Genomic DNA, 72,089 nt, shown 5'->3' on the forward strand with positions numbered 1-72,089 from the left:
GGCCATTTTAATTCCTGTTATTTGTCCCAGAAGAGTTATACTGCTAAATAAATCTCTCTGAGACGTGCCCTCTTGAAATGCCCAAGTAGGTTTCTGTCACACTGAGGCACACATCCACAAACCTGTTTGCAAACGTGTAACAACGTTACAGCTTTATATCACGACCCTGATTTGGAGCATATTTAATGGCCACAAAACCAGCTTTGTAACATCTGAACAGTGTGTTCGCCTTCCAATATTATTTGTGTTGTGTTATGTAACGTATAAAGTGGATGTAATGAACCGCAGTAATCATCTTTTGCTTCTCTTGTTAAGGCTTTATTTGGCTGAAACAACGTGGATACTAGTTCAATGTCATCAGAAAGTCAGCGTTCAACAAAGTTTGCTGCATCTAAATGAAATCTAGAGCATCAGCCACATCTCTTCTAATTTTGTTTTTTCTGTGTGTGAGACAAGATCACCAAATATCCAAGGAACATTTGCTTCCTTGGTTTGTCTGTTATTTTACAAGCAAACATGCGTGTAAAGCAAAACTGATATTTTACTGTACCTGCTGATTTAAAAAAAAAAAAAAAAGTTTATAGAACTATAGAATATGTCTTCAGGTGCAGCCTACAATTAGCTATAAATAACCTTTGGTTTTCTGCTGTAAATTGTATGTTTCTGTTATCATTGCTGTAACCAGTGATTCTCCACTGAACTCTGATGAATAATCACATAATTAAACAAACAAACAAAACATATTCACACACATACACACACACACACACACACACACTTGTTTAGATTAAAAAAAAAAAAAAAAAAAATCCACTTCACCAATGAATCACATGAACCACTGAGCGGTTCCAGTAAATGCAAGTGATGACTCACTGGAAAACCAAAGATCAGCACTGCAGGACAGCTTTTAAGGTAATTCCCTAGAACAAATTCTGGCAGCTGTACCTGTACTGGAATGAATGTAGTACATTAATAATTTACAAGTTATATCTGAACCTTCAGGTTGAATATTTCTTATTCAAAAGTATTAAATGCCCAGTCACACTCTCCAAGTTAAATAGACAGCATGCATAATGGAACAATTCTGCTGCAGCTCCATCTGTAACAAAACACTACTCGCTAATGAGAAGAGATATTTCATTACAGAAACCAACATCATTGATCCTACAATGTTTTGTTTGCACAACACAACACACTATTACACACACAATCTCTTACCCGCTGGTGGGAGTGTGGCACGTCTCCAGGTCATGGATAATGTTAAGCAGAGTAGTGATCCTGTCCTTGTTGGCTGCCAGGCTGGCCTCCACTGTCTCCAGCCTCTGCTGTAGGGCTGCTGATTTGCAGCACTGTGGGGAAGGAGGCAGCAACAGGGCTGCATCAGCTGGGTGGGAGTGAGCCAGGCTGGAGTCCTCTGGGCAAGGCTGAGGGGGAGCAGGGCTAAACTTTGAATCCGGTCTGACGATTGTCTCCGCCTCGCAGGACCGGAGGCGGGGACGGGATGCCAAGTGCATTGTTGATGACGACAATATGGAATTACATTCAGGGCCTGCGTGTGTGAAAAGCTCTCCCTCACCTTTGAATGGGACTGGGGCAGTGAGAGAAGGCTCCGGATCTGCCTGTGCTTGCGGCAATGATGATATATCTGAATCAGAGTTTTGATGGGCAGAAGATTGGGTGATAGCGTCAACATGTGCCCTAGTGTTTGGTGGCGATGAGTTAATGCAGTTTGTTTGTGCTGTGACACAGGGTGCTGAGTAACTGGGATGTGTCTGTTTTCCTGCATGGGATTTAAGCTTAATATTTGCATGTCTGGCTGATATACCCAAGGCAAATTGCTGTGTATTTGAATGTGTCTCCTGGGCTGTTGTTACTGGTGGGCAAGTAGCAGAGTGTCCCTCATGCTCTGTTTCTGCGTATCCTTGATAATGTGCAAGCCTTTGTGGTTCTGTGTTTATGCAACCCTGCACACAAGAGCTGCTTGACTTAATTAGGGAAATGTAATTCTGATGGTTAGTGACCTGTGATGGTTTCGAATTTTCACGGTTTTTGGACTCATGCACAACTAATTCATTGATTGGATTACCACTGAATTTGTTTTTATCAGTATATGATCCAGTATTGGGATTCATTATTGATTTAGGGATGTGGGTGCTCACATCACTGCCTCTGTTAGGATTTTTTGCCACATTTAGCTGCTTAGATGATGCCAGTGGAGCTGCTTTGGAGTTGTTTTCCTGTTTGGAAACACTACAGACAACAGATTCATTAACGTTTTGAGTTCTGATGCCTGCCGCTTGCTTGTGCCTGGACTTACTTGTGTCGGGCTCCTCATTACGGCTAAGTTCTTCTCGTGTTGTGTCTGTTGTTTGAAGCAAAGTTGTACTTGACACACAGATGTTACTTTGGTTTTCTGTCAGTGCAGATGATGAGGAGCTGGCTGTAGATGGTAAGTTTTTCAGACTGACCGAGGAGTTCCTGAGGGCGATACTTTTGGATAGACTGCTGTTACATTTAGATGTGGAACTGGGAGTTGCACTTGAAGGCAACTTAGCTCTTGAGTGCATGTGTTTAGTTGCTCGGTGTGTTGTGTGTAGAGAGGACGCAGATGTGTGACGTGTAGGATCAGAACTTGAGGAGTTAGGCTGATCTGAAGTGGCTTTCTGATACAAAGTGCTCTGTGGACCAACAATGCTGAGATGCGGCGTAGTTGCGTGTAATGTATTAGCAAAAGTAGGGAATGCAGTTGTGTTGATGTCAACTTTTGAGGCCAGTTTTTCTTGTGGTGTCTGAGCTGACACAGGTGAAGTGCAGGGTGGATTTGCAGGTGTTTGCTGTGCAGTTGTTTCTGAGTCTGATGCATTGGTTGCTTTTGATAAGGTGGGACATTTTGCAGTCTTTTGTGGGCTAACAGTTGTATTTGTTGCTGTGTTTACTCTTGTTGTGTGCGTTGAGTGCAGCAGTGTGGTTTCATGTTGAGCGTTAGCAGTTTTAGCAGGTACGCTCTTTGTGGACATCAGTGCAGTGTTTATGGTCATGGCTGTTTTGTGCGAGTTGGTGTTAGATGTGTTTCCAGGTCCTGAAGCTGTAGCGTTCGAATGAGAAGGTGGCGTCAGAGTCTTTTCGGGTGTGACGTGCACGGATACGCATACGTTTTTAGGCACATTATATTGTGTAGAGTTGTGTTGTGATGTCTTGAGGAGCTTAGGATACGTGTGCGAATGTGGGTTGTTTGACTTGGTGGCTGTGGCCATCTGTGGAGTCAGTGAGAGGCTTGTTGGTCGCGGGATCTTACTTTCATGTGTTGGCTCAGGAAAGGACTTTGAAGTGGCGTCATCTTGTCTTGTTTCTATAGTTGCTTTTGTGACAGTGATGGTTTTAGCATGTAGGATGGTTGTCGGTTGGGTGGCTGTTGCATCACTGGCAGCATGTGTATGTGACAAAGTGACCAGATTGCCTCTAGAGTGTACTGGGCACGCTGGGTGTGGTGTTTTTCTATACCTTAGTTCTTCGTTTAGATATAAAATTTGCGGATTAGCTGTCACGTGTGCCTTGTTGTCTCTGTTTGTGATGCTGTCAAAGATGTGATGCTGAATTGGTTTAAGGTCTTTGTTTCTCTCAATATGGGGCATCTGGAAATGTGTGGTAGTTGAGAGGGTGGTGAGGGCTGACTTTAATGGACAAGCATCAGCGGCAGGGCTTTTCTTCCCCAGAGTGACAGCTCGGGTGGTTGCAGTTTGTCTCCCACCGCAATGGCTGCATACTTTTTGTTGCATACCAAAAGGTCGAGCAGCCGATAATAATAGCAGCGTCTTCCCAGACTGCTCTGCATAATGACCTTGCGGTCTGGTTTGGTTTCTTCCACGAGAGGTTGCACTCTTTGTAGGCTCTGCTTCATCGTCATCAACGCTAATTCCACCGATTGCGTCCGAATCTACCACACTGCCGTTGGTGTAGCGGGCAGCAGATTTTGGTTTAGGCTTGACGTTAGTTACATTCCCTGCAAAGTGTGGGTTGGTCTTGATTGCCCTGGCATAGCAATAAGTCCCACTACTGCTCCTCTGACTGCAGGCCACATCCTCAGAGGCCTCACCTCCAAGTGCTTTGAAAGTCACTTCCTTTTTGGTCTTGGATTCCCCACTTTTCTGTTTTAAAATAGCCCTTTTCTCCTTGTCACTCTTTGTTAGCAGTAATATCTCCTTGTTCTCCGTTTCCTCTGTAATATAGCTGTTAGATGTTTGAGTAATACCATCTGATGGTGCGGTGAGTGTATCAGTTAGCTGTACGGTGTACTGGGTGGGTGGTCTGCTTATCCCTGGGGACGTCTGAACACCAACGCTGCTATGAAGTCCCCACGTCTGCAACAGGGCTCCTCCAGTTCTGTCTCCTCCTGTTGTCTTCAAACCACGCACTCCAACCAAAGCAGGAACACCTAGAACTGGAACCGGAGTCGTCAGGTCAGCCGCTCGTCTCCCCATCCCTTGTCTGCCTGACTCAAAAGTCTGATTATTCAAGAGAGCGGCAGCTCTTCCACACCATTACATCCGTCTAAAAGTAAGAAAGGAACAAGTTTACAGTGAGAGGAATTTGAGATGGTGCTGTGAAAGAAATCCATGAGTAAGCAGGACACATTGAAACAATGCACAGAGCTAGAGCTGAGACAAGGAGCTGCTCCAATACTGCAGAAATGAAAGATAACTAGAGTTGTCAAAAATCAATTGCGGACTTGAGATAAGGCTGAAAGAATTATGCTCTCACTTTCATACTTCTCGAACACAGCGTGACTGGACGAGAAATAGGAATGGCATTCTGCTAATGTTGATAATAAGGGGAGACTGTTGCTGTGAAAACAAGTGTTCTGTATTATATTAGAATTTCATACACACTGCACAGATCAGATTCCCTGTCAATGTCTGACAGTACACAGAATAATTTATTTGTGGAATAAAACTCAAAACATTGCTCCTGTGGTCAACTCTCTCTCTCTCTCTCTCTCTCTCTCCTCTCACATTGTCTGTCTGTCATAGCCAAACAGCTTTCATGCTGTTGTCCTCCACATTCAGCTCACCTTGGAAAGAGGCCATAATGTATACACTGAGTCTATAGTACAGACTTCATTAAGCTTTGGGTGCATTTAACTGGAACACCCTTTCACAGAAGGGGGCAATTTTGTCCGTGTGTGTCTGTGTGTGTGTGTGTGTGTGTGTGCCCATGCCACCCATGAATTCACATGTGCCAGTTTTCCTGCGTGTGCAGGAGGTCATTTTAATGATTTATGCGACAACACTTAAGTAGTCGACAGCAGGGCGATATAATGGCAAATGAGCAGGCCTTTGGTTGTTATACAGCAAAATACCCAGTGTGAATGTTTATGTGTGTGCACGCATGTTGATTTATGACAACGATTTCACGCAAACGCACTCTGACAAGGCTCCCTTCCTCCTCTTCATCCTCCTCAACAACCTTCATCCAGTGATGTCAAAACTGCAAAAAGATCATTTAGTCATCTATACCTGTAGGGACTATTATTTTTGGTTGTTGTGTCATCTAATGTTACTTTAGCTCAGTCAAGTGACCTATGTCTGTTGTCACTGTCTAACGCTAAGTGACAACTGTCCTGCCCAGTTAATACACCATTAAATCCCCCTTTGCGAAGGAGAAAAAAATAAACATATTCCTGCAAAGGCACACGCTTTTTTTTTTTTTTTTTTTTTTTTTAAATAATCAGGACAAAAAAAGAAAAGAGCGGTTCTACTGTGTTTTAGTGGTTCTATTCATCAGACATACCTGAATGTTTGTTAGATCCTGCTGCAAGATGTCTTGCTTTCCTGAGAGTTTCCCACTTTCTGGTTTACGTCCTCCTAGGTCCACAAGGTTTGAAGTGACTTTGTCTTCATACTGTAAATCCCTTGTTGGTAGAATTCAAACTCAGAGGAGTCTGCAGGCAGTCAGTTCCTCGGGGCAATGCTGCTTAATGATCCCTTTTTTCTAATGCTCAGATTCTAAACTAATCTGTCTTTTATTGATCAGGCATGAAACCAAGCTGTGTCCTCATTGTATCCCCTTCTCCTCTTGTTTTGGTTCTGCTGATGCTCCCATGCTCACTCCATAAACACAACACAGCAGTATGCTACAGTATGCTGCCCTCCAACACACTCTGTCCTACTATGTCTTGCCTTTCTTTCCTCCTCCTGCTCCTCTTCCTCTTCCTCCTCCTCCTCCTCTCTCTCTTTCTCTCACCCCCCTCTCCCTCTCTCTTATTTCTGCCACTATCCTCCCTCCCAGAATTCATGCATCCTGATCTACAGCTGGGTGGAGGAAGAGAGCAAGGGAGAGACAGAGAGAGAGAGGAAGTGACTTGCATCAGTGGGGTAGGGACTGTGTGTAAATTACCATGCAAGTTAAAAAGCAGGAAAATGAATCGGCAGTGGTAGTAAAACAAATGTAAATGTAAACAAAGTTGTAGTGATTTGAGGAGGCTACAGAATAAAATGACAGTGAGAAAATAATTTTACCAAAACCATATTTGGTCTAGAAAGCGGCAATTCTCTATGATGCATTTGAAAACATGAACTATACCTTGTCTCAAGACTGTCCGTGATAGCTGGAAACATTAATTTCACAGGTAGATTTTTTTTTTAATGTTCTCTGGACAGATATGAAGCTGGTTTCATTTTATGGAGGGCTAGTAATTGTAGTAGTAAGCAAATGTTGAATTATAACTGTTCATTTATAGTTAATTCATTGTTACTGTCAATTTATTTTTACATTATGACTGCTGACTTACCTTTGGAGGCTTGTTTGTTTAGAGTGCAATATTATCAGACAGCAAGGGCTGCACTTCTTTTTTCAGGTCTCACACACATATCATCGCTTGTTACATGTTGTTGCACTCTGAGCTCTTTCTTACACTGATTAAAGTAAATAAGTACATTTACTCGAGTACCGTTCAAGTGTTTGATGTGTTTGTAACTCACTTTAGCATTCCAGCTCGTGCTACTTTTATACCTCTGCTACATTTCAGAGGCATGTATTGCTCTTTTTACTCACATTTATTTGATATGAAGTTAGCAGTTGTGTTGCTGATTCAGATTAGGGATGCAAAGTATAAGCAACAAATAAACAATGATTTATTTTCAGAAGCTGAGATAAAACTTTATTGATTCCAGGGGAAATTAACAAAGGTACCCAGTGGCATAAAAAGTGATTAAAATTAGCCCCACCTTTACCAGCTGCAACATTAAAGTGATACAATGATGCATCATTAATATAATACTACTCCAGTAATGTAATACACATTATTCCGAAATGGACCATTGGGCAAAATGAAACTTTCAGAACTTTGGTGTTACTTTAGTTCATTTAATACAATTTCAGATGATTGACATTTATTTTTAATACAGCATTTCTATGTTGTGGTATTGCTACTTTCACTTAAGTGAAAGATCTGAGAACTTCATCCACCACTGGTTAAAAAAAAAAATGATGTTGGCTTAAAATAAATATAGAAACTGATGAAAAGGGCAAAATTATTATAGATGTTGTACAGCACAATCCGAATATGATAACCATTTCAATCAAAAGTATTAATAGCCAATAGAAATTCTTTTCACACAGCAGTTCCATCAAAAACAAATGGCCTGCTGTGCACGGAAAATTCAATTATCCATTTTGTAACTCAAGGCCAGTATTTAGCTCGGAGAGGCTTGTCAGTAATCACAGCACTCTTGATTACAGTGATCAGCAGTGAAAGTACGGCCCTGACAAACTGTCCCAGGATGAGCTCTGTCACTGAATTCTTGTTCTGTGCAACAGCAGCCTGTACTTCACTTTGACCAACCTGTATGAATCAGTTCTATGCAACAGCACAGAACAAGAATTCTGTTCAAACCCATGTGAAATCAGCAGTAATAATAACAATAACAAATTCAAATTATAGACCCATTTAAATTAGTTAATACCAATAAATGACAATATAAATGTTTATAGCATTTCCGTATTTGATCTTTTCAAATATCAGACGGACATTTGACAGTAGTAATCAGTAACTAATAAGATTTACTGTTCCTGCGGTGAAATAGGATCATACTTCAGGATGCTGGAGTGTGCTGCGTTCACTAGATTGCACTCATATTCCATCACTGCAGCTCTGGGGAACATGAGGCTGACTTTGTGAATAGAAAATTCTCCCATAGCCTCCAGGTGATTACACAATATTGTATCAGTGAGAATGCCTGCCGTGCTTTAATAACATGGCACAACAGTTTTACTGTCACTGTAAGAGTTTTGTGTGGTTTGCATTTATTCATCCTAATAGTTGGAATAAAAGCGTATAAATATTAGAAATCAGTTTCTTTCTCTCATTTCTCACTTTTAGAGTCTTCATCCAACCATATCACTTACAGGCGTGAAAATAATGAGTCATGACTTAAATATACAGATTAAGGGTTAATTATTTGCAAATATGAGCAACTACTGGGTACCATGTTCACGGCAGGTACATTATTTGCACAACATTTTAAGACACTGATTCCATGGTCAGTCAAATGTGCCCCATGGTGAAACAGCTGAAGAGACTGATTTCAGCCAAAGCTAGTATGGTTGCAAGATGACATCTGGTTTACTAGTTATATTTAATCATGCAAGAGCAGGTTTCTTGTGGTAAATTTCACCATGAGAATAAGTTGGGAATGTGACATTAAGGGGTCCACTGAAAATACAACAGAGTATATTTTAATAGTTAAGCTCACATTTACAGTGGTACATGTGAACTTAATTGAAGGTTACGCAGTTAATACGCAGGTTTAAAAACATTTCATGCCAGTAAAATATTGAATGCAAAAGCTGAATGAAAGAACATTTAATACCCACTGAGGGACAGATAAACATCAAACTGATCTAACAAAGCTTTTTTTGATATCAAAAATATGTACAAAAAGAGGAAAAATAATAGTATTGTAGATCCATAGTTTCTGCCTAATATAAAGGACATGTAGGGTGTGTGATGATTTGTGTACCATCTATTTACTGGAACACACTATCCCACATCTGAGTATCTGAGTTCCAGTGTCACAGAGAGAAACTGACGTACATTCAAGTAATTTTAATGCTGAACAATGTAGAGTGTGAGATTATGAGAGACTGTTCCACCCACACGTATACCACAAATGAATACATTTCCTGCTAATTATTCTAAGTATCTTTGTTACACACACACACACACACACACACACACACACACACACACAAATGCTGGGTGTTATTTTCCATTGTTATAGAATATGAACAATGTGGGTCAGTTGTCAGTTTTAGCTTCCATCACTAGGTGGCAGTATTGCTAGAGAGATGGACTTGAGAAGGACTGAGGGAGGTGTGAATGAATGATTTCTCTGGTCTACAGACAGATGGAGCCCTTGTTGCAGACATCAACAGATTCCTGCTTCCTAGACAACATTAAATACAAGAGCCCTTTGTTCAAATGGAGGAAATGATGAAGTTCTGACCTTGATGTGCTGATATGTCATTGACCCTTCACCTCGAGCTCAGTGGAGAAGTCTGTCATAAGATTAGCTGCTTGGAGGATGATCCACTTCCCTTAAGATTCAAGATTCAAGATTCAAGAGTCTTTATTGTCATTATGTGAACATAAAATTTTGCAGAGACTCCCGGCTTTAAGGCACTTAAATTGTACCATCTGGTTTCTATCAAGTTCCATTTCTCCATTTTTCACTTTGCAACTGACTGGAATTGAAATGTGTTGCAACAGTGTTCTTTCCTACCAGTAAATAAGGATGCTAGTGATTTGAGTGAGTTGAGCTGAAGTGGTTTGGGAAGTGATTGAGTAATACTGTTTTGTTTTTTTGTCCAGATTCCCCAGCAGTTCAAGGACAGAATGTCTCAGTTTATCACCAAAGAGTTCAAGGAACACTAAGAGTGGTGCTGCTGTCTGACTGGAATGAGTGAAGTTAGTTAAACAGTCCCCGTTACCTGGATTACTTGAGCTATTTACATAAAATTCCCCAAACTTGTGAAATATTTAATGGAATCATACTGGGATAACAATTGTGTTGACAATGAATAATACATTCTGTTTTGTTTCATTAACAGCAGCAGTCAGGATGTTCCTTAATAATGCCACAGAAAGCTGTTGTCCAAACTCTGCCCTTGATAAATTACACTTTAATCTGAGTGAACTGTCCCAGGATGTGGACAGGCACTGAGCTTCAAACAACGCTCACAGCTGTCAGTTTGAAATCAGCCCATTACACAGCTTAAGATATTTAAGAAAAACTTTATTTGTGACTTATAAACAAAACACATTACCAGATTGATTAAATCATAAGAATCACTATTATCACCTTTACAATGGTAAGCAGGTGTACAAAAAAAGTTATTAACAGATCTGTACTGTCACAGTCGACCGGTGTGTGCCACTCACAGCCACACTCAGAGACTGAGGAACATTCACTATACACAAGCAGAGAATACATCAACTTTATTTTTTTTTTTTTATAACATTTTATATATTTTAATTTTTTTTTCCTTCTTTTTCTGCTTTTTTTCTCTACTGGGCAAGGAATAGATATGGAGGGTGAGTAAATGATTTTTATTTCACAACAGTGTTTGTTTGATCATCATTTCAAAGCTTAACACAAGTTTAAGAATTGTTTTTCTTACAATGAAAAATCATAAGGGTTAAAAACAGAAAAAAAGGCATTTCTTAGCATAACACAATAGCATTATGTATATCTAGAAGATTAAATTCATTTTCAACAGGATAAAAAATGTGATTCTTTCAGGTTTTTCCACAAATTACTGTTCGCAATAGAGTATATGTACGTATGTATTTATGCGTGTATGGAGGATTGAGGGTCTTTGAATGTGAGTGTATTGTCTTTGAGAATGTGTATCAGAGGTATATGTATTCTAATACGCATTTCCCAGTGGAAAAACATATCTATGTATATATAGTATCTATATAGTATCTGTTTCCTTTGCTTATAACATGCAAACAGCCACTTGGTGATCTGACAGCACAGAAGTACACCTGAAGGACAGGGCAAGGGGAAGGAAACATGTGCATGGGAGGGATTGAGCCTGATAGCAGCACCTATATACCCCTACTGTGACTGGTAATACGATGGTCTAAAAAAAACAGGAACACTGAGGAGAGATTTCATGACACTTTTCACCATGTTGATGCTGTTCCAGTATCTACCGCCCTACCCTACCCCTTCCTCCACCATGCTAGATCTGGGTTTCATAATGCCAGGACCAAATAAGGTTGATCAGTTTGCACAATTCACACTTGGGTCACTGCAACTTTTTAAAGTTTCCCTGAGACGGGGGAACTTCGCAGCAGCAGCCTTGTTTCCAGTGTTTATGTGCAGCAATTAAGCAGATGAATGTATTATTCAAAGGTCTTGCCAGCTGTGATTTGTTTTATCTTTGCTTGCTTTCTAGTATCATCTTTCATGTTGTTATCTCTCAGTGGTGCACCATCAACAGTGTGTTTCTCCTACATTAACTCATAAGAGGATACCCCACTCTTTCCAAGTCAACCACCAACCTCTCTCTACTGCTGCTGAACTGCGCTGCGTTTTGTAAGTGGTTTTAGTTGACCCAAGTTGCTCAATTGTCACTAATAGCTGACACAGGAATAACTAGAATACCGCTGTTTGTGCAAAAGAGGAATGACTTGCCCAGTCTTCTATGTTGGAGCTGCACACTACCACACTACAATCACTTCTTTTCCTGACTCTTCTTTCACCCTCTTCCATCTTGTCTCATTATATCCACTGCAGCATATTCTCAGTTTTTTTGCCAACCTGTCAGACGACCTCACAATGCAACGCACAGAACCAACGCGAGGGATGGCAGAGCTGTCAACAATGAGCAATCAGAAGAGACACTCTGGCTGAAGCGCCTAAGCTCAGCTGAAGTTGAACCTAACAAAAGATATGTGTGTGCGTGTGTGTGTGTGTGTGGATGTGTGTGGCGTATGTGTGTCTGTGTGTGTATTCTGTGTGTAAATATGCAAATACACAAATGTTGCTGTGTTACGACTGCACAGTTCGTTGAAGGAGAGCGACTCGAAAGACGTTGTCCAACCATGTTGATCTGAACAAACAGGAGCAGAGGGAGGAAACAGGCAGCGGGCAAGCAAATCCTACAAGCACTGAAGCAGTTGAGGCAGTGGTGCAGGGCAACTATTTAACATTCAAAGACAGAAGTAGAGGGATCAGGCTTGAACAGAAATGAAGCAACAAGCAACCTTCCTGTGTCCCCGGGCGTATAATACACTCCCATATTAAGGTTGGCATTGGCCTTCAGTCTTAGATTCGGGAGTTTCCAGAAATGGGTGTGGATTGTTTTAGGGTACTTTTGTTCTTTCTGTGTTTCTATGTACTGTATGTCTGCGTGTTTAAGAGAGAGAAGAGACAGTGTGTGTTCGCTTGGGTGTATGTGTGAGTAATAGGCAGAGACAGTCAGTATTAGTGTCCAATGATGTGTGTGTGTATGTGTGTCAGACTGGGTGTGCTGATACACAGTGGGATTAAGACCCCGTTGACCTGTGCCATATTCCAAAGAGAAGAGGCAAGGTCAGGGGCCGGTTGCATCAGCTGCACGTAGGTTCCCTAGTTATATCCGAAGTAGCCACTAATCCTGATTCACACATTGCTAAAATATAAGCGGTAGCACCACAAACATCTGTTACAACATAACCTCAAGTAACAACTAAGTAGTTAAGCAAGCAATAAAGCAGGTGCAAATGATACAAAGTCACACAATTGCACTCACTAACAGTAAAGCAGGATTTTTTTTTCTTTTTGTTTCTGCATTCAGCATATTTTTTTTCTTTAGTGATCTCATGCCATTTTGCAAATTTAAAGGACTACAGCAGCGATTTTGAATGTTTTCTGTCCATTTTCTACACGTTACTTAAGACTTTTCCTTACATTATTCTTCTTACACTACAATCTAGTTTCCATTCACTTCCACACAGTCTAAAAATCAAAATGCTGAGACTTGCTTTACATTTGTAATCCACCATGTCTGTGTTTGATTTTGTCAAAGACACATGATGATGAAAATGTAACTTACAACAACAACAACACATGCTGCTTTCACTTTGATGAATTTCCTAATCCAGAATATGTTCCAGTCTCAGCTATTTTATCTTTGTGCTATCGTACAATAAATGAAGATAGAAAAAAAAAAAAAAAAAAAGAAACAAACAACAAACAAACACATCAAAATTCCCAAAACACAGTGGCGTGTTTTGGAAAATGGTTAGCACTGATGTTAGCTATAACATGATTTGTAGAGAATGGACGAAAACATTCAAAAACTAGTATTTTCCTTTAAGAGTCAAATATGGATTCTATTAACCAATCGTAATTTTTATGCCAATCTAGTCAACTACAAATCAAAGAGGTTTGTACCCATCAGCAAGGTAGTGCTCTCACTGACTCGCTACTCATCTCAAATCTTCATGTTATAATTACCTACAGCCATTGGAACCCCCGTACCCATGGTACAGTCCAATTTAATAACCTGCTAATTGCAAATGAACTAGCAGTTCTGGAGCCACTAATTTATACAATAACCTGGGAACAAACTTGCGCATAGTTGGTGCAACCCAGTCCAGGTCCTCATCCTCTGCAATGTGCTATGTTACACTGAAACAGAGCTCTTTTATTGAAGTGTGGTCCTGTTTAGCTCAGCCACCTCATTCTCTTAAAGGTGCCAATCTCATGATACATATACTGTATGTTGTTACTTTTTCATTTTTCATTTTTTACAAAAGACCACATTTTCTGAATTTCTACAAGGCCTCCAAAATACTGAAGACAAAAGCCTCTGTTTTTATTGATATATTTTTTTTGTTTTTTGTTTTTTTTTGTTTTGTTTTTATTTTAGTTTGGCTTCAACTTCACCTCCAACTAGGTAAGTGTCAAAAAGGAAGGGGGCTGCATAAAGACAGAGATGCCAACACGGGCAGCCTCGGCTGACAATGGTCAGATACAAATAGCACACCTTTTCAGGTGTTTTTGTTTTTTTCGTTATACAAACTAGAGGTTGGGGGCAGCAAATCACAGAAAGGCTAATCTAATCCAATAAATTACTTTCTGTTTTAATTTGGTCCAGAACATTTGTTTACCATAAACCTTGGCCAAAGTTATGGGCCAAATGAGCCAAGAAAGAGAAAGGAACGTTGTTTAGCAAGTTGGCATGGTGTGGGGAGCCAGGCCTGATCTAATGAGGGCTTGGCCACTGTACAGTGTCTATGCAAATACGGTGCAAAGAGGCTCCCTCGGTTCTACAATATGCATTTAACTTTTTCTGGCTCTGAAATTGGGATGATTGTTTGTTGGTAGCTCTGTTTGCAAGTCACCCCTTCTCCTCTATTCTTCACCCCCTTCATCCTTTCCTTTCTCCTTCTTGTCCTTCTTGTCTTTCTTCTTCTTTTTCTTCTTCTTGGCTTCCTCCTTCTTGCCGAAGCTTATGAAGTCACCTTTGTCATCCACAGGGCCTGGGTCATGGCGAATAGAAATGATGGCTGGGGATCCAGGGATGATGAAGGCTTCGGGAGGAATCTCTCCGGGTTTCAGGGGCTGAGGGGGGCCGTAGCCTGGTCCGGCACCGTATCTGAAGTGCCAGCTGTTGCTGTTGACTCCAGCACCCACTGGGGGTGAAAGCTCTCCACCACCCTCTCCATCTACACAGGAATGACAGGGGAAAAAAAAAAAAGACAACCTGTCAGATCTGGCTAATCATTACAAGTATTCAATTATCATTATAACCACACAACACCCTTAAAGGAGATTTAAAACTTAAAAATAATAAGGTTCACAAAGTCGAGGATCTGTTCACTTTGATTCAATTCATTTCAATTCCCATTGATTCTTGATGGTTTGATTACATCATATTGAATAAAGTGCTTCTCCGAATTTATCCTGGGAGCTTAAAATTTCTTGTACATTCACAAGTCGAGCATTGAATATTAAATTGTGTAACATTGCACATTATAGACTAACTTGTAAACACATTTCCCTGCTATGAAATTATGGCAAATGTGAAACAACTAAAACATGATGTCTTTATTTTTTTAGGTCTACATGTGCAAAACAGTTGAACCAGAATAATTAAAAAAAGGCACTTAGAGGGGTGTCATTAAGCATATTTAAAAATGAATAAATAAATATGAAATCTCATGCAGCTACACACGGACTGTCAGCAGCAGATGCTTCAAATAAGTACAAACATCCACTTTAATGATCACTCTGAGCACAGACAGGACAGAAACTGAAAGTCCATTCGCTATTTCATCTGCACTGTTTGTGTCTGATATCTGCAGACAGCTGTTAGCTACTGTGAGCTAACCTGCAGGGACAGACTGAATAAAGTAGAATCCACATACTGTTCACTTGAATTCTTATAGTCAGAGATAACATCTTTTCAACAAACACAATCAGAGGTGGCTGACATAGCCAGCCATCATCTATGTTACTTTTTAACTGTGCGGGTTGTAATAACTTGATTTCCCTTAAGTCGACACTTTATACATCATGCAGCTCAAATTGAACAGCCTACAAAAAGTAACCACCCATAACATTTAGCACAAATCACAGATTGATTGAAAATCAGTTTATTTCCTGCAGCCCTCATTAGATTTTTTTTTTGGTCTTTGAGATGTTCATAAATCTGACACATACACGTGAGGAATAATCAAAATCAAGCTAAAAACAAGCAGAGAAATAATCTGACAATGGAGCAATAGCCACAGGGAGCGGATATTTTCAGGACAGCAATTCAGCTGAGACCACAGGAGGGAACACTGGAGGGGACTAACCTTTAAACCACAGGAATGCTTAAGTTGGCAATGTGATTTGTATTTGTATTTGGATGCTGGCAGCAGTATAATCCTACTACCTCACAGAAGGCCAGAGACAGGGATTCAGCCTTTAGTGCTCAAGCACGGATGTGACAGAGAAATGAACTAAGATAGCAAGTCAGAAAAAACAAAAACTGAATTTAAAAAAAAGAAAATTGTCTGAGGATAGGGTCTATATATAGAAAAATGATTATGTAAAGTGAAAATAAGACAGCTATTAAAGTCGAAAGGTTAAAGAGGATGTTAGATGAGATGAAGAGAGAGGGACATAAAGAAAGGGAGAGAGAGGCACCCAGAGAAAGAAAGAGAGAGAGAGACAGAGGGAGAGAGATACTAAGAAAGATGAGGGTGGGCGGGTTTTGCAGACACGGTGCTCTCAGGCCCACACCAGTTCCCTCTGCGCTGACCTACTTTCAGCCTGGATTTTATTTAGATCAAACACAGGCCTTTGCAAAAAAGATTCTGTTTGATTTTTTCTTTAGAGGCTATTTATGACATTGCTGGAGTGCTGAAATGATTTCAACCCACCGTCCCACAGGGAAGTACACTGTTTTGAAAATACACACTGGCCGTACGCACAGTGTCCCACTGAGTCCCCACAATGAGTTCATAGAGTATAAGAATAAAATACATGATTAAAACTGATAGTGCCAGACATGTCTCAATTATTTATTTTTTCTTGCATCACAGTCTCTCAGCCATTTGCAACATCACAAAGAATACGGAAATTAGGACAAGACACAAACATACACACATTTAACTTAACATTAGAATCACAAAAGACATTTTCAAGTCCCCTTCAACATACATCTGATCTGGGCTTAGATGCCATATTCAATTTTAGGACTGATTGGTGCATGAAAGAGTGGTTCAGTCTAACCTTATTATATCATTGAACCCAGTCTGATGGTGACAATTTGTATTCACTGTTCAGGACATGGTTGTGATCAGAGACAATGCTTTTGGCCAGCCTTAATAGGTTACCATGGTAGGCTGATTTAGTTTCTCCAAGGGGTTTGTCTGACAGTCTTTGAGCAGATTCTTGTTTGGTTGAAAGTGTTTTGACTTTAAAGCAGTAAAAACAAAAACTTTCACCACATGGTGTTATAATACTGTGGAACACTCATAATCACAGATGTAGAAAACGAAAGGAAGAATTTGTCTACTCTTCCCAAAAGACCTAAGACAGAGGAGAAAATAAAGTCTTTGCTTTGTCCTTTTGAAGATAAACTCAGTGTTTTTCTGTCCAGGAAAGCAGATGATCCATCATTACACCAAACAAGTCTTTATATGCTAAAACCTGCTTGATTCTTTCAGTGTGGATATTAATAAACATATATGGACTATAATAAGAGTCAGTGTAATGGACACTACCACACTTGCCAATAGACAACCCTGCATTATTGCAGCTATGCAGTGTATTGACCACAGAGAGCAATGGACACCTTTAACAGAGCACTGTTATATATTATTGAGACATGACTCACTGCAAATTGATCATATATCAATTTACTCATGTAAATATGATGCTGTTAAGTATTGATCTTTTCAGTATAGCAGCAGAGGTCAGATACAATATACAGTCATTTTAGTGACATAGCCCCAACATACCATTGTGTCAGGACCATAAGAACACAGGCACACATAAATAATTTGTTTCTGTGCTTGCAAAAATAGAACTATTCATTTTTAACTTACATAAAAAAATTAGAATATGAAGAACCAGTAACATAGTAGGGGCCATTGTTAGAGAGGAAAATCCAGATTTATCTTGGCTTTGCTTTTTACAGTTTTGTTGCTTTTTTATATACATTTTTAAGGGGGAAAAAAAACATCTGAAGCTAATTGACTTAAGTAATTTAGCTTGTTTAATGATTACTCAGTGTCAGATGTTAACATCCTATATTACCATTAATGGAGTTATTGCTGTAATACTGTAATGCTAGTCTGTTTCTGAGGATTAAGACATTTGATGGTATGGTCGGTCTGTATTTTATCTGGGTATTAAACCCAGGAAGAGGTTCCGGTATTTGAAATGAGTCCCATTCGAGTGCTATCAGTGGTTAGGCAAGGAAGATTGCTTCTCAGGCAGAGGAGGACAGAGGCTTAAAATAAACTGAATAGAGAGCCGGTGAGCTAAAGGAGATGAGCAGAATACTCTGAGGCAGAATGTAGATGAGCTTATTGAGCCACTAATGCATCGCATTGCACTGCTGTAAACAATACAGTTCCATTTTATATATAACTGACATATTTTATATCAGTTATATATCTTGTTACCTGATGCTGCTGTTTAAAGGAAGCTAATCTTAACTTTAGATTTTACATTTGGCCAGAAATTTCTGAGATATCCTGATTCGATCAAAGTGTGTGGACATAATATCTAAATCTGTGGTTATGACCTACTTAACTGAGTATTGGACAATTTATCATGGTAGAATAAACAAGACCTAAGATATAAGTTATAAGTTAAACTTGTGATGTTTAAAATTGTTCTTTGTCCAAAGCTTCCAAAGAGAGTAAGAAATTTGTGCAAGATTACTAGACTGGTAGTAATTCTCTAAAATGCACTATAATCAGTGTGTCCCTGCAGTGAAGGAAATTGCACACTGTCACAGCAGTACATTTTTTGGCTTATGTACACCTGATGGGGCCAGAGCAGTTCACATGCCACCTGAGCTAAAATGTCACGAGGATGTGTAGCATTTAATCAAGTGAATATTTTATCTCGTCGTCTTGGGACATCCCAGGCTTTTCTGCACTGGCTGTGACAAATCCAAACCCCTAATGTTGTTAATTAGAATCCTGGCCCAGGTATTAACCTGGATATTCCTGTCTATGTGAGTGTGTGTATGTGTGTGTGTGTGTGTGTGTGTGCGTGTGTGTGTGTGTGAAAAAATTAATTAATAACGAGCAGGTCATGTCACAGCTTTGAGGAGTTGGTACATTTATGAAGAGCTTTGCTTCCTCTGTGCTGCTGTTACTCTAACATGGAGGATTATTTGTAACTCTGCACTTGCTCCATATTAGCCAATATTTCACAGCAAATACGTGTTTGAAATGGATTATGGCGTGGCTGCTGTTAAGCGGGACAGTATACATGGCTCCTTGTGAGGAGGTTGCCATGACACCTGATGTAGATATGTGGGTGTTTGAAGCCTCATTTCATGTAACCTGATGTCCTACATTTAAAATAGGCTACGTTATTTTCTGTCTAGTCCAAGATACGGTTCCATCTAAAATGAATCCCTCTGGTGGTTTGTAGCACATGCACAAATCTGACAGTCGTGTAGTGCTTGTGTGCGATGCGGTACGTTGCATGTATTCTGCATGAGACACATCAACCTAGACCAGTCTTCCCTGCACTATTTCCTCTGAATTGCTGGGTGTCCTCTTTTTTTTCTTAATACCTGCCCTTGCCAAGTCCTCTTCCCTTCTCTGCTCCCTACTCCTTCCTTCCTCTTTTTTTTCTGTCTCTAAATCTTCCATTCAGAGATATGACTGGTTACCATGGAAACTGCCTTCGCCCACTCCCTGCTGATGGAGGGTGCGGCTGCTGCAGCAATCGCTCAGTTAGACAGTGTTGCCAGGCAACAGGTCACATGGCGTTCCCTAGCAACAACACTACTGCAGGAACCTGCCAATCCTCTTAACCTTTCTCTTTCTCCATCCCCCCACACCTTGCTTTTTTTTTCTCCATCCCCCTGTACATCTCCTCTGCTCTTCCTCTCCAAAATTGCTTTTAATATTCCTGGATCTCCCTTTTTTTTTAATCATGGAAGTCTCTTATTACTGATAACAGCTTCTCTCCCCCTCTGGCATTAGACAAATGTCTCCTCATCTGCACCACAGGTCACTTACATAAACACAGTTTTGAGGGTGCTGCATTTAGATGCATCACAGCATATCAGACGGCTTCATCATGATAACAATTCACTGCAGACACGAAAATGTGTCACAAAAAAGGCTCCACCTCTCGATGCATAGAAAAGAGGATCAACCTGCAATCCTGTGTGTGTCTGCGTGTTGCCACTGAGCCACTCTTTACAAATGATTTCCTTATGCAACAATGCACCCCTGATAGATCTGCAGCACACTGTGCACTCTTCTTCATGATGATATTTGAGTCTTTACATGACTGGAAAGGCAGGTTTGCATCTGCTCTAAAAAAAAACATAACACATTTCTCTGCAGCAAACTCTTACAGAGAAACTGGGGATTGGTACACCGTGTATCTCGAGCAATTCCCCCGCTCTCTTTTCCACAGAGAGAAAAGCCTTCACATATATATATGTTTGCTGACAGAGAGTAAGACATATTCTGTCTCTAACTTGTCAAGTGACTGACTGTGATGTTACACTTCACCCTCAAGTCACTACCTACGTTCTAATTCCTGCAGCTAGACAGAAAATCAATGAATGGTAGCTGGGCTGAGGAAAGCAGGGAATTGCAATGTTCCAAAATCTTTCAGTCAACCAACACAATCTGCACACAATGTCTTTGTGTGCGTTTCCACGTTACAGTGGTACTCCCAAATTTAGTCATTAGCTCTGTGCCAGTGTTTCTGTGAATGATGAAGCACAGGTCATTTTCGAGGCCAATTCTATTTACACTTATGTTCTGCTGCTACATGTTTTCAGTGTTGCCACCCACTCAGGACAACTCATTTCTTATTAAAAACAGTTGCTTTTTTTCTGTCTGTCTGTAGCTCTCCACACTGCAAGCTGCTTTTATGGGAGGATACAGTTGTTTATCTGTGACTCTGCGCACGGGCCTCAGGCTTTTGGCATCTCAGCTAAGCTCTGTATGAACATCACACTGGAATTCAAGATCATGTAGATATTCAGTTCTGTCAAATCCTCATTTTTGCCATGTTATCTGAACCACAGTATAAACTTCATGAACATAAATTCAGTCTATTTAACGGAATCTCATGCATTGAGAAAAAAAAAGCATCTGAAAAGCTCACTAAATTAAACATATTTCTTGTTTCAGGAACCTTTAAGCTACAACTTGGCATTTTTTATTCTTTGGTTTTTGCAAAGATTAAACAGATATAACATTTTAACTGCTGAGCTCCAGCAGTTTTTTTGCATAATGTTTCCAGTCTTTATGCTAAGCTAAGATAACCAGCTGCTGGCTATATCCATCCATTATGTTTTTAACACAAACAACCAAGGTTAATTATTCAGTACTATATTTGGAGGAACACATTCTACTGCCAAGCACTGTATTTGGCCTGATAGTAAGGGTCTCTCAGATTTGTACATAGAAATCCAGTCTTTATAAAGTAACAGTGTTGATGAGTAAATGTATCCAGTGCGTTTGATACTTGTTGTGTCTTTTCTTTTTCTTTGCCGTTTACCAAGCAGCATCATATAGAATATACAGTGTGATTGATATACTAACAAAAACACAAGCTTAAATAAGCCTCTCAACAAATAGCTGGTAGGACATATTACATGAATAAATTGCGGTACTTCTCACACACAGCAAATGTCCTATACTTCTGATACATTTTGAAAATCTATTCTATTTTCTAACAGTTTAAATCTATATTACATGTACTGGTAAAATGGCAAAAACAGTTACCTTCTACTTACATATGTTTTCTAATCACCATTGCCCCAGAGAAGCTGACACTGGCTGCTTTTTCACCCTACATCCTGACTGCTACTTGTCCACTCACCTGCAGCGCTGGAAACAGTGGGCCAGTTCTGGACGAGCATCCCCTGGGCTCCCTGCATCACAGAGGACTCCTCCATGTGGACTGAACTGAAAGACAGGACACATTCAGGAGAATCAAAACCTGACCTCCAGCTAATAATTATCTCCTTCTTAATGAAGTTTGTTTTCCTTGATAGTCAAGATGGTAATCTAACACAAAAATTGCTTACAGTGTCAAAATTTCCTGCAGTACACCTCAACAGCCTAGTTGCCAAGGGCGACCAGTTTTAGACTACCGTTACACTTCTTTCTTATGGTCTTGTTGCCCCTGGCAACTGATTCACACTTTTCTTATAATAAAAAAACAAAAAAAAAAAAACTGAGCGTCCCATCCTACATGAAAAATCCTCAGTCTTAAAACAATGTGACAGAAGGCCCTTTACCCTGAAGCTGAAGCGGCTAAATGGAATTCAGCCGTCATTCCTTTTTATTATTTACACCTGTGCTTTTGTGCTTTTACACGTGCGACATGTCAAAATGTATTCAGTGCATGTTAAACTTCAGAATACAGTTGCAGACGCACACTTGCCATGTTGCATATCCTAAGACAACATGGCAGGTATTTTGTTAGCTCTGGCGAAAGCTGAAGTTTTATTGTACCTCTTTTTTTTTTTACTCTATTTTACTTTATTATTACATACCGAATAGGGATACATAACATTAAATGTCATTCATTGCATGCTGTTTTCAGCTGATTTTGTTGCACAGTTATATTTGATAGTTAGGTAATTATATATTATATATGTGTATAAAAAGTAGGACAGTGTTAAAAAAAAAAATCATACTACATTCCAAACATAGACACTGCAAAGGCACCGGAGTGGAGTCCTTGAAATTTCAGGCGTTTTATTTATTTATTTATTTTTTAATTTATTTTTTCACTAGATGTGAAGCTGTACTTTTCTCAGCTCTCAGACATCACTCTGAGAGATGGCACTGAACAAACAGTTCCTCTTATTTCCACTGTTAAAGTTCACTTTCACTTTGTGATGACTCTTACTTGAAAATTAGAAGAGCACTAATTAGAAAACCATTAGCTGGAATGTTGCATGTTTGAACTGAGGAAACATTTGAAATGAAATGTTTTATATATCCCAGGCAGTACAAAATGTTCCTACTAGTTTCCTAATAAGCAAACAAATTCCAAATATGCTCTGCAGTACATATTCTTGCAATGAAATGTTGTAACTTCATTAAATAATTTAACCTTTATTGAAAGATACTTTGCTTTCTTGCCACTGTCTGTTAAATAGAAGCTACAGTGAGCACCTGTTAGCTTAGCATAAAGACTAGAAACAGGGAAACAACTAGCCTTGGTCTGTCCAAAGGTAAGCCTGCTACCACCTCTAACGCTAAAGATGTTATATCTTGTTTGTTTAATCTGTACAAAATGTGAAAATGACAAATTGTGGGTTTACTGATGTGTTTTTTGTTTTTTTTTTGTCCTCATACAATCATAATGAATAGCTTACTGTATAGGAGGACCTACTCTGACCGGGGCCTCTGCAATGCAGCACATCCAGCTTCTATCTCAAACTGCAACACACTTGTTATGATGAATAGGGATTTGTCATGAAAATAAAATGGCTCTGTACATCCTGAGCAGTGTGAGTTTCAAGCCTTTACATAAGCAGAGGTGCAGTTTTAATGTGTGAGACTATGACACAGATAGGACTGGTGTTTTCTACAGTGACTGACTGCACCAGGAATGTGGGTCAGTAATGTTGGTGCTACAAGCTGCGTGTAGTGTGAGACATTACAGCGTACGTGTGTTAGGGTTAAGTGTTAATGTGAGCCGTCTCTGCGTCTATGTGCGTTACAGGCACTGCCATTTTAGAGATGGCAGCGGCAAATTGCGGTGATGATTTATGTTCAACCATGTCATGTTACAGTGACTTGATGACATGATGCACATTATGATACCCACCGCACCAGAGAAATTAACACTAATATCCAATTAATTCAAACTTAGACGGCGCAGAGGACTGCACCACTAACCAGTAAGCATTGTTAGCATGAAATTATGAAAATTCAGTACAAAGGATAGACATGTGGAGAGGAAAGACTCATTAGTCCCTGACGTTCCAGCTGTCCTCATATCAAATTAGCAAAACGCTCGTTTTTTGCAACTACAGTTGCAAAGAAAAACAACACTGTTTTATCCCAATTGTTCTTTTTAATTGCATTGTATTCTCTGATTTGCAGAAGGTAGCTAATGAGAGAACTTACATGTGTAGTACTATATTTACGCAGACATAATTGGGAATACTCAAGTATTGTTAACAGCGCAAGCAAACTGAAAACACAGGCATCTATTTTTGAAATATTACCCAAGATAGGCTTGTAACCCAAACTTTAGAAACCTGCTTATTTTTGTTGGAACATGACAATCTTAGCTAAAAAACTACAGCATGTATAGACCTAAAAACATTTGCATGTGGTTCTAAAAGCTTTATTTTTCAGTCTAACATTTGATATATATAGTTTATCTATCAGTGTATTATTGGGACTTTGTCAAGCCATAGCTAGAAAAACAGAGTGCATCCAAGCATGCCCTGTGAATTAACAAGTATGACTGGAGTCTAAAATGTCCTCTGCTGTCTGACTTCACAACTTCTCTCCTCATCTCCAGACCAAAAATATATAAATACACACAGAAACGCACACGTGTGCACATGCAGGGCAGCTGGACATGCAGACACTGATGCATGTGTGCATCTGATAATCAGAGAAAGGTCATAGTCAGCTCATTTGTCCTTCATGCTTCCTGCTTAAAGACTGTAACTGGGGGAGGCACCGCTCAGAATGTAGATGGCCTATATAGTATTACACTACAGAGGAGGAGTGCTCTGCCTCCAATGGGAGCTGCACATGGCTTTTCCCAAAGCAAAAAGACGGGGTTGAGGTTCAAACAGATGCTGCAGGGCCACTAGTGGTCATTTCTGATAATGACAGATACTGAGCTGCAGTATTACACTGCAACGTCTTTTTTTTTTCCTTCAACAGAGGTCATTCTGAGCAGGAGCAGGTATCTGTAGGAAGATGTGCATTGCAGCTGTGATAAAGAGCAACATGAAGGGTCACTGTAGCAGTAGCACAGGCCGGGTGCAGACGAGGAGCACGAGGAGAATGATAATGGTGTAACTTTTCCTATGATGATCATGAAAGCTGTAAAAGAGTTAAAGATGGAAAGTGCTTACCTCTGCACCCCTGCCCTCAAAGATGCAGAATATCGCCAGTCAGCATTCGGGGCTTTTGGCTGAGCGAGCAAGAGGTAGAGAGAGAGAGAGAGAGAGAGAGAGAGAGAGAGAGAGAAAGAGGAGATAGCGGAAAAAAGAGAAGAGAGAAAAGAGAAAGATGGAGAAAGTGAGAGTGAGAGAGAGAGGGGGAAGAGGGTGAGTTTAGTTTGATCTCATACATTGCAGAGCCAGACTGGGCCATGGTCTCATCAATTAATCATGATACACATCCTAGCTCTGGACATGGTAGGAGCACTGCAGTCGCATTCTCCCAGCTGCAAGCACACTCACACACACACAAGCATGAATACATATTGACATCGACACAAGCACTTTAAAAAGGGCAGTGACTGAAAGCCATATTGATGAGTTTTTGGACAGTCTTACTCCGTGGGTCATGTAAATGTGAGGGCTGGGAGAGTTATGCCCTTTCCCTGAGTGCTGGAGTGTTTGTACAGGCTGATGTATGTGTGTGTGTGTGTGTGTGTGTGTGTGTGTGTGTGTGTGTGTGTGTGTGTGTGTGTGTGTGTGTGTGTGTGTGTGTTTGTCTGCAACTGGAGTAAATCTGTTTGCTCCTGATGAACCTAGCCTGAGTGCTTGGAACTCCTAACAGCCCTCTGGTAAACTATTGCCTTTAAGAACCAATAAGCAAGAGCTATCATCGCTAGGGTAACCTCATCCTATTCCTGTAGTCCGTATTAACTCAGTCTGAAAAACATTACAATATAATATTTTTTAATGGTGAAATAATGGTAATGGTAAAATAGAGAAATGCTTCTTTTTGGCTAGATTAGATTAGTTTAGATGGTGTTGAGTGTCTTACAGTTTTTGGACTGGACTTGGCTCCCATTCATTTACCTTAGATGATGATGATAATTTTGCTAATGATTATGCCTTTAAGTTCAAAGAAGCATATGGGGGGGTTTATATTTATAATGAGCTAATCTCTCATGGTCATTAATTATTCCTGACCCTTTCATAATTATTTTCCTCATGAGTAGATACTGTGCACATGCGCTGCATGAAGTGACTGTGAACATCTGTATCACAGTAAACGCTAAAGTCTGTCAGTCTCATGTGGGTTGCAGCCTTAGATCTCAAGAAATAAGAAAAGCTGTGTTTCAGACACAAACTTGTTCAAGCCGTGGCAAATGTCCCAGATAAAGAGGGCACATTATGTTCCTCAGTTCAATTCAGAGGGGAGTATTTTCTGCTGGTAGACCCAGCCTCTTTGACTAAATCTAATTTGCAGGGCTGAGGAACACAGGCTGGAGGTTAATTTAATTTACAGTGCCACACTTGTCTCGGTAAAAGATTTTCTCATAGTATTACTAATGTACCAGAGACTGGTACCAGATAATTAAGACGATGCATCCAGAGGTAAATTCTTTGGAGCCTTTGCTTCAACAATCTGGCAATAAAAATGATATTATTCCAATATTTGAACCAAGAAATCTTTGCTAGAGTCAAATCCAGACTCCTTAAAAGTCTGACTAACAAACATGAAGATTTGAATATTCAAGGAGGACACAAATGGTGCATGTATGGCTAAAAAAGCAGGTGCCAGACTTGGGATCATGCCAACTAAACAGCTTAATGCATTTGAAATTTTAAACCGTATTTTAAGTGGTTTTTGGCAGTTTTTTTTTTAATATTTCATGTAAATCAGGGGTTGTTCATATAAACCAAATCAATAGTACTATGAATATTGCCTTGTAGTTAAAGGCATTCACTGTTTCACTCATGTAGAGGTCATGAAGAGTTGATAAAACTCACACACACACGCATACACACACAGTCAAGCCCACATGCAGAGAAGGAGCAAGTACTGAAGACGGCACGACCTGTTCTTGGTGTAGATGTGATGACAGCCACAAACTGAAAACACAAATCTCTGAATCATCAGAAATAACACAGGAGCCTTGAAAAGCATCAGGACTGACACTAATGCAGTGTGAGTGCTGAGCTGAGCTGGGCTGAGTGAGTGCACGGAACAAGTGGGGACCGAACAAAGAGAATGAGGACTGCAAGGATTCAATTCATTACAACAGGGGATCAAATTTGACATAAAGGAACATCATCTCCTTTCAGCAACAAAACAGAATTATGGCAATAGTGCAAACTGTAACAACAACCCTCATGAAAAGTCATGTTTGGCATGTACCCTAAAAGGGTTTTAGATTGTTTGCAACTAAGTAAAATTTCATTTAAAAAGAAGCTGATAAGCAAACATGATGATTCATGAACTTGCAGGTTTAGATAAACATAAAGAATTAATGACACACCTCTGGGCAGATCTGCAGTGAGGCATCAGGCATACTCAGTCTGCGTACAAATCCACTTCCGCTGGTGAAGAAGCGGTCGGCACCGCTGCCCCAGGTACCACTGATGGGACGTCCCGTGTTGTAGAACATGAAAGTGTCACTGCCAGAGGTGGCTGTCAGACAGGTCTTGTAGCAGTAAGTCTTTGTTAGGGAGCCATTCCCACGAACTTCAATGTAGTGAGGCTCCACTTTAAGGTCTCTACGAAGCACCACATTGTTATTAGGTTGCCCTGCGGCGCCACCACTGCCTCCCCCACCAGCACTCACACTGCTGCTCCCACCATCTGGAGGGGGCTTCTGTGACACACAGCAAGGGGAGCAGGACCCAGGCTGGGTGCAGTAGGCATGGCAGCGGACGATGGCCAGCACCACCACAGTGACCAGGAAAACGAAGGTGGTGGCACTCAAAGCCACAATCAAGTAGAGGGTCACGTTGGAGAACAGCAGCGCGTTGTGAGGTCGGATGATCCTCTTGGGGTCCGGAACCACTTTAGGCGGCACCTCCATGACAGCCACATTGATGGTGGCAGTAGAGGAGAGAGCAGGCTGCCCATGGTCCTTCACTACCACGCTTAGGGCAAAGGAGGTGGAGTTGTCCTCCAGGATCCTCCGAGTGGTTCTGATCTCACCGGTGTGTTCATGCACCTTGAACAAGTCCAGGTCAGTGGCTGTCTCCAGCACGTATACCAACCAAGCATTTGGACCGGCATCTGCATCATATGCCACCACTTTGGTCACCAAGGCACCAGGCTCTGCGTTCTTCTGTACCGTCTCCAAGGAGCGCGTGCCATTGCCGGGAGGGTTGACTATCAGTGGTGCATGGTCATTCTGATCCATTATGTAGATGTAGACAGTGGCAACGCGGCTGAGTGGAGGAATGCCCCCATCTTGGGCTTTGACCTGGAAGTGAAACTCTCTCAGTGACTCATAGTCGAAGGCTCGCAGGGCATAAGCCTCCCCTGTATCAGCCTTTACAGACACATACGAGGTGACAGGGATGCCATGATTGTTGTCATTGAGCACTGTGTAGGTGATGCGTGCGTTCTCTTTGATATCTGCGTCTTGAGCTTTCACAGTACACAAAGAGGCCCCAGGGGCGTTGTTCTCAGCTACATAGACTGTATATGAAGTCTGCTCAAATCGTGGAGGGTTGTCATTAACATCAGCCACATCCACCTGTATGGTCTTCTGGGAGGAAAGGGGGGGATTTCCTCCATCTGTGGCACTCAGAGTGACATTGTAGGCATCGGTGGTCTCGCGGTCCAGAAAGGCTGAGGTAACCAGAGTGTAGTAATTTCTGAATGACTTGATCTTGAAAGGAAGGCCTGCTGGGATCTCCAGGCTCACCTGCTTGTTAGCGCCGGAGTCTCGATCAGTAACACTAATGAGGGCCACTACTGTGTCCGCACGGGCATCTTCCCTCACAGGGCTCGACAGGGATGACAACACTATCTGAGGGACGTTGTCATTCACATCCACCACCTCTACCACTACCTTACAGTGTGCTGCCACGGCCCCAGGTCCCTTGTCCATGGCCTGGATGTACATCTCATAGGAGTTGGTCTCCTCATAGTCAACATTGTTCCTCACTCTTATTTCTCCTGTATTAGTGTCCATGCTGAACATCTGCCTCACTCTCTCTGGAGTGTAACTGCTGAAAGAATAATAAATCTCCCCATTTGTGCCCTCATCCAGATCAGTTGCATTCAGTTTAATTACCAGGGTGTCTTTGGGCGAATTTTCCAACAGTTTCACCTTGTACACTGAGCTGTCGAACAAGGGGACATTGTCATTTGAGTCCAGGACCCGGACATTGATTTTAGCAGTGCCTGTTTTCTCTGGCGTCCCACCATCCACAGCACTTAGAATTAATTGGTGGTAAGGCGTCTGTTCGCGATCAAGGGGCTTTTTGAGCACAAGCTCGATGTGCTTTGTATTTAGGGAGGGTTTGTTAGATACCAGCGCGAAATGGTCGTTTGTGCTAAGCTGATACATGCGAACTGAATTGGACCCAATGTCTGGGTCCTGAGCGTTTTCTATTGGGTAACGAGACCCAGGTAAAGAGGATTCTGTGATTTCCAGTTGATACTCGTCTCTGGGGAACTGCGGCGCATTATCATTGGCATCCACAATCTCCACCTCGACATGATGCACCTCAGTGGGGTTTTCGACCAGCACCTCCAGATTAATGAGGCAGGAGCTGGATAAATCACACAGTGCTTCCCTGTCGATCCTTTCATTGACAAGTAATTTCCCATTTTTGGGGTTGACAATCACATAGCGTTTACCGCTGTTGGAGGTTACCTTAATTTTTCGGGTGGCGAGCTTTCGAATATCCAGCCCCAAGTCATGCGCCAGATCACCGACCAGTGCCCCATTTTCTAGTTCTTCCGTAATAGAATATCGCAATTGTCCACACGAAAGGCCACAAAATAAGGAAAATATCACAAAATAAAAAGGCACATTATTCCCTATCCAGTTGCATATCCCCGCCACAGCCATTGCAAGCTCATAGGATCCGCAGACGGATTAAACGCAGCCTTCCGCCTTTTTAGCTTGCAGTATCTTGCATCCCAGCACCTCATTAAGGTGGGCTAATTTGTCTCCCGGTGAATGAAACAGAAGCGGCTCATCCATTGTGTTTCCCGGCTGAGGTGAATCCTCTCCAGCGCACCCATATTTCCTTTGTCCGTGATGCGCTTTTTTGTCTCCAATGCGCGCTGCTGACGGGTGTGTTTCCCAGCCGCTGGAGCTGTGAAATACGTCAAGGCTGACGAAATTTGTCAGAATAAAACCGGAAAAGAAGAACGTTCCTTTCAAAATAAAAGGGTAAAGAGTCGCTTGTTTCTTTCACACCTCCAGAATAAACAGCGAGTATACAGGTGAACTAAACCTGGAGAGGCTCCTCTTGTTAATTATGTTGAAGTGGTGACACAAAGGGCTGTGAGTCCTTTGTTTTATTGGTTTTATTATTTCTGACTGTTTTAGCCATTAGACTTTTTAAAATGAGTAAACCCTCATTTTTGCTGTATTCATCTACATTTCCATTTTGTATTTATGTCCACACACTGATTCTACCTTTTCCTTTACTTCTACATTTTACTTTTTACTTTGCACCTTTGCATTTGCACATCTTTCTATTCACTTGCTGTGTATTTATTTACATTGCTATTTCATAGTAGTTTTGTAGTAGTCTTTACTTTTTTGCTTATTTCTTATTTGTCCCGAGTGTTGAGCAATTGTCACAAAATTTCCCTGGAAGATCAACGAAGTTTTTGTGACTGAGGGCATTATACATGCTCTTTCATAGAGAGCTCGTTTATACTTTGAAAATATCAACCGGAAATTGTGTAATTCAATGTATCTGACTTGACCTTGGAAGGACCGTATCCCACCCTAGCGCGCACTCAGACTCCAGCGTTCTCCTCTCCACTGTGGCGCAGCTCCCCCCACTCCCTCCCCACCCACTTCTCTCCTCTCATCCCTCCATGGCGACGTCGGTTGTATGGTCTAGGAGCTAATAGACGACCAACACATTAAAGCACCTCCAGAATAAAGAAAGGCGACCGCACAAAATATAAATTGTGCTATATACATATTGATGTATTAAACAACACCAGTCACTCAGTTCATAAATCAGAATTTCTGTGCAACACATGACTGAAAAAATGATGGTGGTATTATAAAATGGAGAATATAAGCCAAAGATTTGGCTCACACGTTTAACAGATTCTCTGCTTGCTTGGATTTACTGTTGCACAGAAAGGCAAGGTCAAGGCAAATCTGCAGAATGCCCAACATCACCACCCCCCCACCCCCCCGACACGAAAGACAGAGGGGAAAACGTGGTCACAGACATGTTTGGGGGGACTCGCTCATGTTTGTCTCCCTTTGTCTGTATTGGGAGTCGTAAGGATGGTTAATTTGCCGGTAGCGATTCTGTGGCGCAGCCCCCCCGCATGGCGAGCATTTGGGCAAGGCGCAGGAGAACGAAAGCATTGCACTGACAATCACAACCTTCCCTCCACATGGATCGCTGTCAGTGGTAGACCTCAGACTGTCAGGTCACATAATCGTATTTAAGATGCCTGTGGTGGACCCCGTAAAGCACAAGTCTCGTTTCCTCTGTCTAGAATATATCCCGGAGAGAAACATGATATAGAGGTGGATATAGGCACGGCAACAAGACAGCTGGTGGTGTGCTGAACACAGCCTGATATTAAATAAATAAATGCTGTGGCTGTATTAGTCAACATAGTCTTCATGTTGGAGGAACAGCTCAGTAGCCTTTCTCCTGTGGTAGTAAAAATTCTACAGTGAAAAGTATTGTTTACTTATACTTACATTCCTAAGGAAATGCATAATGTCCCATTTCACTGATTGTGTAAACTGAACTTCTAGGAATCAGGGTTTTCACTGTATCTCACCCAGATCATCCTGATGTTGGACCCCAGCCCCCTTAAGACCCTGTCCAGGATTAACAGCTATAGAAAATGAAGGGATGGATATGTGTAAACACCGCTACTGGTGTTGATGTCTGAGGATTTAAAGGTGAAGTGTGGACAGAACATATGCAACAGTCTGATGACTCTGTTGCTGTTTCATAACGTGGTTAAAGTCTAGTTACCCCTGCAGCTGAGATGGTAAGAACCATTCAGCACAAAGCAGTTGTGAGACATTAGGGCATTACTGGCAGTTCGTAACTCTCAAAGGTGTTGTCGTCCAGGCTGTAAGTGCTCTCTGAATGGTTTGATGGACATGAAACTGATCTAAACCACACACCGCTGCTTTCTGTCTGCCCAGCCTGCATCCAGATCCAGACAGCATTTTCCCACTGCTTTCTTTAAAACGTAGCCTGATTCTCTTGTAGTGTGTTTCAACAATTTATGGTCAGACAATGCGCTTAACAATTTTTGCCATGATCACACGCAAACCTCTCTCTCAAACTGGAAAATAATGGAGGTCATAAAGAATGCATGGTTTCACGGTTTGGACGGAAGCTGTTCACAAATACTGCTCTGTCATAAAGTTATAGTAAAAATAATCTGTTTGGCCAAATTTTTCAACTGCTAAGTATTTGCTGACACAAACCAGGAATGTGTGGCACAGCAAAAGAAGCAGCACCAAAGAATCACATCAGCACCAGGGGCAGTTGCTCAGGCTCAGGCTGGATGAGGTGACAGAATGAAAACAGGACATTATTTGTTATTTATGTCAGAGCAGTGGTGGTCATTTGAATCACAATCTCTATTTATGTGAGATTAAAATGTAATCTGTCTCTGGATGTGTTAATAAGATGAGGAAAATTATACATTAATGCAAGCTATGCATGCACACAGTGTGCATACTGATGTGTTGATGCACTGAAACTGCGTGTTTTATTTTCAGTCTCATTTAGAAAATATCTCTTTGTGTATTGTATTTACCACTTACACAGGTATTGTTATGGAGACATATTGAAGGAACAAGTGAAACATAAAAAATGAGACTAAACAGGAATTGCTGGGTCAGTAACCACAGCTCTCTTGTGTAAAATTTGGGGTAGAGCCTAGAGATAACAGCGATCAGACAGTGAATGAATTAGCTGCCATGGATTCATGTACCAAAAATGAAACTGGAGTGATGTCTCTGAATATAGAACACACAGCTTTTTGTTGAGTGAACAGTAGCTGTAAAAAGAAAGAAAGAAAGAAAGAAAGAAAGAAAGAAAGAAAGAAAGAAAATGTCTCGGAACAAGCATCAAATTCACTGAAAATAAAAGAGTCAGTCCCAACATTTCACTGTGAAAGGGAGGCTACAGTATTTTAGGCTGAAGCTAAGGTCTGGGAAATCCGTCCAAAACAGACAAGCAAAGTCGGTCACAACAGCTGGCAGGGCAAGTCTGTCCTGATAGCCTTAAGCTGAATAGATCACTGGCTGAATGCATCTAGTGGAGGAGAGCCATGATGGCTCCTTTGAATAATCTATGCAGAATCAGCTGGACCACTGTAAGATATCGTCATAAGAACAGAAGTTTTAGAAAATGTTTTACCTGGCAAAACATTAATTAATACAAAACAATTTAAAAAATACACCAAAGAGTATAAAGCAAATAACAGCAAATGTCAAAAACAAAAAGAAAAGTAGGTAGAAAACCAGCCTCTATTTTTAAATCCCTTTGAAAGGTGATTGAAAGGATTACACTGATTTTTTGGTCTCCTCACGCTGCCCTGGGAGTTGTGTTTTTGAAATACTCTAGCAGCACAATTCCACAAACTGTGCTGTGGGTTTGCTGATTATCTATAATTTTGATTTATTGATTGAGAATTGGAAATACTCATATTAACAAGGATAACATTATATGAGAGCATATGCATGTGCATTGTACTTAGTCCTTAGTGTTTGAGCTTGACTTCTAAATTTACCCTAAACACACTCATCCCTCATCCACACACTGACTTCACAACAGATATGCAACAATTACGTTTTCCATTCATTCAGAATGTGAATTGATAAAACATTCATTTCCTTTGAAATGTGCACTGCTGACTGTGCACCTGCCTGCTTATGGGAGCCATTTTGGATTTTTTCACATAAGAAAATATTGTTTCCATAGCAACAGCAATTTGATGAATGGTTTCAGTGCCAGTTGTGATTAACATTCTAAATTTGATGTACTGTCCCCCACACAAAACATGCCAACAAAAATGAAAAGTCAATGGAAGCCATGTTAGGCACACTGAGAACAGGATGCCTATGACATTCCTTTGGTATTCGCATTCTTTATTCAAATATGCATTTTAATAAGAGTTAAATTATTGGGCAGCAGAAAGGAGCTGTGGTTAAAGAGACAGCTGCAGTGTCCTTGAGCAAGTCTGTCATCTGTGCATCGAATGTGACACACATTGTCTAAAAGATTCATATTAACATATACCACCCATTGCAGTATTAAAGAATCTAATGACCCCCCCCCCCCCCCTTTGTGTAAGTTTTTAGACAGACATGGTTATTTTGCCAAACTGTGCAGCACAATTTATGTGCTGGACTCCAGCTCACATGCAGTCATCTAAAGCAACCAGCACATAATGGCCAACATAGTCCAGTGCAGCAGTGACCCCATGGCAAGGGCAGCCACACACATAAATAACCTGCCACAGGCGTCACTTAAGATGGAGCCTAAATCACGCTGCACTTAACCACATCATAGTACTCCATCAGCCTGGCTTCCAGATCAGCGTAGACTACTTCAGTCACTGGTTCCCCCCTGAGAATGTGAAGCCTGTTCCTTATTAATGCTTACACTTCTTTAAATAAATACTGCAATAATCAAGCTATGAATTCTCTCTAATCTACACCAGCATTTGCCTCATCAAAACAAAATCCCACTGATATAATATACAGGCAACAAGACAGATGTTTTCCATGGAGATCTAGTGGATAAAATCATAGACTTCGCAGATGCGTTAATAGATTTGTATTCCTGCCTTGTCTGGAGCGTGTCTGTAAATCAGAGTGACAACTTGTTCATATCCATTTCTGCTACAGTGCAACAAGCGATTTATCTTTCCTCACAGCACAGACACAAATTAAAACAAACACATCACTCCTCCCTCTGACTGCGGTCAGAGCAGCACATTACCAGACACTTCCTCTTCACTTTATCCTTCCAACTGTAGTGCAAATCAAAGCTCTAGGTGATAAGACTCATGACCCCATTGTGCATGGGCTCCAGCCAGGGTATCCTCTCTACTGATCTGACTCACTCATACAAATGGGTCAAGCATCCACAGCCCATCTCACACTTTGACTGATATTGCTGAAATTCCAATAGCAAAATGGGATTATAACTAAAACAGCATTCGCAGGTAGAGGTGATGATTTAGTGACTCTGCATTGACTACTTTTTTTTTCTTAAACTCATAAAGTTTGCATTTTGTTTTCTAGAGGTGTCCTCAGCCAAGATCATAAGTTGTGTAAATGCAGTATTTGTGTGTTTTGTGACTTAAATGACTTGTATAGTTGGCAAAGTTGTTCTGATATGGCCTAAATATATCAGAGCGTTAGCACCTATTCCTAAAAATTAAAATGACAAGTACAATAACTGTGGTTTGCACTTATTATAATAGTACTCACCTCCTCTTCTCACACTGGATGGCATATCACTAACCCCCACATTCATACTCCAGGCCTAAAAACACAGACAGAGGGCACCAGAGAGCACACTCTGCTAAAAACACAACTACCATGCCAAAGCTTGAATTGACAGTTGCCATCTGCAGGGAAATTGTCTCCAAATAATGTAGACATTTTAGGGCAAAAAACAACAACACTGCATGTATTTATTCATTTAAAAAAAAAGAGTCTTGTTTTTAAGTTTAAGAAGCATATCAGAGAGTCTGCACTCAACCACATGTTGAAACAGATTTTAAATGGACTTTCTTACATTTTACAGTGACCAAATGTAGACAACATTGAGCAAATCCACATAATCAGGTTAAAATAAGCAGCTCGCATCCATCTCTGAAGATATCAATTTTTAATATCCTAATACAGTACTCAAAACAGAAACACATTTACTGGATCAATACCGTGCTGTCTACCAGTCTAGCTCAGTGCAAACTAAAACAGTCCTCTCATTGTGATGGAGACAAATGATTTATGATAAAACCCAAAAGACTAGAAATGAAAAATCTTGATGATGTATAAGGGGGAGCTTAATTGCATACCTCTTCAAGACCACGAATCATCATCTGAGTGTGGAGAGGAGAAAGTTTTTCAGGGCTGCTGTTATTCTGCGACTGATATACTGTGTTAGAGCACTGTGAAAACACTCCAAGGCTATAAGAGCTCTCGTTGCCACTTAACAAAAAGGGCTGGTGGTCAAGAAACTCCTAACCCCTTCCCCCTGTAATATACTGTATATTCATAGACAAAATTAACAACATGCACAGTCTATTCATTGATTTTCTAGCTTGGCCTGTTTCTGTTCAGGGTCACGTTGGGACTAGATGCACTGAGGAGAGTAAAACACAGCTGACAGGCCACCAGTCCATCACAGGCTCAAAGCATGCGTGTTTCAGTACACCTGACCTGCATGTTTTTACTGTGAGCAAACCTTAGCCTGATAATCACCATTTGATGCTATTTGAAGTGCAGAACAAATTTATTGGCTGTTCACAGCTAGCCTACATTATTACACTTATTTACAATACTGTAGAAAGGCAAGGCATGGTTTATTTATATAGCACCATTCGTATACAAGGTAATTCATAGTGCTTTAAAAGATTACATTAAAATCATAGAATAAAAGCAAATCATATTACATTAAAATCATAAATAATAGAAAAAAAATATATTAAAACATTGGAGCAGAAAAAATAGAAAACAGTAAAATAATTAAATAAGAAGAGTGCAGTTAAGACAATTTAAGAGAATGCTTCAGTAAACAAGTGTGTTTTCAGGCCTGACTTAAATAAACTGAGTGTTTGGGCTGACCTCAGGTATTCCGGAAGTTCATTCCACAAGTGAGGGGCAGAATAACTGAATCCTGCTTCACTTTGTTTAGTCCTGACCCTAGGAACACACAGTAGGCCTGTCCCTGATGATCTAAGGGGTCTGGATGCTTCATAAGGAACCAGTAAGTCCATAAAGATATAATTACAATAATATTATTGTGTGAGCTACAATTTTACTGGGCACCCTGCAGAGTAAATCGTTTAACAGTAAAAATTCGAGTAAACAGTGTAATAAAAACTACACTTTCACACCCCAGTGTCCTGGTTTTTCACAGATGGGTCGCACAACATTTTCAGAACTATGAGCAGCACCAGTTCTCGCTAGGGGAGGAGAATTGATGGCCAAGTACTACAGCAGTACTCAGCACACATGAATGTAGCCACAGGTGCACTGCTTATTTTCACTGACCTACTTCTGATTCTTTTAAAGCACAAGTAGCCAGGGAACCTTAAGGCCTTCAATATAGAAATGCTGGTTTTGAAAAATTCGCAGAGCGCTGAGGTGAGTGGTAACCATTGGTTTACCACCTATCCAACTTAACATATAACTCTATTGACTTTCATATTCTAAATTTGCCTGATTACCACTTTATCACGTCTCTGTGTTATTCTATTTGGAAATTTCAGTTGAGCATGGAACTCATACAGTACACTGATGGAAGTTTTATTGATGTTCTGTGTCACATCCAGCTCCTGAGTCAGGTCCTGTTTGTCTGTTTGTTCCCTGATACCAGTTTAGTTAGTTTCCAGTTTTATTTTGAAATTACTAACCCCTTTGTCTTTTTCGTCCTCCTTTGTTTCCCGCCTCAGAGATTACCTGTCCCGCCCCTAATGTGTTGCACCTGTGTCTAATTGTTTCCCCGCCTCCTAGTGTGTTTAAGTCTTGGTCTCTCCTTTGTTCTCTGCCAGATCATCTTTGTCTGTATAGTTGAGCGTTCCAGCATTTGTTCCTTGAGTTAATCCCTGTGTGATTTGACCTGGTTTGTTCTCCTTGCGGTTTTTGCCTTTGCCTGACGATTTTGATACCTCTGCCTGATTTTGGACTGCCATTCTGTGTACCAACCCTGTTTGGGTTAAAGGCCAGTTTTTGCCTCTTTTTCCTGTGTACTCGAGTCGTGCATTTGAGTCCCTGTCTGAGCCCTCTCTCCTTGACAGTCCTGGTCCTATAACACATACTGTATCTATCCAAATGGGCTGGATGTGAGCAAATGCACTTGCATTTCAAATTAGTAATAATGAGTAAATTCATTTCAAATGTTGACAGCAAAAGAAAACTTGCACACATTGATTACAGTGGGAATTGCTGGCTATCATACAAATTCATGGGGCCCTCACACATCAGTCTCCTGTAGGACTACAGACTGAAAGCCCTGTGTGGTCACAGTGAAGAGCAGACTATGTAATTTGGCTCTAGGCCTTTGCTAATCCTGACAAAGCTATTATTTGTCTGCTTCTGCAATTTGAACTGCAGGCACATCGCCTTTATTTAGTTTTCAATTTCCAAGAATTAGTACAGAGCGTTATACAGAGAAACTGGGTCAAAATGTGTGTATGAGAGGGAATTTCAGAGAGAGACAGAGAGAGGAGAGATGGAGAGAGAGAGTGAGGGAGAGAGGGAGAGAAAAATTTGTGTGTCACAATCCAGAAGTCACTTTTGATAACTTCAGTTTCATTTTTCATCACAAACACAACAGAGAGACAGATTAAAAAGCTTTATTCAAACTAGCATGATCAGGCAGAACATTTAAGCCAAATAAGCAACATCAAAATCTGACAATTAACTAGACTTCAAAATAAAGCAAGGCCATTCTCTCCCATACTGTCTTTGATCCACTAAGTGGGATGGAGCTGGATTACGTTTGATGCAACTCTCGAAGCAAACTGTACAATCTGACTGGCAAATCAGCAGAGGAAAAAAAAAAAAAAAAAACTGAGCTAGCTGTGGACACAAATGAGAAAGAACACACTTTTACTATACCAAGCACAAGCACCACCTGTGCCATTCGATCACAGTGAATACAGAAGATATCAAAAAAGTGTACTGTATAAAAAAACACAAAGTATAAAGCAGTTAAATTTACAGTAAATGCATCTACTGGTTCGAAATAGAACATCTGTTCTTAAACCAAAAGGCCAACATTTCTAAGCAGTTCAAGGTGTTATTTTCTCATTGGGATAACTGTAATTTGTAATACTGTACGAAATTCCATTGTTTCATTCATCAACAGTCACATACATCTTTTATAATGTAGAAGGCACGCAAGGAGCTCATCATATGTGCAGTTTATTAATTTAATTCTTTAAACACTGTTGGAATCAACCAGTTCAGGCGATGATTGCACATACAACATGTACTCCACACCAAGAGATCCCTCATTAGGTGACATCTTTAGTCTGACAGACAGACAGACAGCTGTGTTTATGTCTGGGCTGCCTGGTGCATCGGGAGAGAGGAAAAGAGAGGTTAGATTTCACTGACGCAGACTCGATACATCCGAGTGCTGCGATCACATTTAGATTTGGTACATCTGCTCAATAATTTCTGTGCACTCTCTATGTGATCAGCAGTGTTTTGTTTAGTTTTTTTTTTTTTTACTTGTGGAGTCAGCACTATAAATAACACTATGTTCTCCTTCTCACAATCCATTCTCCTTATCTTAACCAATCAGATTTAATAATTTAGCACCCCAATGAGTGGTCCTAATACGCTCCTTGTTTCTGAGAAATTAAAGTCCTGGGCTTCACGGTAGTGCTACAAGCACTACCTCTGAGGTCAAGAAAAGTACTGTTGTTTTAGTTTTGACTTATGTACACTATTAAAACAACATCATATGCACTAAACTACAAATATGCAACACAAAATGCCCTTGAAGAAGCTCACAAAATCTGCATTAAAAGTTAATACATAAAATACCTATAAAAACATGAATATCCATAAAACACCTTGACTTATATTCCCTTGTACCATGGCAAATAAATTCTGTCAGTACTGTACAGTTTAATATTCTTCCTCTTTTCAATAAACATAGTATTTATCATTACAATTTTTTTTTTGTTTCCCCTGTAATTGTGTTTTTTTAATTGATTATTATTATTTGCACTGTGTGCAATAAATAAACGCAGTTAACATTTGAATTACCAGTTTTATCAGCTTGGAAAAAGTCAGTTAAGCTGAGAAGATAATAGCTTATATGTGTGATAAGCAAAATCTTGTCACAAAGAAATGTGACTTGACATTTGACCCTGTTTTGAAAAATGTGATTTATGTTTTACTCGGAGCCCGTTCAGGCCCCTCTCAAGTTTGCAATGTCAGAATAAAACTGAATAAAAATTTGACCTGAGGACACACCTCCCCCATGCACCCTCGCTCACTCAGTCCAACGAGAGGAGACAGGCTGAAACAGTTCAGATTTCGAACATGAACCTGTTTCAGATTCATTTTTTCGTTGTTTGTTTGAAAAATCAATATTGCAGTGTTATTGTGTCTCTCTAATACAGCCAGAGAATTATATTCCCAGTCATATACTTTATAACAGCACAGATGTCTGTAAAGTATGAACTGCTCACCTGATATTAGTGAAGGTGTAAAAAATGTATAGAACTAGAAACACTTGTGTTTCTTTTCATTTTCTTTCATTCTCTTTTTGTCATTTTCACACATTCATCACTGTTAAGTACAACAAACGTAAAAAAAAAAAAGAAATCTAAAATTCAATCAGATTTTTTTCATTGGAAAGATACTAGTTGACAGTATGAGCTTTGCTAAACAGCAAGACTCATAAGAAGAAATGTTCTATTAAAAAGAACAAAAGAAATAAAACACCTAGTGCAAAGCCTGAATCAAAGACACAACCAGCTACAGTTCAGTATTTAACAGATTTATGGAAGAATCATATTCACCCTGATTCATATGTGTATTTATAATTAGACGTGTTTGATCGTTTGCTTAAGAAATGTTGCATAATGGCGACTTATCCGTATGGTGACATACCGATGGTTCCTAGAACTACAGCACACAGCCAAACCCTGGAGAGAAGGCAAGTTTGTCCATTGAGGAGCTTCAAAGCATTAAGAAGGAGGGAATGATTTACTACATGAGGCCACTCTAGTAATATCCAGATATTCTGCCATAAATGATTTCAATTCTACGCCCAAATATTTGGAACATGTTGTAGAATCATGCGGATTCATGCTTAAAAGAGAAAAAAAGGTTGAAAGCTGAGGTGATTAGTGGTCGATGCTTGTATGGGGGATTGGAGGAACTAGAGAGAAAGAGGAGCTGGAGCAGAGCGACTGAGGGAGGACAGTTGTTTTACATCTTCTTTGTGAGTCACAGGAAAGAATTTCAGCCAGAGACTCCCACGAAGAGATGATTATATCATGGCAGTTCTCTTCTGGGTTGCTGCTGAAAGACAGCACATAAAATTAGCCACAATAGAAATATAAACTTCTAGAAAGTCCCCACTCATGCAACAGTGGATCGTGACTGGTTACTGCCACCATCGTTGACATGTCATTGGGTTTCAGGGACGTTTAAAGACAGGGGTAAACCGACACCTTGTTTTGGTATTTGGCTGTATATTTTTTGGTTCTTTCAAATCAGTGTTTTTGAGTATTCACAATTTCCACCAAATCATAAATGGAAATCAATCAGACTAACATTCAGAGCTAAAATAAAATATGACAAAGCTGTAAACTACTATAGGGAAGCAGAAGGTGTAAATAAAGCATGCACAAGCAGGCATCACAATGTGCTATTTGGTATTTGGTGGGCCAATATTACAACTAAAGAGGGGGAAAAAGAATAGACTCCATGTCATTGTAGGACACTGCCAACAGATTTGAAACATGGTCTAACAGCGCTTGTGTGCAGGGATGTGGACTTATTTGATGCAGTCACTGCTCTCAGGGACATTACCCGCTGAGAACCTATTCAGGACAATTCATTCTTTAATCCCCTTTTTTTTCCCTATCTGTGCCATCACTTTGCCCCGAATCTCTGCCAAGCTAGCCAGATGTGCACCACACAAATCTGACCAGTAGCCAATTTTATTCTAATCTCAGCTCTCAGTATAAGCTGATAGGTTTTCTCACTTGAGAGGCAGGCCAATTTAAATTTTAGTGCTCACAATAGCATTGCATTAGAGCTGAGTGTTGGATTTGTGAGAGACAGAATCTGGACAAATGGAAATAGATCGATTGTGCTCTATTTTATGGGGAAAATATGTTAACGAAAGGATTATACCAAAGATCTGTATTGGGAACTGTCACAATTTATCAAACCAATTTTTTTTGAGCCAAACCAAACATGTATACCAAATAGAAAAGGATAGAAAATGTCTACACAATTATAGTGGCTCTACAGAATGTAGTTAGCAACCAGCATACCTCCAGTTGTAGAATGGACTTCCTTTCATTTTGAGTACTTAAGAATAGAAAAAAGAGACAAGTTCAGTGGTACATGTGAAACTCAAACTCTCACTTACAATACACACACATACACACAAGTTCCTCTCTCTCTCTCTCTCTCTACATATGCACCTGTGCATTTATGCATATTCATGATGTTTAATCTTTCAGAGCATCAGTTGTTTCGGTTTAGTCTGCAGGTCCAGCTGTACAAAAACAAACAGCATCTGGATCAGTATCAGCACGTCTACATTGATTACAGTCTACTGTGTGCAGGAGCACTGCCAGAGATTCTACAGACCCCCAGCACTGTGTATCTCATTAAGTACAGCAACACGTCTTGTCCTTGAAGAGAACCTCTCCATGTCTGGGCTTCTTTGAAGTGCTCCCTCTCTTACAGCCACTAGTTACGCTCTGATTGTGTGTTATGCATCTGCAATAAATGACCTACATACTACATAAGACATCGAACAGTGGCACATTTTCAGTTTGGGGTGGGGGGTATTTGTTTGGCCTAATTATGCATTCATAGCGCTGATAGCTTGCTCTAGAAATGCACAGATAATGAACATCAGCATGATTATGTTCTCATCTTAGTTGTGACTAATTTCCGAGATTTCTTTTTTTTCCTGTTGCCTTTGAAAATATGTGCACTACTGTCCATTATGTATTTCAAGTTATGAGTATAGTTTGCCAAGCAAATAATTTGACCTAATTCAGTATTTTTGCACCATCAAACTCAACGGTTTCCATTTGAATCACATTTCAATTTTCAGTTCAGTAGTTCAGTCCAGTGACCCCTAACTTAGGGGGGTTAGGTGTTTTTTGTGTAAAATGTCAAAGTTAAACATGACTAGTATTATAGTCATGTTTATAGCTGTCAAATAAATGTATTAGAGGAAAAAATGATTAGAGTAAAAAGAACATTTCCCTCTGAAGTATAGTGAAGTAGAAGTACGTGTAGAACTCATGACGTGTAGGTGTCATAAATGAAACCACTCAAGTAAAGTGAAAGTGCTAATGCGCAGTACCTGACCAGAAACCAGCCCAAATTGTGCTTAGGTACAGTACTTAAGTAAAGTTCCACCACCGGAGAGTTAAAACTATGCACAGATATTTGACAGAGACCTTCAACTTGAATATAATCTCTAAATCTCTACAATCCTTCCAATGTTGCCTATATGACCTATTTAAAAAGTATTATTAACTCTAAAATGGTGATACATTCAGTGGTAAAGACACTTTCTTGAACTTGCAAAAATTATTAACAGTATTACCAAACTGCATCCATAGCTAATACAATAAAACAATTACTGGGCTTTCAGAGGAAACAAAATCATGATATGTTAGACAGTTACAGTAAATCCTTTTTCAGCTCCATCAAAAGCTACCCTGTAAAACAATACATTGCACCTGTTCATCAATCATAGCTAATTACACTAAATCGTAACCAAACCTAGTGACCATTTCATTCATACATACCTCCAGTGTGGATGCTCTGGAGTCTGTGGTCTCACTTGGCCCTATGCTCCTGGGTATACTGGACACAAAATACCCAGCTCCTTTGGGAATTATGGGCTGTCTCACCACCACTTTGCCTTTCCTGGTCTCTGCAAGGAACAGACTGTACCAGTAGGCATCGCTGGAGATCAGGGTGGAATCTGCGATGGTGGAGCTTCTCTGGCTTATCACGCTGTTCCTGCTGATCACGCTGTTCCTATTGGCCGGGGGGATCTTGATGGCCTTTGGCTTTGGTTTTTGACACTTCAGCACAATAATAACCAAGATGGTTATCAGCAGCAAAAATGACACAGCTCCTAAACCGATTACTAAGTACAAGTTTAGGTCTGTGAAGACATCATATTCTAGTGGCAACTCTGTAGTCTCTGAAAAGGACATGACATGTTCTACTGTGGATATCTTGATGGTGACTGTAGCAGAGAGAGCTGGTTCACCATTGTCTTTGGCAACAATCACAAGTCGCTGTTGTCTTGGGTCTCTGTAACTGAACATCCTCGTTGTCCGGATTTCGCCATTATACTGATCCAGACTGAAGAGGGTTGAATCACTGATCTGCAGGAGTTGGTACGTGACCCTGGAGTTCTGCTCAGAATCGGCATCAATAGCGATCACTTTGGCGACCAAGTGCCCCTTATCTGTGGACCTTGGTATCACCTCCTCTACAACAGAGCCCTGCGCCCGCCAAGGTGACACTATGAGGGGAGTGTTGTCATTTTGGTCCAGAACGATGATGTGAACTGTCACATTGCTGCTCAGCGGGGGAACGCCAGAGTCTCTAGCCTCGATGTGGAAAAGAAAATCCCTCTCTCTCTCATAGTCGAAGGTCTTCAGGGCATAAAGATCACCGTTCTCAGGGTTGATGGAGAACAGCATTGACATAGACGTGTTAACAATCTCCTTCTCCATTATGAAATAAACCAAGTACTGGTTCTCATTTAGATCTGGGTCAAACGCACTTAGAGATGTCAATAATGCCCCTGGTACATTGTTCTCTACGACATGGATTGTGTAGAAGGACTGAGGGAATGTGGGTGCGTTGTCATTCACATCCAAAATCTCTAAAGTAATGGTCTCGTGTTCAGATAAGGGCGGCGAGCCTTTGTCTGTCACCCTCAGTGTGATGTCATATTTGCTTATTATCTCTCTGTCCAGTGGCTTTGAAACCAGCAGCTCAAAGTAACCCTCTGAGGATTTGTTTAGGATGAAGGGTAAGGTTTCTTGCTGGTTCAAGGTGAGCTGCACTTCCCCGTTGACTCCAGAGTCCCTGTCACTGACACTGACCACAGCGATCAGTGTCCCTACAGAGACATCCTCACTCACTTCACTTTTCAGAGACTTGATGGTCACTTCAGGGTAGTTATCGTTCAGATCTGTGATGAACACCATCACTTTACAATGTCCCGACAGTGGGTTCGACCCCTTGTCTTGAGCCTGGATGTGCATCTCAAAACTTTGACTCTCTTCATAATCGATCACCCCCTTCACCTTGATTTCACCTGAGTTTGGATCAAGTGAGAAGATCTCTTGCGTCTTCTCTGAGGTGTACAGTGTGTATGAGTATATTAACTGGGCGTTTGTGCCTTCATCCAAGTCTGATGCGTTTAAGGTCATGACCACTGTCCCTGCAGCCGAGTTCTCTGAAACATTGACTGCAAATACCGGCTGACTGAACAGGGGGGCGTTGTCATTGATATCCAGGACGTTAATAATGATACTGGCTGTGCCGGAGCGGGGAGGAACCCCTCCATCCACAGCAGTTAAAATCAAATTATGAACTGCATGCTCCTCACGGTCCAAATTACCATTGAGGACTAAATCAACATATTTGGAGCCATCGCTGCCAGTCTGTATATCTATGATGAAGTATTTGCTTTCACTGAGATAGTAGGTCTTGATTGAATTGGCGCCCACATCCGCATCCACGGCGTTTGTCAATGAAAATCTCTCACCGGGAGGGGTTGCCTCCGAAATGTCCAAGGGCATTGTCTTTCTGCGAAACACAGGCGCGTTGTCATTGATGTCCATGATTTCTAGCTCGATGTTAAAAATGCGAATGGGGTTCTCAAGAATGACATCCATTTTCAGAAAACACGAGGTTGCTTTAGTCATGCATATGCTTTCCCTGTCTATCTTCTCGCGGATTACCAGCTCCCCTGTCTCTTTATTGATGTCAAGGTAATTTTTGCTGTGAATGACATCGAGCTTCGCTCTGCGCTGCACCAAACTGCGAACATCCAGACCCAAATCAGTGGCCAGATTGGCAACAAAGGAGCCCTCTTCCATCTCCTCCGGAATAGAGTACCGAGTGATGGAGAGCGCAAATCCCCATAGTGCAATGAATACAAAAATAGCCGCGATCAATCGTGTCCGTAAAGGTGCAATGATAAGCGCCATCATTATGGTATTATTTTAAAGATAGAAAGGAATCAGATCCGTCCTTACGATCAGGTTGTCTTGATGAAAGGGGGAGCCGGTGTCATTCTTGCGTCCACGAGTTGTAGCTGAAGCTGCAGTAGGCCATACAATCAGTACAGTACCGCTGGAGGAGCGGGGCTCTCACAGCAACGCTCTGCAGGGGCGTATGCAGCATCTGTGTCGCCTGACTTGGTGGCCTCACTGAAATAAATTAAAGGGTGCACATGTAGAATGAATGGCTCCACAATGTCCAAAAACAAAACAAAACAAAACAAAAAACTATATTTTGATCCATCATTTTTTGCAGAAACTTGCACCTATAAAACTCCCACTATATAACATTCAAAGAAATCAATTAATTTACTAATTTATTTTTTCATAATTTGAAAATGATTGCACTCTGGATTTGTGGAGCAGTGTTTAAAATAAAGCTTTCAGAATTAGTGCTGTGTGACAGTTAATGCTGTGTGACAGTATTGGCAGTTCAGAACAAATCAGGATATTCCCAGAATCTATATTATCTATCTATATTTTACCAACTAAAAATAAAATAGAATTGCTAAAGGACTTTTTCTTTTCTATATTCATATCTTTCTCTGTCCCATTCTGCCAATGTGATGAGATATTTGAGATATTTTATGTACATACACCACAAGATTTGCATTTCTCACCTCTATCTTGTAGGTTATTCCTCACTCAGCCTAAAGAGACTGTCATGGAGTTTTAAATATTTGCCGTTTTTACATGCTTTTAAATGTATCATCAGTAATAATGAGAAACTCATTTTTTGTTTTAGAGTAACCGAAAATAGTCTACCATGGCCTTGCTGACTGTTGTGGCCATGGACTATGTAGCCTTTACTCTCTGCCATTAGCTGTGGTTGCTGAACTGTATTTTGATCTGTTTGGTTTCCAAAACTAAAGGAATTGTGAACTGACATGAAGTGAGGACAATCCTCAAAATTCCTGTTGTTTAGCTCCATCAAGTGACAAGTCAGAGAATTACAGGAAGCTCTGAACTTCATCCACCACACATAATACACACACACACATCCTCCTTTTACTGTATTCTTGGGGAGCCTTAATATAAATAATGTATTTCCTAGACCCTTATCCTAACCTTAACCATCACAACTTAATACCCAACCCCTACCATTACCGTTAACCTAACGTAAACCTAATTCTAACACTAACAATAAACAAAGTCTCAACCCTGAAACAGCCATTTAAACTTATGGGGTCCAGCATTTTGGTCCCCACACAGCTGTCAGGTCCCACAAATAGTATAGCTCCAGATTTTTGGACTCCACAAATGTAATAAATGGAGCTCACACACACTCACATTTCAGGATTAGGGCTAAACCAAAAGCTTTTTTACTCTAGAAATGTTTTGGTATAATGTCACAGATAAGTCATGTTAAGTTGCTGCTTTGTCAAAGGTAAATCTGAAGCTTGAAGGTTTTCCGTGATGAAGAATGATCCAATGGTCCATTGCACATTGTTCAGATTTGGTAAGACAGAAAAATAAAGATGCTTCCTAAAGGAAATCAGCTAAATTTATGGACATACAAAGGTGACAGTGTAGGCATGGTCAGTTTCCACAGAGGAGGCTATGTGTGGGGGAAAGGCACCCTCTAATGGACATACTAGGGAAATTCCTCAACTCAACTAGAGTTGTGGAGACTACGGATTGTTGGGTGAGAGAAGAGGGAGATAAAGACAAATACAGCTACACAGATTTGGCTCTGAACAGATTTAACATGGCACAGAAGCAGGACATATGCAGTGTGTCTCTGCTTAAAGCACGAGGGACATATCATGACTGCTAAGCTAGGCTATTTTTGGTACTGGTTGTGATACAGTAAATCTTGGCTTGTTTGTCTGTTGGCAGGATAGAGTTGTGGGTGTATCTGGATTTGTGTTTTAATTCCTGACAGTATCTAAACGACAGACATGTATATCCTTTATTTATTTATTCCTGAAACTTTTATCAATTTAACTTGATCTTCAGAGAGTTCACAATAAACCTTGAAAGTGGCTCATGGCTCTCAGTTCTTTTAACATGAAGCACTTCACTGAGGCAGTCAGGCCCAAGCCTGAGATTAACCCACTAGTCTGCAGTAGCTCAGTTAGAGGTGATGGATCTTGGGGATAATCTCTGCAGTAGTAGTTTTAAAGCCCTTGGATTTATTGACCAGAATTTCAGGAGAAAAGGTTAAATGATGTGCTGAGCCATGAGTCCTGACACAAAAATAATGTCAGCTTCTTCTCTGCCACAAGCTTCATGTACGCAGGTGTCCATGTCACAGAGTGAGTATATGACTGGGCTCTTGCCTTTAACTTCTGCATTCAGGGGGAAGGATTTGGTCTCGTTTCCATGCTTGATTCTATCTTGGCATGGAAACGACAAAAAAAATGGCTTAAACTGGGAAGAGAGGTTGATATTTGGCATCCCCTGATATGACTCCATGCCTTACACCTGTGACCCCTCTATGGAGTCAGATCTCAGAGTCTGAAAAACTGAACAAAATGAATTTGCAAGGAGCCCTTTTTTTAGTTAACTAATTAATTTAACTAGTTTACCAGTTAACTAATTGTGCTCCTGCCACATATTGCTCAGCGCTCTCAATGTCAAGAGATCACATTTGATCTGGTAAAGCTATAAAAAAAGTTTCCTTCACTGCCATTAAGTGTTTTTATTAATATGAAATTGATGCTTTTGTCGTTCTTGAAGTTATTTCAGAGCAACTGGTGTAAAAGTAAAAACTATAAAACTAAAATACTAAAACTGTATTGCTATAATATATACAGATTGATGAGTAGATTAACAGTGTCATCTGTAGATTTACAAAATCACACTTAATGATAAATACCAATCTGAAATGTGAATAACCAGTGATTGAAATATGCCTCTTTACACAGCGGTTGCTTGTGATCTGATTATTTGATGGGCCAAGAGGTGTGCGTTGTGTGCAGTAACACTACAGATTTATGACAACATTTCATCTGTGTAATTGCCCTTTGAAATGTAATCAACAATTCAATCTGATGTGTCAGTGCAATGAGTTACTGCACACAGAGTCAAATCACAGCTGCGATGCTGCTCCCTATCATACTCCCTAAAGGAACCAAGACATACAGGTTGCATGGTAACACTCCTTGTTTTAATGTCAGAACATTTTCAGTCAGATGTGTTTGTTCTCATGTGTCTCTTCTGATTTAAACGAATCTGTGCTACATTACTTTGCTGTCACTGTTCTGCATTTCCATTCCTTTGCAGTTTTACTGCATTTTGCCTGAATTGTATTCAGAGTTATTAAACTTGTACGCAAATGGCCTGTCACCAAATGCACCCAGGCACGACAGGATGATAGGAAATGAACTGATAAGACAACTGTACCTGCACCACAGCTCGATCATCCAACCAAGATCAACTTGTGAATATCAATGATCACAGACTGTTTATTGTTAAGTGTTGCTGTTTATTTCTGTTATGTTTTTTTTCTTTAATACATATCTTAAACCTCTACTTTCATGGATTATTGCTAACATAGTTGGTTCACAACTTTGACGCACAACAGTGCACTCAGTACAGCTGTCCCTACACAACGAAAAAGGTGTGTCCACCTAAAAGAGACTGATTTATGGAAAACCTTTGTCTAATGGACTCTAAACTGCTGAAATCATTAACCTTTTTAGCATTAAACATTCCTTACTGAGAACCAGCAGCCTCCACACACATCAAACCCCACCTTACCTGAATTCACTGCTGCCGGGAAAGAAAAAAAAAACATTTTTCCTAGTGTTCCACTGCGCTGCCTTCAAACTAGACCACATTGCTTTAAAAGGCCCAACTTCACAATGTCCATCCTTGCTACCTAGAGAACCCACCCCAACTCAAAATAGACCTATTTTATTTCAGTATTTACAAAAATAAAAATGTACTTGTTGCAAGGAGTGGAATTGAATTCCACTGGGAAAAGGAGAAACATAGTCTGTCAGCCTCCAAGAGCAACTGAAGAAGCAATTTATAGTTATTAGTATTAGAACTAGTTAATGGCAAATGCACCATACACAGAATATACAGAATAGTTGGTGTATCATTTAAAGATAGAATTGCTTATGAGACCATCATCTTTGTCAAAAGATTGCTCGTAGTTTGAGATGAATCTTTTTTTCTTCCCAAATGTAGAGAAGGTGTTGTACACGTCCAGTTCTCCTCTGGGTGCCAGCTTCAGGGTGCTGTAGCCAGACGTGGTGCCAGGAATGTATACATTGTGCTGATAGTCTGGTGGTTCAGAGTGAGGCTGGGTGTACTTTGGGGTCCATGAGTAGTTAGGAACTGCTCCCTCCTGAAGAGACATCTTGGAGTCTGTAAAATGCGCATAAATTACAATTTGTATCAGAAGATTATTTCTGCAAAGACCTCACATTTGCATACAGTACTCTTGATCTGAATAAGGTGGTTTTAAAGGCATCTTCTTAATTTCAGCTTTTTCGCCCAAAAAAGAAAAAAAAAACAAAAAAAACACCTCTTGCAGGGGCTTAAGTAATCCTCTTGCTGATGCATTTAAATCCCCCCCAATTTTGGGGCCTGGTGTTATCTGCTTTTCGTTTTACCATTTTATATTTCAGACTAAATCCTTAAGCACAGACACATGGAGGATCCCCAGACTCCAACCTCCTCTTTCATAAGAACAATAAAGAGCCCACATTGCACAGCTGCCACCACCTACCATTCATGTGGTTTCCCCAGGTCCAGTACTGTGGTGCCACAGAGCAGGAAAACTCACCAGCTTCATATTTTTGTTTACGTGAAAGTGTGCCCTCCATGTGTACTGAACTGTACCTAGGAAGATAAAGAGGCAGTATAAGCAAATAAGTTTGCACATGTATGTGTGCATAGTCATTGGCTGAACTATATATTCACCTCTTGTATGCTGAGTTGCGTTGGTTCTTGGTCCATGTCCAGTCCTTGTTTGAATACTTAAGCTGCACAGTTGAAGCATAAAAAAAATTAGTGATCAGATCAAGTAGAACAACTGCAATTAGCTTATGTCTAGGTACTGTCATGTATGATGGCAAGGTTAAAGGCATTGTAAATGGGACATTGTGTATAGTCAAAGTCAGTTTGACTGATTTGCCTTTTTGTCCATGGTTCATTTTGAAAGCCAACAGAGTCCCATAGATAGAAGGTCTAACAACAGTTTCACTGTTTAACTAAAACTGTTGTTAGATAGAAGGTCTAACAACAGTTTTAGTTAAACAGTGAAAACCTGAGCAGGGATTGTTTATGAATTCCATTTTTTCCCAGACCATTAAAAACATTTGGACTGTGTACGCATTTCTTATGTTGACAGATTACATAATAGGCTTTCTAATGCAACATTATAATGGCTGAGAAGACGTCACATCTCCTAAAAACTGCAAAATGAATGAGTAGCTAATCTGCTTATGTGACTAATGTGAGTTTTAATATTGATGGAGATTCTGTCACTTGACTGGAGCACAAATACTGCTGCAGCAGAGTTAAGATCAAGAGGCAGCTTTAAGTCAGTGATAAAAATGTGTATCCCTTTTATCCCTGAAACACCTTTTATCCCAGTGTCACACAGCTTGACACACTGTGATAATCTGCCCAGACTGCAGGGTGTGTTGTCACAACGTGTGAGTTGGTTGAAATTGTATTTTCCATTTGATTTCTTAAAAAAAACTACAATGTCATACCTTTTTTATTGTATCTCTCCCACAGATAGTAATAGTAGAAAAGTAGCTGTAATGTGATGTCTATGATAGTCATATGATCCTTCTTCACACATTCAATCATTATAACATTTTTCAGTTTAATTTTTGCAAATTAGATATTAAAGAGTAGGCTTGGATAAAACGTAATAGTGCGACCCCTAGTGTGTGAAATGCTTTGTGACATTTGCCCCTGTGGTGAACCTTTTTGATTCAAGTGAGAGAGCAGGATGTCTGGTCATAGACATGATTGAGTGGATATAGTTTTGGGATTTGTGTAATTATTAAAGTGAATGACAGGAGGCATATTTGATTTATTTGTGTTTGATTCATTCTAAAGAATATTACCTCGTTTGGGGTTGCTGCTCTGTTGTTGGTCACCTCATTACGGTCCAGTGCGCTCCAGCCAGAAGTCAGGTAGTCTGTGCTCTTGGCATTATTCTGTTGGACTGACATCACCGGACTGCATGGCTTGAGGAACATGAAGTCACTTTTGGACGATTCCGGTGTGAGACACATTTTATAGCAATACACCTGAGGAAGTGCGCCGTTGCCGTTTGCCTCTGCGCAGCCGGACGCGCCCGTGGACATCCTCACATTAAGGTTGGATTTTTTGAACATCTCTGTCTTGGTGGCGGACGTTTCTGAGCGAGAGCAGCAGCAGCAACACCCGCCGATGGTGGGGATGTTGGACTCTCCGTTGGACGATCTGCCCTTCAGTCTCCGCACTGCAACCAGGACGATAATAGCCACCAGAAATGTGAAGGAGATTGCGCCCAGAGACACGATTAAGTACAGAGTGAAGTTAGAGCTGTGATGTGGGCTTAGTGACAGGTCACCCAAATCGGGCTGCGATTCTGGCAGGCTGTCAACTACTGACAGGATGATGGAAACCGTGGCCGAGAGGGGTGGCTGACCATTGTCCTTCACCAGAATGACCAGTCTGTGCCTCGTGGGATCTTTCTCCATCAACTGGCGAATCATCCTGATTTCGCCTGTGTACAGAGCAATGCTGAACAAGCTCGGGTCTGTTGCTTGTAGCATTTGATAAAAAAGACGCGAGTTCTGACCTGCATCTGCGTCCACCGCGCTGATTTTGGTGACAAGGTAACCGGGGTCAACCGATCTGGGCACTGATTCGCTTGGCGCCGTGCCGTTCTGCGGAACTGGCGACACAATTACAGGCGCGTTATCGTTTTGATCCAAAATAAAGATATTCACCGAAACATTGTTGTTCAGAGGCGGGAAACCGGCGTCTTGAGCTTGAACTGTGATCTGAAAGTTTTTCAGTTGCTCGTGGTCGAAGGATCGCAGTGCGTAAATGTTCCCGTTGTCTGAGTTTATGGACACGTACGTGGACACAGGCATCCCCTGTATGTCACCTTCCAGTATAGAATAGGAGAGGTATGCGTTTTGACCAGAATCTGGGTCCAGTGCGGTCACCGAGCAAATGGACGCTCCCGGCGCGTTATTCTCGGTCAAATACACAGTGTATGAGGGCTGTTTGAAGTGAGGCGCGTTATCATTCACGTCAGACAATTGGACTAGAATAGTTTTCCGTGTGAATAAAGGTGGGGAGCCCATATCTCGGGCGGTGAGGGTGATGTTATACTCTGCGACTGTCTCTCTGTCCAGAAAATCACAAGTTACTAATGTATAGTAGTTCTTAAAGGAGGAGTGGAGCTGAAATGGAATCTGATGGGGAATCTCACAGTCCACGTTCCCGTTCTCACCTGAGTCTTTGTCCATCACACTGATGACGGCTATCACCGTCCCCGGGGGGGCGTCCTCCTGCACAGGTGTGGACACGGATGTCAAGATCACCTCTGGGAGGTTGTCATTTTTATCCAAAACGTTCACCAGTACTTTGCAGTGAACTGCTACAGCGGAAGGTCCTTTGTCTTTAGCTTGCACGTATATTTCATGCATCCTGGCCTTTTCATAATCTATCACTCCTTTGACTTTGATTTCTCCCGTGCGTGAGTCCACGCTGAAAAGCTGGCGCACTTTGATGGGAGCGTGGCCACTGAACGAATAGGTGATATCAGCATTGGGACCCTCGTCTAAATCGGACGCATTGAGTTTTATGACAACTGTGCCTTTAGGTGCATTTTCAGCCAGTCGCACTCTGTAAAACGACTGATCAAACACAGGCGCGTTATCGTTTGCGTCCAGAACGGTAATATCAATTTGCGCAGTGCCGGATCTCTCCGGCGCGCCTCCATCCACCGCTGTTAAGACCATTTGATGCGAACTTTGCTGCTCTCTGTCCAGTGGGTTTTGTAGGACTAGTTCAGCAAATTTACTGCCATCGCTGCGCGTCTGTATATCCAAAAGGAAATGCTCATTTACGCTTAGCAAATAGGTGCGGAGAGAGTTGGATCCAACGTCTAAGTCCTGTGCGCTCTCAAGTGGGAAACGGGATCCTGGCGCAGCAGACTCAGATATGTCCAGATTAAATTCGGTCCACGGGAAACTAGGAGAGTTATCATTCACATCCAAAATTTCCATCTCCACTCTGTAAAGCTCCAGGGGGTTTTCTATGACTACTTGCAAGTGGAAAGAACAGGACAAACTCTGCTCGCATAGTTCCTCGCGATCAATTCTTTCGTTGACAAATAAAACTCCATTTTCTAAATTTACCTCCACGTATTGCTTCTTGGCACCTGAGACTATTCGGAATCTGCGCGCAGAGAGCTTGTCTAAATCCAAGCCCAAGTCCTCTGCAATGTTGCCAACAAAAGCCCCATGCTCCAGTTCCTCTGGGATTGAATAGCGAATCTGTCCCCAGACTCCATCCAAGAAACAAGTGAACAACACAAAACGGCACACCACATGCCATTTCCCATACAGTCTTTTCTTTGCTCCTTGTGCGTCCATCTGTAGGCTGAAGCAATGCCGCAACTCACACCAACGACTATGGTGCTCTGCACTCATATGAAGTGATTAAAGCAGAACTGTGCAAGATACAGTCTGGAACAAAAACAACAAAATAGCTTGACTTTGGTGGGACTGGAACAGCGACTGTCTGCCTGAGAGAAAAGAGAGGAGAGAGAAAGGGATGTGCAAGGTCTACTAGCCTATCTCAGATTAGTGTGCGTTTTGTGTGCGTGTGTTTATTATTGGCCCCACTACTCCAATAGAGGGGAAACGACATCTGCTCGGATAATCTTTCCTGCCTACTAGCCCGATCAAATTCATGTCACAGTCTCTAGGGTTTGACCGCAGGTCAAACATCCTTGATTCAATTTCGGGAGTGTTTCGTCACTTTCAACTGATTTACTTCAGCATAATGGGATACAAACAGACCTTCCTGCAGCATGTTCAAAAAGTTACAACTGTGGACCTTTAATTCTTAATCGAGCTGTAGTTTTATTTAAAAATGCTTTACTGATATGATATGAAATGAAAGGAGTCGGACCTTAATCAAATCACAGAAAAAGCCTCAACTCAAACCAGCTTGAAAGACCTTGGCTAATGAAAAGCAGAGTTAAAACAGTCTTTTAGACTAGCATTAACACGTAAAAAAAATGAAAAATGAAAGCCTATATATTTATTATTATAGAAGCTGTTACTATACTGTTACTATAAAATGACTGTGAAGTCTCCAAATGGGGAGTCTATGCACAGTAAGTGTTTGAAGTCTTTTAGTTGTGAAACTGTCCTCAGGAAGCAGCTTCAATTCCCAGACATCATTACAGTACCCTGGCAGGGATTGTTCCAGTTTAAAACAGCCCTTTCAGCATATTTCAGTGAATTAATACCCAAACAGAGCAGTTGTATTTGTTTACCATCCACCTCAATGCATGCTCCACCCGTTTGCTGTGAAAAACCCAGTTCCCTGGTTAGAAACTGAAAACACAATCTGTCTGCAGGAATGAAACTGCAGCAGATGGTGAGGTTTTCCATGGGTTCATGCTCTTTTTAATTAATGGAATGGAGATTAGAGGGCATTTTCCCTGGATCATTAGTGAACAGAGGAATTAAGACATTTTGTGAGGAATAATCCCAAGGCTATCCATGTGATGCACATGTGGTTTTCTCTCAGTGGTCATATTGACCTGCTTTTCACAGCCTAAGTGCATGGCATCACTTACGCACTGCAGAAACTAAGTAGCTGGGATAAGGGGACACAACCACCACATTTAGGGATCAAAAATACAAAAGAGATTATCTCTCTGTCACTCTCACTCGCTCTCTGTCTCTGACACACTCACACACACATGCACACACACACAACCACACACCAAGGGCAAAAGTAGAATATCAATCCCTTTGTCTTTAACTACTTTCTAGCTTTAAAATGTGGGATTAGAATAGGTTAGCCTATATTCTGCAGCTTTTAACACTTAAGCGGTTTTAGTTGGAAACAGTGTTGTGAGTTCTGCTTAAATGGTAAAATGCCTGTCATGTAACATAGTCTGAGAGTGCAACTAATTATTTAAAATTTTATTTAACCTCATGCAAAACATTGCAGATGTTCTGCACCACCTGCTACGGAGAGCCAGAAGCAAACTGAGATGACTTTTTCACATGATTGATGCAGTAGTATACAAATACATCTGGTGAGTTCCTGTTGTATTAATGGCAGAGATGTTATGGGGATGGGGGAGCTAATAAGAGACATGAAATACTAAGGGAAGTGTTACACACAGCATGAATTTTGACTCCCTGGAAAAAAATAGGGCCAGAGCTAGTGTGAGAGTACGTGCATGCTTTCACATGAAGGGTGGTCAGAAAGAGACTGATGGCTTGAGTTTATCGAATGCACTCAATAGAAAAAATAACATTACCGGGAATAGGGATTTTGGCTCCAATATGGATATTCCATTGGTAAACATAGATTTTCATTAATAAATTAAGCAATTCAATAGTCTGCAAAAATCCATTTGGATATTACCTCATGCGCATGGCTGATTGTGTTTATTATTAAAGTCTCTGTTCCACCAAGAAAATGTTGTTCTCTTTTCCTTCAGAGTACAGAAAAAAAATCAATGACTGGAAAAAAAATGAGAGGAGAGGTCCCTGGTCCTCGTTTGATTCTTACAGAAACTATTATAGAGCCACTTTTTATATATATATATATTCATCATTATATGAATATTATGATCACAGTTATTATCGCTAACACAAAACTCAGATTGTGTCTATGCTGTGTATAAAGTAGCGTCACAGTTTCAAGTGAATTTACCCTTCTTTCTACCACCTGTAAATGTAGCAGCACATGGGTTTTCATGAGGTCATGCACCTGCATTATTAAACCAGGTCCAATGTGTTTGCTGGAACTTGACATGAATGTCACTGGAAAGAGTGACAGGTGCACGCAGAGTTGTTATTGGAGTTGTCACATGGAAACCTCCTGACACCCACTGTTGGCACAGGAAGCCTCTGGAGTCATTAACACTAAATTCCTGTCCAGCCAAGCCCCAGTCACAGGAAAGCAAAAACCAAGAACCTCTTTCCGCTCTCTTTCACTATTTTTCCCCACTTACAAAATACAACATGATGTGCACTTTGTTGTTGGCATCAGCTGTTAACAGTCTTGCCGTAAATGAAGCTCCCTGATGGTAACATCAGGGAGCTGATGGTAACATATGGGCATATCATGATTTATCTTAGCATTTCAGATTTCTCCATTCTAAACTGATAAAGTACCTAATGTCCTCCTTAATGACACAGGCTCTGCTAAAACTTCAGAATTTACAGTACCACTTTCTCAAACGGCACACTTTATAAAGGCTTTATAAACAATGGCTCAGATGTAATATCAAAAACTTACCTTCTGGTAAACTTATTTTTTTGAAGGACATCCAGAGCAAAATCCATTTATTAACAGCTGTTAACAGTTACATCTCCAGAGCACAGATTTTATGGAACACCGTAAGAACTCTGTATGAATAATTTGTTAATATTCTGTTTTGCTGATGACGGAAAGTGACAAACCCGTGACCCTTAACTGACACTTTTCACATTTGTGACCGCAGAATTTATGGTTTATTAAAAAGTTAGAGCCATTACCCTTTATCAATGATTCACCAACAGTTATAACTGCTGACCTGATGGTTTATCATAAGGTGAAAATCTCATGATCCTTTATTAATGCCCTACTAGCATTTATAACTGATGACTCATGGATTTCTCTCAGTCTAAGAAGCCACAGTGTCAGCAGTTATATTGTTGTTAGTGAAAGTCATTAATAAAGGGGGGAATGGCTCTAACTCTTAATAACGATCAATCAGTTCTGCAGTCACAAATTTTAATAATGTCAGTAATAAAGGGTCACAGGTTGATCACTTTCAGTCATCTGCGGTTATAACTGATAATAAATTATTAATGAAGCCCTGTTTTCCAGAAGGTAAGTGGTCAAACAGTCCATTTGAAGGATCTTAACGATGAATTAAAATCTGTGTAAATCTGTGTAAGAAATCAGAAATCAAAAACAACAAATCCAAGCAAAAGTAATGGGCTTTGTGTTTCCTGGTTAATTTGGGACATTAAGACTGCATATGAGCATATGAGAAAGAAAGATTACAGAGAAATTCAGGGGATCCTGGTACAGGGGTCCTGAGGTTCAAAACATGTCAGCGTTATTGTGTTTTGTGAAATTTCGTTGTGTTTTCTAAAATGTTCCTGTGTTTTGACCTTCAGGACCACCATATCCTGGTATATGGAGAGACTAAACAATTATCCCACCAACAAGCAGATGTCTCTGCACTACAACATGCCAACACCACCCATCAATAGAGAGACTGCTCAGTCTGTGTAGCATGATCTTCTTTCCCTGGAGGACAGACTGGTAGACAGCCAATTTGAGAAGCTTCTTCTCTCTTGCTATCGTCATTACTTTTGCAGGAAAGGAGAGACAGATTTCAGACAGGAGTGGAGACTGCTCTCGACTGATTTTGAACTGATGTGCTGACCTGATCATAAAAGCTTGGCATTCATATTTTAACACTAACAGCTATCATTTTTGTAGTTTAATCAACAAAATCACTGTGGTCATTTTGTCATTTAGACTTTTGATAGTATTACTGAAATTGGAAGCTTTCCAAAATGCTGTTTATGACATTTTTTCCCCCCAAAAAATTACAAAATTGGGACATGGAAGGTTTCAAAAAATGATTTAGAAAATAATATTATCGCAAAGTCTGTGATAAAAACAGAGCAGAGCACAGTACATGCCATACTTTCAAGTAACACAGGTTAAATCAGTCTTGTGCTGTGTTCAAAATCCATGCTGAATACTTAATTTTGTTCTATAGTATATTTTTCTGCCAGCTACACTGTTGGAATAACGTTGGAATAATTTTGTTTTCAGACACATTGCTCCTTTTATTCCTATTTATACACATCAGTAATCACATTGGAAGAGATTGATCAACAATGTTTTGAGAAGATATACATTTTATCTATCAAGAATAAATCACATTGTCAAAATCATTTCATGAGCAGATGTTATACCAGCTTTATGGGCAACAGTGCACATGGGCTGCAATTTGAATACCATGAAGACCCATGGGGACACTTACTTTTTAAAATTTTTGACAATTCATTTTCTGTTGATCCACTGATGGATTAATTGACCAGATATTTCAGCACTAGAGTCGGCACTGGTGATTTGAATTAGTTTGGCTGATTAGACCATATATCAGGCCTGTGCTTGTACAGACAGTGTTAATTCACATACCCCTCACTCTCTTGTTAGTATTGTTGCTTTGTGCGGGAGAACAAAATATACCATTATCATTCTTTGTACATGAACTCCAGTCATCTCAGCCAGTTCCACTCACTTTCACCCTGAGCAAAGGTCTAAGCAGAGAGAGGCACTGATAAACACCTGTGGTGTTGTGCACTGTTCTGAGTAAAAGCAGCAACAGGCTTTTTCACAGTTTTGACATGTCACAGTAGGAAAAACTGAGGTGTAAATAATAAAATGAACAATGGATCTAATTTAGCTGCTTCAGTTGCAAGGTCTTGGTACTGTGCATGCTTGCTCACTGTCTCATTATCATGGCTTACAGATGCATCAATAAAAATTATTCGTAAATTGTAGGATTACACAACAATGTAGCAGCAGGCCTTTGTAGTGAGAGCCCATTACTTAAAATATCAAATGTAAAAGGAACACTCATTATGCAGAAAAATATGAGTAGTATATTATCAAATATTATATGTATAGGTGATGTTTCCTGTTGCATTCATGCGTTAATGGCACTACTGCGGGTCGACAGAAAGCTAATTTTAATCATTTTATTTACATTACAGTAGATAATGCAATACATCATATTTTACTTATTATATATTTTGCATATTAAACCTTTATCAGAAAAATGCCAAGTGAACTGACTGCACACAAGCTTCCTGTGGCGACCGATGGTCGCAATTAAATCTAATTGAGACCACACCTGCTCAGCCTAAACGGGCGCGTGCAGCTAAGCAAAGGTCCGGACTCAGCTAGTCTTTATGACAGGACTTTAACACTGCAATGCGCGTATAAAAATATAGCTGTTTCCAACGTCGCAATTAATAAATAGTTCCTTTGTGTCTCAAAGTTTACACCGGGATTATTGAGACGAGATACAGCCGCACCCGAGAACTCAGGTGGGACGGAGTTGGACTGCAGCAGCGAAGGTAGCGCCCCGGCAGCTAGCATAAACCAGGTGAGGCTACACCTGCTAATCCCCCTCCGACGTTTCTAAATGCCGCTCCACCACACAGCCCCTGACCGCCATGGATTATTCTGGACTTGACAAACTAAACTAAATGTATTTGCAGCATCACCCAGTAAGTTTATACAATGGTAAAACGGGCGTCGTATTAGGTGCAGCCTATTCTTCGCTGTAACTTATCCAAACGTGGTCTTACACTGTTCTGCCTTCACTGGCACACGTGACAGTTTCTTTTTCCACATTTTCCGTGAACACAGGCGAGCACACGCTTCACACATGGAAAGCCCAGTTTGTGCCGCTGACCCTGGACCTAAACCTTACCCCCATCTGCGCTACTGAGTGGAGGGATATTCAAGATATTCTTCTGAGACGGTCCACAGCCTCACCGTCTCCTTCAGTTACTTTGAGGGTGAGTAAAATGCCCTTTATGACCCAGTGTTGTGTTTGGGTATGCACAGGGTGTCCGTGCTCTGTTTGGTTGTTTGTAGTGGTTTGGTCACCATGCATTTGATTGAACAGCAGTCTGATAATTGCTCCGTGTTCAACAGCCTCTAAGCTCGAGCTAAATCTCTTTGAAAGTTAAATGCGTGACCCTCAGTCTGTGGAGTTACATTAAGTTGCCAATTAGGTACACCCAGCTAAAACCACTGCGGTTTCATATAATAGCCATGAAAGCAATCTGCTATACTGTACTATACTATACCATACTATACCACACTTATACTATGGGATGCTGTACTGAGAGGTATTTATTCTACCCTCATTGAAATAAATGGATTGTGCTAAGTAGTATTAGAAACACTTCTCAGTACTAGGCAATGGGATTCAAAAGCACCACAAACAGAAGCCTTCAGAATGGCCACAAAGTTGAATCAACACCTCTAGTTTAAACAAAAACTGAACATTATAACCTTGATGAAGGTTATAGGATTCATTGCAGAGCTGCTGGGTGTACATAATGAACTGGCAACTGAGTTGAAATCTGAGGCCTGAGACCTGCCCCTCACATTCAAACAGCGCTCCTCACTGAGAGGAGAGAAGAAGAAGTTTTGTTTGCCTTGGTTGTTGAATTTTCATTTTTGCTTTATTGGACTAGATACCTTCCTGGTTTTTGTTATATGACGATTTGTTCTTAGCATTTAAATTTTACTTGCATCTTGATATTTTATACCCCCCCCCCCCCCACACTGCTGGCTCCCTCAATCTCTCCTCTCATCCTCTATCAACACAAACCTATTATAATGACAGCCCTCGGCAGAGTGCACTCCTCTTACGTCAGACAATCAATATATGGCAATTATTAACCAATCATTCCTAAGTAAAGTCTTTTTCTTCCTGTCTTAGTTTTGGCTCTGCTGAGCATTATCATCCTTTCAGCAACGCATTTCTCATGTCTCTGAAGTGCGACTTGCCACTCAGAGAGCTTCAAAGTAAACACAGGGCCCTGAAAGTCGACAGAGTATGGTTAGTTGGACTGCTGATACACACAAACATGTACACGTTTTTAAAACGGATTCTATAATAGCTTTTATGAGCTGCATATAATTGTAATCATGGTTGCTTTCCAGCTATTGGCAATAGATTTTAACAAAAGAGGTTTTCTGGATTTTTAATTTTGGCATCCCACTAGTGGCACGTTTTTTTCACTAGATAACTGAAGCTGCACCTGTGAAGTTGGAATTATTATTATGCCTGTAGCATTATGGAAATATTGGGTTATGGCACAACAAGTAATCAGAAAGCTTTAGGATTCAGAAATATTTAAAAACACAGGAAGTTATGTCATGTAAAATGAAGAATAAATATTTAAGATGCTGCACTATTTCAAGGTCAGCAATCAAATTTAAGATAATTTGGGGCACTGACCATCTTAACTCCTTTTTATAAAGGGTCAGATTTCCATGACTTGTATCCATTGAAGCGTGTGTTCAGACAACACTCGGGTGGATTTGATCTGTTCATCAGAGACTTGTTTAAGTAACTCAACTTGCCGCCAGTGTTCACTTGTTAGAAATAAGGCTGTGCCTCAAGTTTCCAGCAGATAGTTGCATTGTGATAGTGGAGAAAATGGCATCAGAACTAAGTGAAAGTGTCAGAAGTCAGATTGTTGTTCTTAGCAAAGAGGGGCTTTCTCAGCTTCAAATCATGGCCAGACTAAAGGTTTCTAAGGGGACAGTGCATGGACTTTAAAACGCTTTGCAGAAACTGGATCAGTCGTATCCAAAGCACGATCTGGCAGACCGAAAGTGATCACACCATCAGAAGATCAATAGGTCAAACTTAGTTCCCTGAGCGATAGAAAAGCAACATGTTCACAGATACAGATTGTTTGCTAAATAGAATTGAATAGAAAGACTCCAAGCAGCAAAAGTACTGTGAAAAGGAGGCTGTGTTGTAGTGCTCTCAGAGGACGAGTAGCAGTTTCTAAGTCACTTCTCAAGAGGAGGCACCAGCAGTTAACAGTGGATGACTGGAAAAAAGTCTTATTTACTCTTGAATCCAAGTTTGAGATTTTTGGCTGTAACACAAGAGCGTATGTGAGGAGACGAGCACAAGAGAGAGAATGATATCGCAGTGTATCAGACCGACAGTGAAACATGGTGGTGGGAATATTCAGGTCTGGGTTTGGACACCTGCACTGAATTGACGACATCCTGACCAAACAGAAGTACCACTTCATTCTTCAGAGACATGGTGTTCCCTCTGGTTTGCATCTTTGTGATGAAGGATTCATACTGCGGCAGGATAATGACCCTAATACACACACACAAAAAAAAAAACAAAACTGCTTGAAGACCAAGTTGTCCTGACAGCACAAGATGCCACTCTTTGGAACATTATCTCGTCATGCTGGGAAAACATGGGTCGTCAGGCTTGGCACAAACTTGTGGAGTCCATTCAGCTCGACTGCTGTCATTAAAGCAAATACTATATTCTAAAATTCATTTACATTTTTCAAAGATTGAACTTTTCCCTCAAATTGTCAAGCTGCTATTATTATTTGTAATGAAAATAAAATAGGATTACATTCAAAACAAATGGAAAAATTGAAGTATCTTGAGCAGTGGTCTCAGACTTTTGGACCCCACTGTAAATACAGTACCATGTTACATGGATACTCTGAGGACCTAACACTTTTATTTTATTAGCTAATATTGATTAGCCCCCTGCTCCTGTCTTGACACACATAAACAAACAAAACCTTGTTTTGTATTCTGTGTTGGTCTTTTTTTTTATGTTAAGGTCTCAGATAGCCAAGCTAAAATAATAAGCAAAACAATGTGCTTTTGACCTTTGCTTTTTAACAATGATTCAGTTAGCACTGGTGATAAGAGGGAAAAGATATGTGTGCTTTGAGGAAAATTGCATTCTGTGAGATGCCCTGGCTGTGATAAAACTGCTTTATTCACATGACAGAACAACAAGCTGATAAACCCTATCCTAAAACATTACCAGAAGAACAGTTTAAGTTGTCAGACAAGCCTTACACTGTAAACATTCACATTTTTGCTGTATATATACTGCATAATAGAAACAAACATTCAACAAACGGAGAAAAAAGGAGAAGAAGAAAGAAAGAAAGAAGAAAAAAAACAACACAGAAGAACAATAAAATACAAAAATAAACACACTATATGGACTATCAGTTATGAAAAAAAGTTATAGTGTGACAGAGTGCAATATTAGGCTTTTATCATATCGATTCCTTAGACAATATCTTATGATGTATGTGCATTGTGGGTTGTATGGGAAATATAACAATACATAGTTTTCTAATAGTTGATTTCTCTTTTCACTCAGAAGATCCATCTTTGGAGGTTCTCTTGATGTATTGTCTCATATTCCATCCTGTTGGGAAATGTGTAACCATTTTCATTTATAAAGTCATGTCAGTGTGACAGGTTGGTCATTCCTGTCAACTGGTCAGGGACTCATATGTCTTCCCATATGAGGTCACACACTCTGTAGTTGTTCTTTTAAAATTACAGTTGGTGAGTGTTAGTGCGCAGAAGAAAGACCCTGAGCAGTCAGAGTTATATCAAGAGGTTTCAGTGTGTTTTTATTTGATTAATGTAAGCAGTGTTTGTGTGAATTTTACACTTCAGGAGTTAAATGACCACTCACATTTGTTGCTTTGCAAGATGTCCTTCACTGTGATATGCAACACAAATGTCTCCTGTGGACCTTAATGTAGGGAAGAGCATTGGCAGTAGTAAGAAAGTACAAGCACAGTCTGTTAACTTTACCCAAATAAATAAGGCCTAAAAATCTGTGCAGTGAAACATCATTATGTACTCCTCAGTTGACCAGTAAGCCGCAAGTTGCAGCCTGAGAGGCCCGTGTGAATGAGACCCCTGTGTCTGTCTTTAGCTCATGTGCCAGTCACCATTAATGCTTGTTGCACCAGCATGGCTTTTTCCCCTCTGCCTGACACTCACTTGTACTCAGTCTACCCTCAATTGCTGTCACTTGTGTCCTAAAGGCTGTCATCTCCACTTTGTGCTCCATTGCCACCATGTCTTTTCCACTGCTCTATTTTCCCCAGTTCAGTCAGGCTTGTGGCTGTTTGTCAGTAGAGGTTGATAGCCCAGTTATTTGGTTTAGCTGTCTGCCTCCCTGTTGCTCTGCCACTGCATTTTGGCACCAGTGAGACATTTCATTATCTATCAGTGCCTCAGCAAGACCACATTTCTTACAGCACCTCATGTTCATCGTTTTGCTCAATTTAATAAACTAGTGTCATCCTATCTGGAAACATCTGCACAGTACATGAGTACACATGGGCATGCAAAGATTACTCAGTAAAATTTGCTTGTTTGTATGTTTTAAATAATGGCAGTTCATTTCTGTTTTTTTTTTTTTTTTGATTAAAAACCTCTTAATGTGCTCCCTAATTTGAAGTGATATCTGTCAAGAATGCAAGGCAAAATCACACCTGTAGAGGTCAGCATCTGTCTAATCTTTTTATAATGGAATATGGATATCATGTGGACAGATGTGCTTATGATTCAGCATTGTTGTTTTGGGTTATTTAGAAGACAAAATGGTTTTTGGCACAAAAACCTTTGACAATTGTTATTCAGTTAACATATTCAGTGGAATTGGAAACAAACAGCATATGATGACTTTATCAACATAGGTTATTTAGATAGCACTTTGAAAGATGAACAGCTTGGGGAAAAATCTTAAAAACAAGTTGTTTTAATTACAATTTTTTTTTTTTTTTTGCAGCTGCATGCCAAAGTAATTAATATTTATGTGTCAGTTCTTGTTAGTGTCCACATCATACCAGTGCCATTTTTCGACAGAGTGACTCAAAGGCTTCACAGTTATTAGCCAGAACTCGTCAAAATTAAAATGCCCTCTGGCTAATGGCATTTCTCAGTATAACATTCCTGATTAGTCATTAAAATGTGTGTCATATAGATATTTGAAACACTTGATAGTATGTACGTACAAGGTGTATACCATTCTACGGGATGTGACTTACCTTTACCAAAGCTTTACGTTCTCTTCTCTGCTTCTTCTAACCAGTTATAATTAGCTGAAATCCCTCAATGTCAAAACATGCCAAAATGGATTAATATCTAAATTTGTAAATGTTCAATGCCTCAGGTAAAGCCTGTAACATATAAATTAATTACCACTCTTTGCTATTTAATTTGCAAATGAATTTGCACCAAAAAATGGCACATCTTCATGACTGAATACCAGACTAGTATATTTTTCAGATGTAGGCCTAGATGAACATTACATGGTCTAATCTACAGTGAACACTAGGAGCATCCCTTGTAGATACATACACAAATAGCCCGTTTGACACGTGTGTTTAATTGGAAAGGTCAGCGTGCTGCCTGTACTGCGGCACGGCTGGAGCAGTTTTGGCTTCGGCGTCATGTTCAAAGGGACTTCATAGTGTTGCTGTGTAATGTAGATGTAATATCAGTCACCCTCTCGTTCCCAGCGTAGTACACCTACAGGTTTCTGTTGCCAGAAATCAAAACAGCAACCTTTCATTCGTCAGTCAGCATCCCTGCCTCTGAGCCTACCTGCTGCCCCAGGAGAGTTTTCATTGCCAGTTGTCAGCAGGACTTTGGTTTTTTGAAGTGCTGGAGAATAAAACGATAAACTCTTCTATCACCGTGTTATGAAGTGCATAGGTATTGCATGAACTTATGGTGAAAGCTGACACAAGGATTTTATTCTTTAAATGGATCATATATCTTGGTATAAACAAATGCACAGGAAAACTGCTTAGCTAGAATATCAGTGTTTACACTGAGGAGGCACCCACTTTTATAAGTGTCCCGTTGTTGGAAACTGGAACTTCAGTCGAGCAGCTGACCGTGCTGAAGGGCAACTCAGTAGTTATATATAGAGAGAAAAGCATTAATGTCCAGGAATTTAATTGGAGCACACTGACAATCCCCTTGTCTATAATCACAACTATATTACACAGTAGTATAAGTAGTTGATTTTTTTTTTAACATTACAGCAACAGTGACACTGTTACATTTTCCCACCCACCATCTACATAGAGCAGATCACTGATGCCTCAACTTTCCAACTTTAGCTAACTAGAAAAAATAAGTGTTTTATATCTACATTGCACTCAGAAAGTTTCACACCCCTTCACTTTTTCTCACATTTTGTTACGTTGCAGTCTTATGCTAAAATCGTTTAATTTCATTTCCCTTATCGACCTACACTCAATACCCCAAAAAGACTTATGAATTCTTATGAATTCATTAAAAATGAAAAACCGGCGTGTAACATAAGCATTCAGACCCTTTTCTCAGTACTTAGTTGAAACACCTTTGGCTGCGATTACAACCTTAAGTCTTCTTGGGTATGATGTGACAAACTGCGCACTCCTGGATTTGGGGATTTGCTGCCATTCTTCTCTGCAGATCCTCTCGAGCTCTGTCAAGATCAATGGGGACCATCGGTGGACAGCCATTTTCAGATCGCCGAGATGTTCAATTGAGTTCAAGTCAGGGCTCTGGCTCTGGGACACTCAAGGACATTCACAGCGTTGTCCCTGCTCCTGCGGTGTCTTGGCTGTGTCCCTAGGGTCACTGTCCTGTTGGAAGGTGAAACCTTCGGCCCAGTTTGAGGTCCTGAGCTTTCTGCAGCAGGTTTTCATTAACAATATCTCTGTACTTTGCTCTGTTCAGCTTTCCCTCAACCCTGAGCAGTCTCCCTGTCCCTGCTGCTGAAAAACGCCCCCACAGTATGATGCTCCCACCACAATGCTTCACTGCTGGGGTGGTATTGGGCAGGTGATAAATGGTGCCTGGTTTCCTCAAGACATGATGGTTAGAACTGAGGCCAAACAGTTCAGTCTTGGTTTTGTCAGACCAGAGAACACTATTAAAAGGGAATAATAATACTACTACGGTTAAAAGTTTTACATTTTAACGACGTACTTGAAACCCCACTAAAATCTTTGGAAAAATTATGTTTTTAGTTTGCTTTTAAAAGAAGATACTGTTGTAGCAGAGCCTAGTTCATGTGATAGAGAATTCCAGAGCGAGGGACCATGTGCTGATTTGGAATTTACTCTAGGTATTGTGGGCAGACCTAAATGCAAACTGATCTATGTGATGTATCCATATGCTATTCATGGATTTAAAATAAGTAAAAGGTATTTTAAAATCAGTTCGTTGTTTCAGTGAGAGTTAGTGGAGAGAAGTTAAGACGGTAGTGGTGTGTTCAGACCTTTTGGTTTTAGTTAATGCTTTATTGCTGCAGCATTCTGATTAAGCTGGAGTTCATTTAACATCTGCTTCGTGAGTCCAGCAGAAAGCGCTTCACAGTGATCTAGTCTCCTGGAAGTAAATTCACGAACCAGCTTTTCAGAATCTGATGGAGACAGGAAGCAGCTCACTTTAGATGTATTTAAAATTCAGTGTTACAGATGCTAGATATGTGCTTCTGGAAGTTAAGATGAGCATCCAAAATCACACCCAAATTTTTGGCATGCTCACAAGGCTTTACCGACAGGGGAGTTAGCAAAGAGTGAATCTGCCATCTCAAAACCTTGGGACCTGCTTAAAGAATCTCTATTTTGTCCTCATTTAGCTGTAAATCTTTTTTTTTGCCATGCAATACATGATCAGCAATGCATTGGATGAGGTCACTCTGTGCTTGTTGGAGAATGTAACTGAGTAGAGATTGTGGAAGAAGAGAGGTCACACCCATCAGCAGAAGAAACAGTGTTATTCCTACTAAACAGAAACTTAGAGTTATTAAGATGTTCTGTAATAATTTGAGGACAGTAATGCTGTCTAGATGTTTTCATTTTCTTTGTTATATTTACCGAGCAGGTCCTTATGAATATTATAATATCTGATATGCATTGTCACCTGTGAGACCTTACATAGACAGCTCTTTGCCCTCAGTTGAATTTACCACAAATAGACTTCAGTCAAGGTGTAAAAACATCTCAAAGATGATCAAGTGAAATGACACCTGAGCTAAATTTTAAGTTTCAAAGCAGAGGATCGGAATACTTAAATAAATGTGATAATTTAGTTTTCCCTTTTAATACATTAGCAAAAATTCCTCAAACTATTTTCATTTTTTCATTATGGGATATTGAGTGTAAATTAATAAGGGAAAAAACATTGAAAAGATTTTAGCATAAGGCTGCAGATGTGGAAAAAGTCTGAAAACTGAATATATGTATAATATCTGTGTTTAGGAGGAAAATAAACAGACAAATAGGATTACAAGTTAGTGTGAAGTTGCTTTTTGGTTAATTGCCACAGTTACCAATGACAGGTTGACTACAGAGGACACGCCTCCCACCGACCTAAGTTACCACATAACTATAAATCCTTGTTGAGGAGGAATTAAAAGCTGGATTAATACCAACACCAGAGCTGGTATAAAAAAAACAAAAACAAGCTACTAAGACAATTCCAGGTTCACTACGTCTTGTATGAAAACAACTGTAACAGTTGTAATTAACAGTTGTCACAGTATCCACTCCTATACAATTAATAGTGTTAAATAACATCCAGTTTAAAATAAATCAGAACACATTGGAACTTGACTGTTCTTGTCAGTGAAAGGGTACATGAGCTCATGTGACAGCGCTGTGGGAGTAGGTCAGACAAAAAAAGGCTGAGGACCACGGAAGATGATACAGAAACCTATAAGACCACAAAAATATATACGACAGACAGACTTTAGACTTCAGACTTGAGATTAAAAGAAATAAATGGAGTAGATTAAATTAGAGCCATAAATAAAAGGTGACATACTGCAAGCAAAACATGGCAGTGCAACTGCTCTGGGTGGATAAACAGAAAAGATCATTCGGCATGTTGGGTTTGTATGGAGGCAGTCAGTTGAGAGATGTAGTTCAGGTTGGAGGGCTAGCTGAGTAGGCGGACAGGTATTGGGAAGAGGCTGCAGAAGCGGCAGGCAGAGCCAGTGGAGATGGACTAATTCCACCTCCCACAAATCCTCCAACACTTGATTGCCTGGGTGGGCAGTGTCGGAGGCAATCCTCCCTGCCCTCCTCTTTGCTCTGGCATTAGGACTGCTCAGTGGAGAGCAACTGGCAAGCAATGACCCTCTCAGCTGGATGACACACTGCAGGTTTTTCTCGGGAGCAGGAAGAAATGGAGCCGTGGCAGACTGCAGAGGATATCAGGACAGTGTTGATTGTCAGTCTTTATTCCTGGATAGGATATGTTCTGATATGTTTATCCTCCTTATTTGCTACAGAGGAGGAAAAAAAAACATTTGTCACTTTTTTTTAAAGAAAGTATATGTGTGTGAAATTATGTTTCCAACATCCCCCACTTAGCATTCAGGACACAATAAATAAACAAGCAGTAAATAATACTAATAAAAATATAAAAATACAGAAATGTTTGAGCAACATTAAAAACAAGTTAAAAAGCAACTTAAAGATTTAAAACTTAAATATTTTAGGTTTTTCACTAAAGACTTATAGGATAATGTGGCCATGCAGGTACAAAAATCAGGCATTGTTTCTACTGTTTGATGTACCGTCAATAAATATGTTTTCAGCACATGTTAAATCCCATTAGCTTTGCATGCTAACTGGCATTCAAAAGATGAGCCATCCTATTCACATGAAATTTTTGCTGAGCCTGTATGTTTTTAATCTTCTATATGCTGCTTACTGATTTCAAACTTGCTTTAAATGCTAAGATATACTGGTAATATCAGTATATCCGAAATAGTTCATGTTGTCCCAGTTACTGAAAACCCTCTGGCATTTTCTGCGCATATGCCAATTTACAGGCAATTTATGTGCATGTTCAGACGCTTACTGAGTCATTTGTTGTTACATTTATATCAAGATATAATTGATGCATTACCATATATACATTTTGGTAGAATATTATTTTATAAGGCATGACAAAATGTTGCAGCAAGTTTGCACTAAAAAAAAAAATCATCAAACTTCTGCAGTATATAGCAAAAAATGAGCTGTGATTTGACAGAAGCTCAAAATCCAGGTCCTTCGATTTTTCAGGAACTGACGTATAGAGGATTATCTACAGGCTCTTGATGAGATTATAATTCAACTTCTTCGTAACAGTCCTCATTCCAAATTACTCGCTCGTATTTCGTTTCGTTTTTTAGCATTTAGGGACTTAATACTGAATATCAGAGACGGATGAGCACAACTCATAAGTCTCATACATCAAGCGCACATCTAAATGTCACGCTTCGAGAGGCTGAGGCAATCTCCGGTTCCCTTTCTTGCATTCACTCACTCACACACACACATGCACACAATCCAGTCAAAGAGCAACCTGTATCAACAAGCAAAAAACAAATGGTAGTTATCAAGATGAAGCATGCTGATAATAGGTTCACCTTCTCTGTTGACCTAATGGGGGAAATCAAAAGCAGGGGCTGAAACAAATTGCTGAATCAATATAAAGCACTTATCCTGATTGGGCACTACTACAGGGACAACAGTGTTAAAGCTGGTAAGGTGGGTCGCTCACTTTTATTCCCCGCCTGCCTGTTGTTTCCTTTCAGACAAAGAACAATCCCTGTTAAAGAAGTGTGTTTATTCCCACTCAGGTGAAATCCTTTAAAGTGGAGAACACATTATTATGCAGATCTGGGATATTAATCTTATAATACAACACTCATCATACAGTAATGAACAACATGTACTAACTCTAAAGTAGTGTTGATGCAGCTTTCAGGTATGATACAGTGCATATACTACGATCCCTCAGCTCTAAATGGAACATGGCCCCTAGCCTCGAACATGTTATCAAGTACAAGGGTCCATCTGCTCCCAATGCTGAGCATTTGACAGTTCATCAATAGTGTTGCTATTAATAACTTGGATTCCAACACAACAGCCAAGGGACTAGGATAGATAAGAAAACATTAATCTCCTCAACAAGTCAAACTGTTGAGCAGCATAAAAATCTCAATTGCAATTAATAGACAAGACACTCAGTCACCTGCTGTTTCAGCAGCCATTCCACAATTAGCACATAAAACAACATGTACTTAATGAGGCCCATTAAGTATAGACCGTCATTAAAATAATCTGTGTGATACTTGTAAGATAAATTAAAAAGTGGAATTTTTGTACAGTAATGACTGAAGGAAGTATTAGTTACTTGCTGTATGTGT

The 72,089-nt window shown here is 40.4% G+C and overlaps 3 protein-coding genes across 10 annotated transcripts; all 3 read right to left on the bottom strand.

The window, feature by feature from the left end:
- Nucleotides 1-10,491: 10,491 nt before the first annotated feature.
- On the bottom strand, nt 10,492-29,919 carry LOC121190595 (protocadherin alpha-C2-like). Its single transcript, XM_041051461.1, has 4 exons — nt 27,150-29,919; nt 24,826-24,884; nt 21,588-21,673; nt 10,492-14,722 (listed from the first exon to the last, which is right to left on the bottom strand). The coding sequence occupies exons 1-4, from the start codon at nt 29,688-29,690 to the stop codon at nt 14,409-14,411; spliced, it is 3,000 nt and encodes a 999-aa protein (XP_040907395.1). The 5' UTR covers nt 29,691-29,919; the 3' UTR covers nt 10,492-14,408.
- An 8,467-nt stretch (nt 29,920-38,386) lies between these two features.
- On the bottom strand, nt 38,387-46,079 carry LOC121191206 (protocadherin alpha-C2-like). 8 transcript variants are annotated; one of them, XM_041052342.1, is made up of 3 exons: nt 43,574-46,079; nt 42,071-42,107; nt 38,387-39,116 (listed from the first exon to the last, which is right to left on the bottom strand). In XM_041052342.1, the coding sequence occupies exons 1-2, from the start codon at nt 46,007-46,009 to the stop codon at nt 42,096-42,098; spliced, it is 2,448 nt and encodes an 815-aa protein (XP_040908276.1). In that variant the 5' UTR covers nt 46,010-46,079; the 3' UTR covers nt 38,387-39,116; nt 42,071-42,095. The 8 variants fall into 8 exon arrangements, with proteins under 8 accessions (XP_040908276.1, XP_040908270.1, XP_040908273.1 ...); XM_041052336.1 differs by having other exon boundaries at nt 42,071-42,297; XM_041052341.1 differs by lacking the exon at nt 38,387-39,116 and adding an exon at nt 39,252-41,084.
- Nucleotides 46,080-50,126: 4,047 nt separating this feature from the next.
- LOC121190599 (protocadherin beta-15-like) lies at nt 50,127-54,666 on the bottom strand. Its single transcript, XM_041051465.1, has 4 exons — nt 52,117-54,666; nt 50,957-51,018; nt 50,763-50,875; nt 50,127-50,398 (listed from the first exon to the last, which is right to left on the bottom strand). The coding sequence occupies exons 1-4, from the start codon at nt 54,646-54,648 to the stop codon at nt 50,127-50,129; spliced, it is 2,979 nt and encodes a 992-aa protein (XP_040907399.1). The 5' UTR covers nt 54,649-54,666.
- Between the last annotated feature and the right edge of the window lie 17,423 nt (nt 54,667-72,089).

Source organism: Toxotes jaculatrix, chromosome 12, assembly GCF_017976425.1.
Source record: "Toxotes jaculatrix isolate fToxJac2 chromosome 12, fToxJac2.pri, whole genome shotgun sequence".
Lineage (NCBI taxonomy): Eukaryota > Metazoa > Chordata > Actinopteri > Toxotidae > Toxotes > Toxotes jaculatrix.

Coding starts and splice junctions, on each gene's coding strand:
- LOC121190599 (XM_041051465.1), bottom strand. CDS start 54,648: ATGGACGCACAAGGAGCAAAGAAAAGACTGTATGGGAAATGGCATGTG. Junction 51,019..52,116: donor GAGCAGCAACCCCAAACGAG/GTAATATTCTTT, acceptor TCAACTGTGCAG/CTTAAGTATTCAAACAAGGA. Junction 50,876..50,956: donor CGCAACTCAGCATACAAGAG/GTGAATATATAG, acceptor TTATCTTCCTAG/GTACAGTTCAGTACACATGG.
- LOC121190595 (XM_041051461.1), bottom strand. CDS start 29,690: ATGGCTGTGGCGGGGATATGCAACTGGATAGGGAATAATGTGCCTTTT. Junction 24,885..27,149: donor CACTGCAGATCTGCCCAGAG/GTGTGTCATTAA, acceptor TTGCTCGCTCAG/CCAAAAGCCCCGAATGCTGA. Junction 14,723..21,587: donor CACTGTTTCCAGCGCTGCAG/GTGAGTGGACAA, acceptor ATTCCTGTGTAG/ATGGAGAGGGTGGTGGAGAG.
- LOC121191206 (XM_041052336.1), bottom strand. CDS start 46,009: ATGATGGCGCTTATCATTGCACCTTTACGGACACGATTGATCGCGGCT. Junction 42,298..43,573: donor CCAGAGCATCCACACTGGAG/GTATGTATGAAT, acceptor GTTTTTGTACAG/CTGGACCTGCAGACTAAACC.